The sequence below is a fragment of the Haliotis cracherodii genome, unplaced genomic scaffold (assembly GCF_022045235.1).
Source record: "Haliotis cracherodii isolate W230 unplaced genomic scaffold, xgHalCrac1.p SCAF_13, whole genome shotgun sequence".
Lineage (NCBI taxonomy): Eukaryota > Metazoa > Mollusca > Gastropoda > Lepetellida > Haliotidae > Haliotis > Haliotis cracherodii.
In genome coordinates, this window is record NW_027266268.1 from 11,053,465 (window position 1) to 11,125,553 (window position 72,089).

Sequence of the window (72,089 nt, forward strand, 5' to 3'; positions counted from 1 at the left end):
CCGCATATTGTCTACATGTTAGCCTACAACTTTTGGGGAACACTCTAGCATGCTCTTCTAAGAGTGAACATTTCAAAGACTCTTAGTCGACTCTTACACAAAGGACTGACTGTCAGTACGACGGTGGCGCATTAAGACACCAGATGATTGAAAACACCCTATGGGAACTTGCTCCAAATGTTAACCAAAGATTGGTCCAACTGAGATAACATTATCGGTTCTGGTCCTGTCGTAGGCGTCGACCGATCTCTTCCGGCCATGGTGATCTAACGTATCCTTGGTAACATCGTTCTTTCATTACTGCCATTACAAGATGGCGCATTTAAATCGGTTATCGGTGAAATATTTTCTTTAAACTTACCAAATATTTTAATGTTATTACCTTGGAAGAAATATGGATGACGTCAACCGTCCGCAGGCTTATCTCAAACATATTCAAAATTGTCCGAGGCGGTTCCCTAAGAATTATGTATGTATGAGGGGCGTTACTAGGAATATGTAAATTGAAAGCACGTGAATGCTGTATAGCTTGACATAGGCTTACCCAAACTTTACTATGGTGTCAAGAAGACGTTAGTACTTCTGAGACCATTGTAATGATTTATTAATAAACAAATATCAGATCAAACCCTAGTGGCGAACAGATATACTTACTGACACAAATACAAGGCGAACAAAACACCAATAGGGTCCAGTAATATTGACCCCAATATTGATGCCAAATTGAAAAATTGCAAACTTATAGCGTGACAGAATAAATACGAAACCACGTCCTCACGTAGAAAATGTTCAAATGTGTGCATTGGGTATGTGTGAACGCTTTCAGGTCACTCAGTATTGTACGACCAAATATTAAAGTCACATTAGTAGGTCAACGTTTCGATATTTCTTTTATACATGTAACACGTTTCTATTATTAACATGATCAAGAAATATTTTTTCTTTAAAACTTTTGAACTTGCGTAATAATCGTATGTGTACTGCTACGCTGAAAAGAGGCGTCGGACATCGTGTATGGTGGCCGTTTGATCACTGCACTGCCACACGCACACAATTTAACCCATTCGTAACAACTCGTGTCATTCCAGCAAGCCGAATTTAGGTTACGGAAAGGGATGTTGTGAAGGATACACGACCCTTACAGCCATTCAATAACACAGGTTTGGCAAGCGAAACGTTGTTCGTCGTGTGAAGTATAACCTTATTGGACATTTTGTGTAAAATTACATTATACCAATTTCACGTATATATTCTTTTAACCAAAGGAAATTAAAAGTGCACAACAAACAGTGACATGAGCAGTTCATAGGCGGTTCTTTACGCTTCATTTGCCTAGAATGGTTATTAGTGATGACGATATTTCACCATTTGTGGTATGCGAAAAGGACAATTATGACATACAGACAACATATCATTCTTTCATGTAAGCTCAATAGAAGAATGTGCAAATTCTATTTTTTATTGTCTCTTTGAAACTCTGCCTTAAACATCAACTACACTGTGTTTCGAGTAAAGCGTAAAAATGTCGTCATCCGAGAACCTGTGCTTAATACATTAATTCCAATTTGAAACCACAACAATTGGCCATCGGAGGACATTATATTCAAACTATAGGACAGTGGCTAAAAGCTGAATCAATGTAATCTACCTTACAATACGACATGTGGGCACGAGTGACCCAGTTGTCTAAGGCGCCGCGATTCCCTGTGCAGAGTTGCGTCCTTTGGGCACGCCAGCAACCTATGATTGTGGGTTCGAATCCCGGTTCGCCCCGATTATGTTTCTAGGTTTGTCAGCACCATACCTGTGCTCGTGGGTTTCGGCGAAGTGGTAAACGTCTGAGACCTGCATCAATTCGGGCTTTCCTCCCACATTAAGCTGACATGCCGCGATATAACTTGAATACTGTTCAAAGCGGCGTCGTTCAACCAAACTCACTCACTTCCTCCAACATGTTCGACGCCATATCACGCCACAGGCCGTCGATTCACGTCCGTTACGGTGTCATGTAGCCCAACCAACTCGGTAAGCACACTATTTCATGGCTTGCAGTTGCTGCAGTCTGCAAACAATCATCTTCCCGAGGCACGAGAGTTAACTGACTTTAAAAGTCCAGTTTCCACCCTTGCCGAACTAAGCTGGAATTCCTGGGCTCGATCGTAGCGCCACCAGTGGCTATTACTAGTTATGTCCCTTCTAAACCTCTCCTTAACCAAGGTGAACCAATTAGATTCCACCTCCCGTATCACTTGCGTTTGCTTCACACAAAATGGTGGCGCCCAGTCAAGACGATCTGATCGATAATCAAGTTCTATATCATGATAAAACTGGTCTTACATCGCGAAATGCATCAAATCACGTGAGCGCCTTGATTAAAAACATGAAAAGATTTGGAAAATATCTGCTGACAACGAGTTGGCGGTGCACCTGTTTTGCAAATCCTGCAATCGACAGAAATCTGCACGACAGTTTACGAACCGGATTTCGATTTCGGTGCGCGATTTTGATTGGACTCGTTAGTCCAGCCAAAATGTAACTCCATAATACCAGCCTAGTTCGGCAAGGGTGGAAACTGGACTTGTATAGTCAGTTTACTCTCTTGCCTCGGGAAGATGGCTAACATTAGTGGCGGAAACAAAGTTTCAACTTGTACAACAGAAAACACCACAACTCAAAATAACCAGCGACACCGAACTTATTCTTGCAGGTAGATTCCGGGGTAGAATAGGTCTTCAGCAACCCATACTTGCCGTAAAAGGTGACTATGCTTGTCGTAAAAGGCGACGAACGGGATCGGGTGGTCAGGCTCGCTGACTTGATTGATGCATGTCATCGGTCCCAGTTGCGTGGAACGATGCTCATGATATCAATCACTGGATTGTCTGGTCCAGACTCGATTATTTACAGGCCGCCGTCATATAGCTGGAATATTGCTGAGTGCGGCGTTAAACAACAAACCAACCTACCAACTATTCTTGCAGGTTACGGAAAGGGGCGAGTGGTGACAAATGAGTTAACATGTTAGCTCGGCCCCACAATGCACTGGTGGAATGTTTCGAGTCACGAGATTAAATTGAAACAAATTAATATAAAAACTTAAATTTCAATGCATGGGTTTATGGATAACCACACACTGAACGATGAGCAAATATGACCAAACTAAGAATGAACTACCCATATTAGAGGTGTTGTATTATGTTTAAAACGTAAATACATCTCTTATCGTAAGGATACAGGTAATCAAGTGGAACAGCCCGTCAGTTAGCCCTGTTCAAGGGAAATTCTAATTAACGGCACGTTGAGAACAGATTTAATTTTAAACCCATCTCCGACTTAACACTCGATTAGTTTTAGATTCGGCATCTTCGAAAGGTATTGGTTACGATCGTCCTTGCGCAAAGATCACTTTGTGCAACGTGGCTCAGGACAACTAGTCTAGTCTACGCAGGTTGAAAATGAATACTGTAATAAAGTATAGTTTTGCCTTGAATTATTATGACGCAAGCGCCCTCGTGCTTTAACTATAATAGTTCAAGCAAAACTATATTCTATTACACTATTCAGTTACAACCCGCGTAGACTAGACTAGTTGTCCTGAGCCACGTTGCACAAAATGATCTTTGCGCAAGGACGATCGTAACCAATATACCTTAAGACAGCTTTACTATTGTCGTAACTCTAAGATTGCAATGTGAAGCGGGGCCCATGACTATAAGTACGTCCTCGTTATAAAACAAATTAGTCATGTTGCTCTGTACAGGTAGAGGACGTTGTTCAGTCATGAAGATCTGCCACAAATAAGTCATAACTTGCGGCAGACTGAGAACAGTCATTATAAGAAATTAAAACTGCTTTTGCCTCAGAGTCGTGCCACTCGTTTGATTGCCACCCTGAGAATGACAGATATATCGTTGGGCAGCCGTGCATACAACGCATCCCTCGCGGCATTGGCACATTATAGGTCAAAGAATGTAGGGAATGTTTTAAAGGATAATTTATTCCGTGACAATACTTGCAAAGAAGTAATTTTCGACGGATTACACTCTCCCTTTCAGGGAAAATTATTGTATGAATATCAAAGTTCAAACCATGGTGAATTCTAAAAAAGTCGAATACTTCACGTATCTGAAAAGTGGTCCTGATAGATAGATATAGGTACAAACTCAACTACCGTCGACTGACGTGTGTACACTTGAAATGTGTACAGGGTAGCTACTCAGGGTAGCTACTCAGGGTAGCTACTCACCTACTCAGTTTGTCCAGTATCAGTCTCCACGCAACCATCCGCCAGAAGACCAGGTTTTGTTTGTTTGTTGTTTAACGCCGCACCCAGCAATATTCCAGCTATATGACGGCGGTCTGTAAATAATCGAGTCTGGACCAGATAATCCAGTTACTGATATCATGAGCATCGATCCACTTAATTGGGATACGATGACGAGTCTGACCACCCGATCCCGTTAGTCGCCGCATACGACAAGCATTGTCACCTTTTCTACCAAGTCCAGCAGAGACGCCGCCACTTCCCCGGACATTTAGTGAGGTTCCAGTCAACATGGTGCAAGACGCTTGGGCAGAGATCATGGAAGATGCTCCTGCCATTAGGGGACGGTAGGGTAGCCTAGTGGTTAAGGCGTTCACTCGTCACGCTGAAAGCCTGGGTTCTATTATCCACGTGGGTACAATTTGTGAAACCCATTCCTGGTGTCCCCGGCAGTGATATTGCTGGAATATTGCTGAAGGTGGCGTAAAATCATACTCACTCACCTGCCTTCAGACAGACACCACAGGAGTTCCATGACAACATGACAACATAAGACACCGTTCCGCCTTGGCCTCTGGGACTACTTTGACAACCTCGGACCTCAGACAAACAACCATCTCGAGGGATGGCACTGTCATCTGCAACAAGGCGGTGCAGAGAGCACATCCTAACATATTTCCTCTTGTCAAGATGTTGCTTAGGTTGGAGAAGACCGAGAGAAACAAGCTGCGATTACCCTTGAGCACACCTCCAAATTGTGTTGTTTGTAGTTGTTTATCTTTTTGTTTTATTTCTAAACCATCAAACATTAAGCGATCTGGCAAATGAAAATAAAAATAAATCGTGATCGTGTTCTAATTATGGCATGCGTAAAGTAATTTAAAAAAGGTGTTTTCATGTAATCACAATTTGAGTTTAGTTTCAAATGCAACTCCCTTTGAATCGACCTACATGATGAGTTGAGCCTTTGTGACGCATAGCAACATCCGGAAGATAAGAAGGGCGTTGCCTTTTACGTTGCATATATGCACGACCTAGACGGAACAAGAAACATCTGAAGATACGTGTGATGTGCACAGTATGTGTCTGTCACATATTTCAGTGTGAAAAACTGAGTTTATAAAAGTGTTATATTGATTGCAGTGAACATGACACTTGATATTTCATGGCAGTGAACATAACACTTGATATCTCACTGCTGAGACCTGCATCACTTCGGGCTTTCCTCCCACATTAAGCTGATACGCCGTGATATAACTGGAATACTGTTAAAAGCGGCGTTAAACCCAACTCACTCATTATGATTTTGCATACACGAAACTACGCCACTCGTGACAATATCTCCTTTAGCCTTGGCCTGTACCTACCTCGTTAATTACTTTAGTGTAATATGCCAGATGCACATCATCCGGGGACGAGGGAGGGATTTAATCAATTTAATGCGTATTTTACCAACGGGAAATCGCATACCGCGAGAACGCTGGAAATCGCTGTGCAGAGATGCGTCCGATATCTCTGCCTGGATCAATTGGTCGAGTTCGAATCCCAGATTCGGCTTGATTATTTTCCTTCGTTTGTCGAACAAACTCGATGCTGTCTATCGACCTATGTCACGTGAGAATTTCTCAAAACTAACTGGGGGCACGGGTGGCCCAGTCGTCTAAGGCGCCTCAAATCCCTCTGCAGTGTTGGGCACGCCCAAAACCTACGATTGTGGATTCAAATTCGGGTTTGCCCAATGATGTTTCTAGGTTTGTGGAGAGGTGCGTCCCTTGAGCACGCCAGAAACCTATCTTCGTGGGTTAGAATCCCGGTTCGCCCTGATTATGTTTCTAGGTTTGTCAGCACCATACCCGTGCTCGTGGGTTTCTACTCAAGTGGTAAACGTCTGAGACATCTATCATTTCGGGCTTTCCCCCCACAGTAAGCTGACCCGCTGATATATACTTGGAATACTGTTCAAGGCGGCGTTAAACCCAACTCACTTACTGTTTCAAAAATATCTGACACGGTCTGATATAAAACTGAACTATTGGCGTCAACTGTAAAATAAACTAACTCACTTATTTGAGTAGACAGTGTCTTTTTAGAAAAAAGGTCCAAAGTACCATATGTTATATTTGGAATTACAAAAAGTACAAATTTTATGACCAAATAACTTGATTTTGTCACATGATTTGTCTAGGATCATAAAGGCTGATTGACGATGTGGAGTAGACATCCATTTGCAATGACATGTTGTTTTCGACAGTGCCCTTACTGGTGTCCTGAGGCAATAGTTTGTCTGCTCACAGTTACTGCCAGCCGACATGAAAGTAGACATATTGTATGGTGCCCGGGGGTCTGCAGTGTATCAGCCAATGACACACTTTGTATTTTACATATTTTTCAAGCGTGTACCAAAGTTCCTTTTCATTTGTTATTTAATATTGAAGTCAGAAAATGGCAAAATTCGGTCTACATCTGCGTTAAACTTTTCACAGGCATAACTGTTCGATGTTTGTTTAGAGACTGCGAAATGTGACTGCGAATATCAAGCATATTGATGCTCACACGTGAACCAAGTGTTGTGTACTAACTTGGCGTCTATTCTTGAGCTTTTGATGTATAGGATATTAAGTTTTGAAAATTTGAACACTTTGGTCCTTTTAAAAACCTTATCTACGATTGTTTCTTTTTTTTAATTCATGTTACCTCTAGCTGTGTGAATATCCTACAAGTCTTGACACCATTGATCCGGGTTAGAATTTTCTTGTGCAAACCATGCATGCCGAAAAAGGCGTCTAACGGGATCGGGTGGTCAGGCTGGCTGACTTGGTAAAAGGATGCCATAGTATCACTGTATTGTCTGGTCTAGTCTCGATTTGTCATATAACTGGAATATTACTGAGTGTGGCGTAAAACAACAAAGAAACAAACAAACAAACAAGTCATGACGATCGTATCTTGGTTGTATGGACACCTAAGGGCGGTGAAATTTTTGATCACCCAATGTCTTTAACATTCTTACTGAGGGTTAGATTGGTTCACTGAACTGTTCTGCTGCATTATGAAATGGCCACTGAGTCTTGTAGGAAACTCGGTGAAAATGTTCTGAGACTAAGGTTTGCTATGTCCTGAAGTAGGGGAAGTTCCTTGATAAATGGGTGACTGACGATGGACGGACGTATACAAGTAACATTTGCTCGCACTGACGATGTGAGGGTGAACTAAAGTTCTATTTTCAATAGACCGCCTCCGTGGTCTAGTGGTAGAGCGTCCGCCAGGAGGTTCGATTCCCGGCCGCATCATACCAAAAGACGTTAAAAGATGGTACTTGTTGTTACCCTGTCTGGCGCTCGGCATTAAGGGGCTAAAACAAGGACTGGTCGGCTCGGAGTCAGTATACTTTGTCTGAGTGGGGTATTCGTGTTAAACTACGGCATTTTCTGCATACAGAGCTTTGTAACTAGAACCTATGAACATCGTTGGCGTGTGGTTTAACGTCATTAATTCGCCTACTAGGAATGGCCGCGGTGTTATAGTGCTTATCCCATCATACCGCAGTATAACATGAATAACCCACTAAGATTGACCCAGAGCCGGTAGGGTGGTAACAAGTACTATCTTTAATGACGCGACCAGGAGATCGCACCACCAATCTTCCGCTCTCCGGACCATGGACACCAATTTAGCACAGGTAAAGAAAAACTGCATACATTCATAATTATCAACTTTAACACAATATATATTTAAAAGGTTGGGCCGCGTGATATATTGATAAATGTGAAACACGCACAGATATTCCTCTTAACTAGCAACAAAAACTATAATGCCCTGGGGATGGTTTCTACATTGTACATGGATGATGACGGATTGTTAGGGAGTATACACTTCTAACGAAAATATTGCCTGCTGTGACCAGACTGAACTGACACTTTTCCTTGGGGTACTCAGTGTTCTTTTGAAGTGTTATTTAAGACAGGAACTAGAGTCTTAGTCATCAGATATCAATAATGATGCGAGGTGAAATGGGGTTTAACGTCGCATTCAAGTTTATACCGACATGCATGCACGTGTGTGTGCTTGTGGTAGTCCGGTCTCTCAGGTATATGGATAATTGCAATTTATCAGAAATGATGCTTTCGACCATGTATAGTCAGTCAATATATGGGAGTTAATTGATGTGATCAGCTCTAGCCACAACGATATGGAGGTGGTCTTTCCGAAAGTCATCTCTACTTATAGACTAGTCTTTGGACTATCAAATTATGCCAACCTCCCCCGTTTTAATGTAAGTTTTTTCATGAATGAATGCATCTTTCGATTGTAAACTATAGATTTGAGCTCTTTAGCAGGAAGATTAAATCTTCAATCAAGTGTATTATTTATTTCTTTAATGAAGACATTGGGTAATAGATGGAAGTTTTCAGCTCAAGGCTCGACTCCAGGCCAAATCCTATTGGCATATATGTATTATTCTCTTCATAACAAACAAATGTATACAATGAACAACAAAAGTTCCAGTGACATTGAATAAGATTTGATGCAAAATTGTTTTTTATCAAATCTGAAACAATTTCAGTTTGCAATAGATAAAAGACTCGTCAGTGTTCAAATGGTTTAATGCGTGATTTCATAAAAACAACATGAACATGCCAAAATTTCTAAATTTCAGGTGAAAACGAGACTCGTCAGTGAATAGAACTTGTCCCCACTGCATGGCCGTCCAGCGTAGACGCTGTCTGCACCACTGTAGACGTGCTTGACGGTGGTTTCCTGTCAAAATGGGACGTCTGGCGGGTCTTCTGGCGACAATCCCTGCACATCTGAGGCGACAACGTACAATTTGTGAAGATATTCGTCAAAGGCCAGGGATGCTTCTTGCAGTCACTGGTGCTGGCTAAAATCGATTTCGTAGGCGTGTCGTTCGAATCCAGTTCTCTTGTCGATTACTGGTTACGCGTGGCCTGCCACTCCGAGGATGGTCTGTGACTGCATTCGTCTGTTGCCAACGTTACCATAAACACCAAATGGCGTGGCATTTCGTAAATTTGAATAACTGCGTAATTTTGTTGTTTTTCTGAGTGGTTGTTGTCAGCACGATGCTTAATGCATATGGAATCCCGTTAACGCACGTTTTAAAACCCATTCTTGGGTAGTGAAATGCATAAGGCTTGCATGAAAGTCAACTTTTGCTTTGAATGCATGCTTTTCTGTAGCAGTTGCGTTTTTGTGACTTGATTCCATACATGTACTCCAATATTGAAAACCAAACTTTACTTGTTTGAAAAATAAACTAAAATATTGGGGTCACAGGAACTTTTGTTGTTGAGTATATTATTCTCTTCATAACAAACAAATGTATACAATATTTCTGTTTATTATAGGGTGGGGATAATATGTTATGGTCAAGGTTCGAACTCCTTTTGGAGTGCCGGACAGTTCCAGTTCTGTTAGCATATGAGTATTTGTCTTGTTAAATTAAGCAATTACATGTATGTACAATCATGTGTACGGTTATAGGGTGGCGATCTCAACTGTTTCCAAGTTTTCACCCAAGAACATATTCCCTTGGGGTGTAGCATGAGAGATTAACTACAGTAATATGAAAGAATCAGGTGATCCTTAACTTCTTTTGAGTAGTATATGTGACGGCGGTCTGTAAATAATCGAGTCTGGACAAGACAATTGATATGAGCATCGATCAACGCAATTGCGATACGATGACATTCATCCACCAAGTCAGCGAGCCTGACCACCGGATCCCGTTAGTCGCCCCTTACGCCAAGCCTAAGATCTTCACAGGTCCAGGCTCAACATGGGGTGGGGATCTATACTGTTTCAAAGTATTGACCCAGGGGCTAAGTCAGCCCTTCCATTTGTACAATTTTGAATTCTCACCACCAGAGAGTGCTTCTAACCATATATGGTTCCTATCTATCTCTTAGTTCCAGAGAAGAAGTCACTCAAAGCAGTATAGCCAAATTACCCATATTTGGCCCCACCTCTCGCCCCCTTGGGGGGTCAGCCCCACCATTTGTACAATTTTGAATCCCCACCACCTAGGGATGCTTCCAGACAAATTTTATTAATTTCCAATTAGTGGTTCATCAGAAGAAGTCGTTTAAAAGATTGTTGACAAACGGAAGTCACACAATGGCATAAACTCACCTTGGTCCTTCGAACCCTGTGAGCTAAGAAACGAGTCTGGACAGGACAATCCAATGATTGATATCAAGAGCATCGATACACGCAATTGGGATTATGATGACATGTATCAACCATGTCTGCGAGTCTAACCACCCGATCCTGTTAAACGTTTCACAAGGATTAAAACACTAAGTACTTCAACACACTGTTCATCTATACAAGTATACATCTAATTACTTTCTCATACTGCTGGGAAATAAAATTAAGTGCATAGAATTGGCAATAACATCCACTCTAGACATGACCTGTGAAACTTGGAAACAATTCTGCTTTAGAATCCCAAAGTGGCTGACATTGTCAATTCCATCACAATAAGTTTAAACAGTATTTCAGTTATATCACAGTCAGCTTAATATTAGAAGGAAAACCTTAAGACAGGTCAAGATGCTGTTCAAATTGGTAAAACTACCACGCATGGGTATGGTACTGACATATCAGGATGTATCTGTGATTCAAACCTACGATTCGATGACCATAACATTATGAAATGACGTAAGTGTAGAGAAATTACAGCATCTTGAGACCACAGAGCCATCCAGGCTCCACCTCCAATGTAGTTTCAGTATGAATTCAAGCTTAAGGAGTCAGTCAAATACCAACAGTTGGATAATACAAGCTGTATCGATGTGGCCTGTAAATTATCAACTAGTAACCGGAGCCTGAACAACAATCCCAGTCACTGGTTACAATGACAAGCAATCAGTCGCAAACACTGACAATCTCAACTCAACTTTAGTAGGATCTTAAATAAATATGAGAGATGGGGAGATATCAAATCCCCACATGCAACAGATGACAATAACTCAGCAGGTGAAGTTTGCAACATTTTCATGAAACAGTTGCCTAAAAATAACTTTCAGCAAACACAATTAGTTTTTTCATTTACACATGATTTTATTGTCAGCCATGTTCATTGTTTCCAATTCAATATTTGAAAATTGTGCAAATCTCCAAATAGATACCATGCCATAGAATAGAACACTTTTAAGACTTGAACAGCATTTGCCCATACAATGATGAAATGAACAGTGATATAATAAAGGCATGGGAACATGAGAACAGGCAAGATCATGAACTATGAAAGTGAAGCAGCCTTGTACATGGCAGATAACAATGGTTGCCATCAAACAACTTCACAATCAAACTGTAAGCCCTAGAGTAGTTACTGCATAAAACATGATCAATTTACCATGAATTCTTTCAGGTCCTTATTGAGGGCATTCTTCTGGCACATTCGAACACTGCATGATTACAATCTGGTTCAACAATGGCTGCATATGACAACTTCATTTGCATACAGCAGACGAACATGACGATACGAGTAACTTCAAACAACAGTCTGAAAAGGGTGAACTCTTTTTCCCCCCCCCACCCCAAACAAAAAAAATAGAAACACCAAGTCAACAAAGCTGAAATGATGGACAAAGCAATTCCCTATAAAACATAGTTCTCCATAAAATTAGCTCTTAACTTCAAAACTTTCTAAAAAAACATAAAACATTGTGACATATATGACACCAAGCTTCTATGTTCTGACTTGTCACAGAACATTGATAAATGTGGGGCAATATGAACAATAAACATGAAAAGTACATTTGGTACAAGTTTAAAACCAATGTGATGAATGAGCTGCACAACAATGAGTAGCACAGGACTCAATTCTGCTCATAAGCAATGACAGACATGATTAATCCCCTAAATACTCAAAAAGCATTGAAATAAACTCCATTTAAAACAGAATTTTTCAGAAATTAGACTTAGCAAATGAAAGAAAAAGGCGACTTCTTCTCCTTTACTTTTTGCCACGTCCACGGCCTCTTCCTCTTGCACCTCGCCTTCCACGTCTGGTGGGAGTTTGAGCCTCTTCCTCCACCTCAGCTTCTGCTTCTGCTTCTCCGACCCACTCCTCAACCTCCCCCTCCCCTTCAGCCTCATCCCCAGTAGGATCCTTAGAGAGAAGCTTCTCTTCATCACCTTCCTCCAAAGGAACAGCTTCCTCATCTCCTTTCAGCTGTTCTTCTTCAGTGGCTTCAGTGTCTTGGACAGTTTCCATCTGTTCGGTTTCAGACTTGACCTGGTCGGTCTCCTCTTGGTTCTCCTCTGTCGCTGGTGTCTCTCCGTCAGTGTCCATCTTCTCATCTTTCACCTCGCCATCATTGTTCTCTTCTTCCTTTGCTTTTGCCTCTTCCTCTTTCTTCTTTGCGAGTTCCTCAATTTTCTTCTTGGCAGCTACCTCTCTCTCCTTTTGTTCTGCAAGCTTGGTCTGATACTCAGTGACGGCATCAATCTTGGCTTGCTGTAAACAGATATAATTTGACATATGAATATTGTTTAAAATTGCAGTTTTCCACCTTATCATAGCAACCTGTAAATAGTCAATCCTGGGCCAGAGAAACCAGTGGTTGATGTTAGGGGCAATGCACCACATCAGGTTATTTTGATAAACAGATAGGTCAATATTTGTGAAAATCAGATCCCTGTTTTAGCCAGCCGTTTGGACAAGCATAGGTGTTTGGGATCTTTTCTAACCAATATCACCACTGGGAACTAAGACTCAAAATTGTAAACAATGGATACTTCAACATACCTTCCATTTTTCATAGTGAGCCTCAGAGGAGCAGTGGTTCTGCTTGGCCGCTTCCTCCTTCTTGTAGAACTTGTTACACAGCTTGCAGAAGAAGCCAGTCACTGGTACCACATAGTCCTTTCCTGTAACAACAAAGTGTGGGCTCAGTTAGCCGTATGGTCACAATATGAATTACATGCATCATTCAGAGCCTGATACCTAATGACTCAAATATAACTAGCTTGAAAGTCTTGAATGTTGCAGACCTGCATTTTTTGTCGTTTAATACCAGCCACAGCAATAATGACAGCAGTAAGTTGCCTCTTACGACCAGCAAAGGTTGCTGGGGAGTATAAGCAATGATGTGGGGTAACTAGGTAACACATTGCATTCACCTGAGGCTTTTTATTATCAAAACCCACCCAAGTACAGCTACTGGTGACCTTTTATGCTTGTCACACAAAACTTTGATAGAACACTTTGTTAAGTTATGAAATAACTATCATTGAAACCTACCCATTGGGGTATCGGCCACAAATTCGGGAATTTCCTCCTGTGAAAATGAGAATATTTTTTATTATTTTGTACTTGACATGTTCAGTATATAAAATAAAACAAAACAAACAAATTTGTTCATGTATCTGAAGTGAGAGAATGATGTGGTATCATCAGGTTTTCCACAGACTAAACAACAATTTTCCCAGTCACTAGCACTTACTTATTGAAATTTCTTAAAGGGCCCACTTACCACTTCAACATATTCAGGTTTGGGGATAACATCTGGGCGAAGTCTCCCACCAAACTGCTCACGCATCTATAACAAATCAAGAGAAGGGAATCACCTAGCTGTTGTGAAAATGTTAAACTGACGAAGCAACACTCTAAAATGACATTTTACCATACTCTTTTGACAGGAAACTTTGCAATGTCTGAATGAAACCATGTCTGTTTAAGACTTCCGTTCCTTAAAATATGTTCATATTTAAGACAAACACAATTTATCAGAAAGAAACAAACACAATTTTCTTTGAAATCTTTCTATTTGTGGTGCTGTTAAGTAATAGCAATAGCTCATTTTCTTGTAGCTACAAAACACATGCAATCTTGACTCTGCTGACAATTCAGAAGCCAACCTGACCACCAAAAGAAGTTTTAACACAGCTTTGAACAGTACTGCACAGTGTGTCAGCTCGCTGTGGAAAGAAAGCCTGAAGTGATGCATGCCTCAGACATTTACCGTATTGGTTAAACTCAGGAGCATGGTATGGTGCCGACAAAACTACAAACAATCAGGGCAAACTGGGATTTGATGCCAAGAAATAGGTTTCTTGTGTGCCCAAGAGACGCAACTCTGCACAGAGAATTGTTGAGTCTTAGACTGCTGTGCCATCCGTACACTCTATAAAGTTATGGATTATGATGATACATTAAACAGTCAGTGGGCCAGCCTATCAGATCCATTTTAGTCACCTCTCATGAGAAGCAATAGGTGGCGTATTCTAACCCCTGGGACTTAAAACAGACTGCACACGCAAATCATACACATGAGCATGCAGGACTGCTAAGATGGACACATGCATGTTTCCTACCTCCTTGTGGAGGTCTGTCAGTCTGTGAGCCAGGACTTCAGAGAAGTTGGAGAAGCCCCCTACGTTACACCACGAGCAACCTCTCTTCACCTGCGTCTCTCGGTGCTGAAAATACATTGAACACATCTGTTACATCTAAAAATAACTCAGACTTACCTAAACCAATAGCCTGTTATAAAATTACTGCCAAAACATCTTAAACACAACTTGACCTAAATAAACATTTTCAACCAACAATAAGGTTAGTCTTCAAGCAATGATTCATCATTTGTAAATCATCATTATAAAGTAATAGCACACTGTCATTTTTACCATGTTTCCAGTACTCCAAGCACTATTTTAGTCAAGTTTCAAAGTAAAAGTGATCAGTATGTTTTGAGCCAAGTGTGAATCATTTGTTCCAGTTAATAACAATAGCTGTGAAGCCCTTGTCATGGACACTGAATGGACAAAAAAAGTAATACATACTCTATGCTGCTTGAACTTCAGGTGACTTGCCAGACTAACATGAATGTCAAGGTCACAGATGTCACAGTGGTCAGTCCTGTAAAAATTGCAACAAGATATAACACATCTAATATAGTATAGATTTCTGCAGTTAATTTACTTCACACTTATCAACTAAATTTAAAGATTTTGCAACAGCATAACCACAATGGAAATTGCAATTGATAACTGAGAGACTGCATGATTCCATTACTCCTTCACAAACAATCCACAACATGTTGGGCCTCATGATAACACTAGTTGAGTTTCAGTCAGGCCAGTAAACATGGCTCATAACAGCCAAGTTGTAGTGTAGTGAAGTAAAATAACAAAAATCTTCTTTAGCACAGCAAATGAATGTGTGAGCTAACGTCAATATTACTAAGATAATAGCCATAGCACAGTGGTTTATTGTTAACAAGAAAAAACGATGATGAGTTGCAAATACAACAAGAATGTGTTCTTATTCATAAAAGGAGATGCTCAAGATATGGCCTGGAAACAAACCCTACCATCGTTTCAGACAAAGTTTAAATTGTTTCCATGGAAACATTACAAAATACAACATTGACAAATTACAAAATAACAAGACCAGTAAACCTGATGAACAATGTATATTACAAGGTTTTTTTAAAAACATTGAACAGTTTTCAAGTTATCCAAGTTGCACATAACCATTTAACTTCTCTCTTACAACATTTCTGAGGATCTATTCTCCCTACAGACCCTATTTGTGAGAAAACTTCCAAAGGATTCATTTGACAATTTGAAGTCTACTCACGCCTCTTTTTCTGGCAAAGGCTTAGCTCTCTCTTCTTCTTGTTTGGCAATTCTTGCCTCAACCTCAGCCTTCCTAGTAGGGTTCTCTTCCAGCTCATCTGCCTTCTCCTTGTGGCGGGTTCCGGACAGATGGTTCTGGTAGTTCTGCAAAAAAATGTAAAAGGTAAGTATGATAAAATCAAAACGCCATAAACCACTAAAATTCTTATACAATCATTCAAGAGAGTTGAAAGGGGGATAATTCATGCATTCCTATGTTTCTGCTTTGGTGCTGCAGTTCTTGCTTCACTGAGGCCTGGTGTGCAAACAGTATTTAATACCAACTAATAGTTTTAAAGCTCAAAAATAAATTTGATTTATGGTATTGAAAATGTCTTTAAAACTTGTAAGAATCAAAACTACAGGATTGCAACTGAAATAGATGTGACATCAGGCAAATATGTTGAAGTTATATGTATTTCCCTGTTTCTGCTTACCCTCTCATTGAAACATTCCACTTCACAGATATGACAGTAGTGACGAGACAACTCCTTGCTAACCTGAGATGACAAACAAAATGTTCATGTTATTACTAGTAGAAATAAAGGGGTCCATGCAACTAAATTGTTAATGTCTTTCAAAATATTAATCATTATGTATTTCAGCAAGCTTTAGAGGGAAAGATATTGGAATGGAGCTCAAATAAATGCCGAATTTTGACTGTCTTGTGCCCAAGGACCCATTTTCAACACACAAACAACTGGCAGAAGCTCAACACCTTTATAAGTTGAAAACTTAAAATGTCTGGGCCTTTACCTATCAGCGACACGTTGGACCACAGTATCGAAATAAAAACCTTAGCTTAAATAGTCTTTTCCAACAGTCTCATTCTAGCGTCTAAAAGACTTCAAATTACATGTTTTGATTTTTCATGGTATAAGCACACAAATATACTTACTTACTCTAAAATTACAGATGGAGAGTTAAAATGTTTAACCCAACATGACCAATTTGAACCCGACAATCCTGTAATTATCATCATCAGCATTGAGCCATGCTCACACTGGGATGCAAGTAGCCGAGTCAAGGCCGCTCAAGCGGCCAACAGCATCAGCAGCAAGCCATGCCTTAAGCATGCTGACATTCTGACCACCTGATCCTTCTCATCAGCCAGCTTTTAAGACAAACACCGTTCTGAGTTCCTATTCCCACAGGAATGTTAATTATATTAATATACATACATACATAGGATGACAACCTGTAAATTTGTCTCTTGGACCATTACATTGGACCTTACAAACCAGTGATGGACAGCGTGAGCAACCACAAATTCCATGTTGTTGCCTTACAACAAGCATAGGATTATCGCCACAGGGGTATTTTGCAGTACGGTTATGTCTATGTGTGTAACTTACTCTTGGCACTATTTTGGGCTTCCTCAGCTGTTCTCCCCTCTTCCTCCTGTTGTCGCCTATAACACCAAGATGTATTACAAGGTCACATGGTGGTCAGCACCTCTTGTTGCAGCGAACACACAGCTCAGACAGAGCTGCATGCAGTATCACAGGCATTATTACCCAACGTCTCTGTTACTTCCACCTTGGAAGATGAGTCACCAAAGGTGATAGTTAATTTTGAACTGACTTCCTTCTAAAGAATTCATGAGCTGAGAATTGTCAAGATTATCATTTTGATTGAAATCAGAAATCAAATAGGTTTTACATTGATAGTATTAAGTAAGACAAAGTGATATTTTTTTTAATAATACATTCCCAAATTGTTCTTAATTTATCAAATTTTAAAGTACAGTTCTCAAGTAACCAGATGAGTGTACTGTATCAGTATTAGCAGTGTGCATAGATAAACCTTTGTCTTATCACAAAGTAATAACACTCTGACTTCTGATGTCTGTCATTTATCAACTGGAGAAACTAGAAGTCTGACAACATAGACAAAATTTAACATGCTGAGACAGACGAAGACTGAAACTTTTCTGTTTAAGGAAACTTACCTGCTAATCAAAATAGAACAAAAATGTATATTTCAATTTCCACAAACATTGATTCCTTATGAAATATCTGAACCAATATTTAAAAATGAAAAAGAAAAAACACAAAAAAACATGATCAAGCAAAGATTGTGTGTAAAGTAGCAAAATGGACGTGACAAATATTCTCCAGCAGTGTAAACGTATTTCAATTTTCAATGTGTCCAATCTGACTTGTAACAAATATGTTGTGCATCGCAACAAGGCCTTAGCTTTGCATAACGTTTTCAGAAGTAGTTTAAGACTGCACATTGGGCAGGTTTATGGAAATTATGGAGACAACAGAACAATATCCCTGTTCAAATCTGACTCAGATCAAAATCAGTTCAGGGAAACTGTTTCTGTGGAATGGCATTCAAAATAGCAGTGTTCAGTAGAGAATACTGAAACATAAATGCCCAGTAATGCAGGGACAGAATTTTGAATTTTCTACTTTCTCTGGCAAGTCCAGATTCAGTTCACTTGTCCATTTTGAATACACCATAGTGGGTAGGAATCCTTGTTCACTGGTGCACTAACACTAGAAGGGGACAACGAGAATGAAACAGCTACTGGTCACATACAGCACAAGTTGGCAAGCTGTACGACATTGGGTGAGGGGCAATGTGGGAACATTTCCCTGGCGTGGCATAAGTTGAATTCCTGGGATCTCCTAATAGGGTAAAAACCACTGTTACACCTCATAACGCACAAATGGGGATATAGCCTTTCCATTTTGTGAGCGAGAGTGTTTAGCTTTACATATTCATGCTGATAAAACAACTGCATTCTCATACATCGCAGCTTTTGGACGTTTCATTTCGGTATTCATTTCTCTGCAAACATTACAATGATGCCAAGGAACATCCCTTTCTACCACATTAATATTCAAACTTCAATGATTCAGGCATATCAGGGACAATAAGGTAACCCTCATTTCCTCCAAGAGGCAAGTGCTGCCTTGTGCTGGTTCTGAGCTGCAAGCATTACCAGTACCACAGATCACAAACCAAACAGCCCGAAAAAGGGGGCAGAGATCAGGCTCTCCAAAACGGTTGCAACGGCCAGGGCTCTTCCGTAGGCTGCCAAGAAGCAATCACCTTGAGAATTTCTGCGTTCTCCTACTCCTCTAGTTCCATTGCCACCCTGCCTGTTAGCGCCACCACGCCTGTCTCTCCTTCCTGGGCTAAAGCCCCCTCGGGCTGCGCCTTGTCTGTATCCTTGGCGACCTTGCTGCATTCCTTGACGGCCTCCTTGATATCTTGGACCGCCGCCTTGTCGACCACCATAACCACGGTCTCTTCTATCGTCTCCATATGACTGAAATCATTAGCCGTCCAACAAATGAGCTCCATGTATGGAGTCAGCCAGATTGAGGCTTCGTCGTGAAGACCTTTTTCCCTGACAATCTGGAAAGACTGGATTAAAGTATTCTCACAAACTGGCATGTCTGAATGGGAAGTGCATGGCCTGTCTGAAAGCAATCTGCATGTGCTGAGGCCTCCACGGACAGTGCTGCTCTATGACATGTGCAATGTATCTATGGACGTCTCAAAAATTTGTTTGTCGGTTAAAACCTCCAGAGAAAAAAATCTGTTTCTGTTCTATGAATTACAAAGACTACCTGCATCATAAATAAGTGTTAGTACCAGTTGAATTTATCCATAGAGGACAAATGTTTACAGTTTGCAATTTTCACAAAGGTTTTGTCATAAATCGTGGTGGTGTTGGAACACTGTTCTTTATCAACTTCGAAACATTATTCAATGAAATAGATCCTTAACATAGCAACGAACTTGCTGAAAATAATAAACCCTGAAAAACAAACATTAGGCATGATATAAATGCAACACATATTGAAGATGATCATCACATTTCATTGAAAAGAAGTTAGAAGACAACTCAACAGTGCCCAGAAATGTGCTTTGATATGTTAACTAAACATCATTCTAATAAAAATTGATGAATTTTAGCATGCTCATTAACAATTAACATTTTGTTATCTCTTAAAACAGAATTATCTGCAGAACATTTTCAATTCCTTCATTTATTGTGTCATGTAATATCCTGGACGCACTTAATTTGATTGGTGTCACGTATATCTCTGATATTGAGTGTCCACTAAACTATATCAAAGCCTAGTTTTCAACCTTGCCCATGTAAGCCAACAATCTGGGCTACAACAGACTCTTGGGAGAGGACCATCGCACACATCTTAAGCCCAATCAGAATGTTACAAAATCAAAACATCTAAACATGACTGATTCTATTGCCATAGCCTGACGAGTTAGCACTGAAATTATTCCAACAATTAAGAGAAGATGAATGTTTTCAAAGTCATTCCATTTTCTTAAAGTACTAGCCTAAGTATTCATATATATTTGAATTCAAACTTCATTGTATTTTAAATCGAGCTGAATGCTTTTCAAAGTGACTGAGATGCGATGCTATTTCCAGATGACCCATAGTCTGCAGTTCATGTTACTGCAATGTGCAGCGTTACTTGATGCTGTGTATAAACTTTGAGGCTATATTATTGTAAGACCAAAATTTGGCAGTTATAAGTATTATTACTGTGGTAATTTGTCATTTTGTTTGTCTGACAGATGAAATCTCAAATCAATTTGTTATCTCATCAACCTTGATAATAAGGGCTCCAAGGCGAAAGGCTAGAGCCCTATTGTAACCAGCCGATTTATTATTATTCCGCCAATTTTTGTACCAGATCTAGCAAAGCAACCAGTAGCTTGATTGCGTTCAAATTTTTAATGTGCATGAAGACAGTGGAGCTCTAGATACCACAAAAATCCCAAGGCCGTAGGCCAAACGACTAAAGGCAGATAACTCAAAAACAATTAATTCTTGAAGTTATATTTTGCCCTATTTCTCAGCAACAGCTTGTCCGATTACTTTCAAAATTGGCATGTCTTTTCTGCTTTAGGTGCTTGACATTTATGTTCAGTCACTTGTCATTAGTCACTTGGTTTGGCAGTAATATTAGATTTAAGGTTTTCACAGTGTTTTTGGGTACATGTCTTCAAATCACATCTCTTAATCCACTGAATGCAATGTTTTCAAACTTTCTGAGACTTGTCTCCATACATAACACATCCAACCTTGTTAGCCGATTTTAGATAGCTTTTTTAGTTGCAGCCTTAATGAATTTTGATTTTGGTAATTGTTTTCACCGAAATTTTACTTTAAAGATCATATCTTGTAAGGTCCACAGAAACTATTGCAGATTACATGAAGTTAGTCTTACAGATGTACCATATTTTTGTCCTTGGTTGCATGCTTAAAGTAACACCACTTGATGGTGATATTTGATTAATATTTGGGACACCCCTGAAACATGCCAATTTCGTAGCGACGATGCCCTTCAAACGGTGACCATCTTTTGGCGGAGTTGGTACAAGGAAACCATTTGAGGATTCGCACATGTTCGGGGTCAGAAATGGGATTAGGACAGACTTGGACACCGTGACACACGCTAATTTTGTTGCGGCGATACCCTGCAAGTTGTGCCTACATTTGATGGATTTGGTACAAGGAAACCCTTTGAGGATTCGAACATGGATGTTTGTGCGCAGTGTTACTTGGAGCTCGCCATTTGAAACTGCTTTTGTTTGTTGTTTATTGTCGCACTCAGCAATATTCAAGCGATATGATGGCGATCTGTAAATAATCAAGTCTGGACATGGCGATCCAGTGATTGATCTATACAATTGGGATACGGTGACATGCATCAACCAAGTCAGCAAGCCTGACCACCCAATTCCGCCAGTTGCCTCTTACAACTAGCATGGGTTGCTGAAAGTCAATTCTAATCCAGATTGTTATGGGTCAGCCTGATAGGCTAGTGGACACTCCTGCATCAGTAAGATGTTTCCTGTGGCCCTCCTAACAAAGGGTTAAAATGCTTCTGAAATTTCCTCCAGCTATTTCTTATTTGACAAGTTCCCAGGCCAATCTTCTGGCATCTTCGTGAGGCAAGGGAGTTAACGGACTGTAAAAGGTCAGTTTTCCACCCTTAACGAACTAGGATGGAATTTCGATCTTAGCGCCACCATTGACTTATTATAAGTTACGTCCCTTCTATGCCTCTCCTACTGACCCATCCGATTCCACCTCTCATATCACTTGCATTTGCCTCAAACAAACATGGTGGTGCCCAGTCAAGACGATCTGATCGATGATCAAGACATAAACTGTAATAATTGGGTCTTACCTCGCGAAGTGCATCAAATCACTAGAACATCTTGTTTAAAAACAAGAATAGATTTCGCAAATATCTGTCAAAGCCAAGTTGACAGTACACATCTTATGCAAATCCTGCAGTCGACTGAAATCTGCTTGTTGAATCCATGTTGTTTACGAACCGGATGTCAATTTTGTTATGCGATATTGAATTGACTATGCAGTCTCATTAGTCCAGCCAAAATATAACTCCATATTTGCAGCCTAAATCGGCAAGGGTGGAACTTGGGACTTTTATAGTCAGTTAACGCTCTTGCCTCATGAAGATGATCTTCTGGCGTCAAACAATGTTGTCAAACATCAGACTGGGTATTTACCTACTTTACATAACCAATTATTGATCACCAGAAAAATCGAGAGTACTCCAGACCTACCCCAATAAACTGTATATCTAGCAAAGACACATTAGATAATGTTCGATACGAACAAACTTCACTTAAACCATTATAAAATCAGAGAGGTTGTTTGGCTATCCCTGTAGCTAGAAATACCAGGTGACTGAAGCCTTGTTAGATGTAACTAGTGTTTAAGCATACATACATCCGAATCTCTTCTCCGGCGCTTATTATCCATTCGATAATCAGATCCCGATCTCTTTCTATCCTGCCCGTAATTCCTCCTATCCCTGCCTTGATCAGGTACGTTCAACTGGACATCAGCGATCAGTCGACTCTGCTGTTGTAGCAGATTGCTTGCCATTGCCAACTGAGATTCTCTCAGATTTAGTTGTTCCTGAAAAAAATAGACATTATCATATAACCAGAGCTCCAGGCAATTTTTTGAGCCACTGAGTATTTACTCACAAGTATTTATTTACATTAGGTATTCAACATATTTCAACACCCTTGGGTCTTGTCTAAGGGCATTTTTAGAAGAAAATATCAAATTATTCGGCTAAAAATGCTGTATGTGGCGACTTCAAATTTGCATCTGTTCATGGTATGCGACAAGTGTGCAACATGTCAAACTCACAAGCGACAGATGTCCAATTAACAATAATCTAGAAGCTAGACTGAATGTGTGATGCCTGCATTGATCAGTAAATAAAGATCTGTAAAGAAACACGGGTACAAAACATGCTAAAGTTGAAAAGGATACATTTGGTAATTACGCTGTGTGTTATACTTTGACATACTGTAAGTGTTCGTTATTTTTTTTTAAAATGAGTACAGGGCATAAAATTAGAGAGAATTCAAATGTGCCCAATAGCACTGGAGCTGTTTTTCATGTGTGCCATTTTCAATTTAGGTGTGCTTTGCCTATATTAACCAGTAATCATAAAAAACGCAGGATATCCATTAGATCATTATTAATGACATATGTTTAATATTAGTTGTTTAGTACAGAGAGATACTGGTTGAGCATACTTGTTGATAATTTTCTGCAATTTTTTTTTTTTGGTCACATTAATCAAAATTTGTACTTTGGGAGACACCAGTCACTGGGAAAACCTTGTTTTGATTTACATTTAGATGATTTTGGCATTGGTTCATCTGTTCTATCACACCTGTCTGCCTCAAATTTTCGATTCAAAGGGATTTAAAAATTTTCAATGCTAGCACTAGCACTCGGCAATATAGTCTCTTTTCCTTGCTCGTTGTCTGCAGTACAAATAAATAGATTGTTTTTTTTCTTTTTAGACTTTCACTTTGACAAATTGCGATCGTTTGCCAGGTGTTTAACAACAGTCAACACAAATAACCACTTCCATTTGTGATATTCCATGAAAGTATGGAAAGAACCGAGAGCATTCAAATGTATTTCCTGCTATCTTGAACATACCGCCGAACGTCTGTAAGATAGTTAATGGAAACATCTGAATTGTATCGATTGATTTTACAACAGGCAGTCATTTTGCAATAGTCGAACGTCAAACTTGTGGGGAAAACTCTTTCCACCTCAGTTTAATTTTGTCAAGACATGAAACAAGTTTGGGAAAGACAATAGGACAAGTGATAACTTCTTACGCTGCCTACAAGAGAAAGAAGAGGGAAATACAAGGCATTAACAACCTGCCTCATGTCTTATCCATTTGCCCAGTGCGGACTGGATACCTATCTGAAAACACTGGTTACTGCCATCTTTCAACAGTTTATGGATTCAAGAATAGAGTATGTGAAGCCTTCAGGACGATCAACTGACTTAATACTGGACATTGGTGAGTGCATTGACATTGATGATTTACTTTAGGGCCTCTTACTTAATGCTGCTTCCACGATTTGACTCATTTTGTATTACCTTTTCTTATTGTAAACCTAATTCTGTTTCAGTATAACTTAGTGATTATTCATTGACCTTGTGTGTTACTGATATCTAGGGCTGCAACGATACAGTAAGGTCACGATACGATATGCATCTCGATATTCTGGTCACGATACGATACGTATCTCGATACGCAATGATAAAAAAAACAAGACTTAAAGCATGTCAAGTTTGAACCTTTCATGATTTTGGAACAGTCAAAATTATTTCATAATGACAAGCTTACTGAAGTTGTTCAGCTTCAAAGTGGAACTTTCTCTAACTTTCCTTAAAAACAATTCAAAGTTCAAACACCAGAAAATAATTAATATGCTCCACCAGTGATACGTCAAAGAATTTTGATGCAATGTTTTTGTTTTATCATGAATAATATATTCAATATCGTGTTACCATAGTTGCAGCTTTTACTATATATATATTTAAAATTATAAGAACCACAAGTGTAGCATTTTGGTACTGGTGATTGCTGTTACAGGATATTTGTACATACATGTATGGAACAATTTGACCAGTCACCCTAGGGACTTCCCGTGCTACATGTATTTCGATTGCGAAAACGTTATGTTGACATATATTAGCCAAATTGCCACAAATATGACTTTTGACGAGTCAAAGTAGGGCCTTTTTTCATATATGTATCCATTCTCTAGCAACTAAAGTTCGTTTCAATGCGTCAAAAGCGGTAATCTGACCGTGGTTGCTGTATCTCTTCACACACGATTTCACCTAACTTAATGAAAACAATATTAAAAGAAATTTTGAGTAAAATTAATAAAATATACTACAAACACAAGTCCAGATATATAATGAACACGTTTTAATAACAAGATAGTATAATAATGGTATTGAATTGCGTACTTCAGTTCGGACTTGCTGACTTGTATTTCCATTGTTATGTGCTTGCGGGGATCAGCTGATAATGTTTAATGAGATGGGGGAAAAACATCTGTCGGTGTAAAACCTGAGCTTATTAAAAATGAAAGTACGTTTTTGGGAGCCATGTGTTACCGCGCGCTATAACCAAGTTTGCGGTTTATTGAAAGGCACAATAGCGAGCAAACGCTGTACTTGAGATTTGCGTTCCGTATCATGGCGTATCGATATATGGGCCCGCGTTTATCGTATCGTGGGTCAAGTATCGCGATGCATCGGAATATTGGTGTATCGTTTCACCCTTACTGATATCACAACTTAAATCTGTAATAACAGATTTCTGGGTTAACATCACTTTTCAATCAGGAAATCAAATTTTAACACATAAATGATCTAATAATTATATTCACCTGTAACTTGTCAAAGTTTGAATTACTACTTCCAAAGCCGCCGATCCCTGCAAGGCTAGTTGATGATGAACCAAAGTTTGACATTCCACCGTAGCCTGATGAGCCAGAATCTTGGTAATACCCAGTGTAGTCATAGTCATTGCCATAACGCGACCCACCGGACCGGCCTGCACTGCCACTGTTGGTGGTGTAGGAGTCGCCGTAGTTGTAGCTGCTGGTGTAGGAGTTATCTCCACTGTAGCCCCGGTTACGTGGCATCTCGGATATCTGTAAAGACATTCTTTCTGAAATGAGACTAAAGATTTCCAATAACATGTTTACTGTAAGCTTAAACATTGTTAAATGTACACCCAGCTGATGTTAGTGATAGTATTTTAAACAGCAGTCACAATATTAAAAATTATCATTGGGACTGGTAAATAATTTTGCCTCGGCCAGCAAAACCATCACTGGTACACAGTACCACATTTTCAGTCTTTCTCCGAGTCTGTCCAGATGAGCAAGTAAGTAATAACACAAACAGACAGGATCAACTCATTGTGTCCGCTTTCAACAAAATGCACAAGAGCAAATCAACCATCTTGCACTAGTGGCACTAGTCTTGACTGTCCGACAAGGTTCAGTGAGCGTGACGATATCAAAGTTGTTTACATCTGTCAGAAGAATTCACAAAGCATTTTATTAGTGCCAGCTACTATACTAACAGCAACATTTTTCGCATTAATTTCATGGTTTACAGTGCTTTTATCATTCTTACTGGTGGGAAATCATTTGCGAACAAGACCAAGTCCAGTGTTCCTGTTGAACGGTAAATGTTTGCTGAGACTGGTAATGAGTGCGAGTCCCCATGCACTGGGACAGGCAGTATAAAAAGCCAGCAGGAACACTGAAATTACTTCTAAAACTTGTCCAGTAACAACATGAAAAAGGAAGCATGTCTTAACTAGTTACAAAGATACAGTGAAAAAATATCCATTCTGGCATTTATCTAGATGTCATTTGACCCAGATCTTCAGTATAAGTTGCTAAAAGTTCAAAAACCCTGATGTTTCAGCTCTAGAAGGGGACTTCACTTTCACTGACTATAGGAAAAAACAGAAAAGGGTACAAATATTAAAGTTTAATGTTGTTGTACTGCATGCAATGTTACAATGCTGCTCAAAATAGCAAATTCAAAAAGTGAGGTGAAATTAAGGTTTAATGTTAAGGACAAAATCAAAGTAGACGCTTCAAAACTCACAAAAGACAACAAAGTTTTCACCACTCGTCACTGAAGTTATTTTACAAATTAAGCTACATGAAAGAAATGAAAACACACCTCAAAACTGACTTTTTCACTAATGCACATTGTATTCAAGTTTGATCTGATGATAATTATGCAATGATGAAGTATTGGCTTTATCTCCTATGCATTGCTGCTCAATCCTTTTAAGCATATAAATTTTAGAGGGGTAACCAATTTGTTGATTGTCATTAGACACGTAATGACAAATACTTCTTTGGGTCTCCAGCACAATGCGAGGATACATCTGAGGAGTCATTTAACATGCTTATTCAATACAAATTATATTACCAAACGAGGTTAAATAATAATCCTGTACACTCTTAACACCCTGGTCTAAGAACATGAGACAAGACTTGTTTAGGCCAATAACCAACGTCACTAAAAACAAATTCTTTGTTTGAAACTGATGAACTCTTAATCGAATACCAAAACCATGAACGTGTCTAGCATGCTATATCTGACAAGAAAGGCTGACACAGGAATGAGAAAAATCTCCTGATCAGACGCCGAAACATGAGCCATTGACTTGTAGAACTAAGTCGAATGCGACAGAAACGGCGGAAGGATATGATCTAACAGTCCACACCTCTTTGTTACGGCGAACATTAACCACGAATGAATTTTTATTGTTAAAGTAAAACGCCATATTACAGGACCGAATATAAAACACCTGAAAATCAAACTAAAACAGTTCACGATAACTGTTTCTTGGAAACGAATGCAGTTAGGCCTAATGAGCATGCGAAAACATGAAAATAAAAATGGCTTCCGTTGCAAATCCTGTGGAATTCGTGAAAAATGTCAAGAAACATACGCTATTACGAGACTATCTGAAGCATAGTAAATACAATATCACCATTTCGCCAATACACATTTTGAAAGCTACTTACAATGGTCAAAATATGACAATTTTTTTTAAAATTCGGTGAAAACTCTGCAAGCGTGTTCTGCGTCCTGCCTTTCCCCACGCAATTACTCTCCGACTCTCTGCATATTATGAACTGGGGCCTGTCTTGGAACGCCTTGTGTCTAACGCCCAGTTTGCGCAGAGTTAGATAAACATACAATTATGTCAAAACAGCGCGAATTATCATATATTCATATTATTTATTTAGATCAACGTATGTATTTATGAAACATCATTCGTGTAAGAAATAATAATAATAATCATGTGTTTGAAATTAGAAGCAGTTTGTGCAAGAGAGTAAAACAATATGGTAGTAGTCGTGGGACAACTAATTTCAATTGATGAACGCGAGATGGACTGATGTGTTGGATCAGTGCTGGCAGGGAGTCTAAGGATATGAAGCGGTCTTTATTTCCGTAGTTATAATTCTGGGACATGAATTAAGGGTTAAACAGAAAATGAATAATTATTCGAAGGCTTTTCTGAAAGCAATGTGTTTCGAAATTCATCTTGATTTGCAAACGATTACTTCTAGATTATGGAAATAATAAAGAACAAGTCCCTATAAGAGATTGCACTGTCCACATATCTCGACTTGTCTTTTAGGGGGATAGAATAACTACACATCCATGTACTTTTCTTTCAGCACAGCCCTGGAGCAAGGCTACGTCTATCCACTCCACCAAGAACGGCGTTATCCTGTAATGTGAGTCTAAATAAATAATAATAGACACAGTTCGTTTTTTTTTTCATTTGTTTCGGTACGAAATTACAGAGTTTCTGGAATAAAAGCATATTGAGAATGTTCGGTGAACCGTGAGCCCTAGTCTGTCTTACAGACCCTGATACAAATATATATCAAATACAGCCCATGCAAGTCTATAATGCTTGACAAGTCTAGATTACTGCAGTATCTGAAAAGAAGAGAGACTGGGCTCCCTTTTATTATATTTTTTATTGCGATGACTTAACAACTGTTTTTTTCTGTACGATATGTTCATTTCAGAGACTAGATGTTTGCTACGTGAGCCCACACATTTATTATTTTTCGTTTCACGTGCCCGCCGCCCCTACTGCAAAGCAGCCGGTCCAAGAAAAAAGGTGTGGTCTAAAATATATATGAAGTCAATCTCATTAAAATCAGATCTAAGTTCTCGCTGCCGCTTAACAAAGCTAAGCGATAGCGAGAACTAAGATCTGATTTTAACGAGATTGTATATGAAGTACGTGGTAAGATAGTCATAGTTGGACGATAAACCAATGCATCGTCTGAGCGCTATTTTGTACTTCTGGAAACAAGTAGCGATCACAATCGCACAATAAGTAAAAAGTATCAATTCTTACCTTAAACATATTTTGGAATAAATGCTACACCAAACACTAATTATTAGTGAAAACGAGTGGTGAAAACATAACATTTTCATCCATTGCGCCATACTTGACACTGCCAACTGTAAATCTTCAGTGTGCCAGGTATTTGGCCACCCTGTCTATTAAAAGATGGCTTACACACCACAGATAACAGCACTTGCAAGTATCGTGATACATATCGGATCGTGAGCAAGGTATCGCGATCGTCCCAACACTATAAGAGTGTCGCTTTTGTCAATGAAGTCTAGTTCCATTTGATGGAACTTTGATGACAGTTTGACGCGGTGCTGTTTTAACTTGATCCCGGTTACACAACCCAACTTTGGGGAAATCATCTCGGATGGTAGGTGTTGCTATGAATCTATTGTCCATATCAAAGTGATTACGGCCATTCGTTTAACGTTTTAAAAAATATAAAAAAATGAATGGTCTTCTTTTAATTCCTTTGCTATCTTCAATCACAGGATCACGTATCGAGACTCGTCTGCGTGTTTGTTTGTTATTATTATTAGTTACATAGTCCCATGCTTCGATAAATACATGGAAAACACGCGGCAAGGGCAAACATGTGGTGACTTCCACAGTCGATCCATGCTGTGAATTCCTTTACTATAGTGTATATATCTTTAACCTTTCAAGCATAATAGAAACAAATATATAGAAAGTAGGCCAAATAGACGCCTTTTATGTTATACATGACATGTAAGTCGTATCGAGGTTAATAGTACGCATTGGAAGCCACTGCACTGTCCCGGTCTTGGTGAATAAAATAGGTCTGTGCGGGAATGTTTATCACGTGAAGCATTCAATATACAATTAACATTTACATTACATGGAATTTGGTTATAATGAAACATCTGCTTGATGATCTTTGAGGCAACGTCTTCAGTCAGCATTTTTTTTTTCTATTACCAATCAACTCGTCTGGCCTAGGGCCAACCGAATATATGGTATCGATAACTACATGGAGGTATGCTTTATAGAGAATACAATAACACAAGGCTAGTAGGAACGGATAAATGGTGAAAATTGTAAATATGGGACACAGGGCCGAAGTTAGTCATTAGTATTAGCCACATGGTCCTGTGTATTGGACGTGAAGATCCAGGGTAGAATAGATCTTCAGCAACCCATGCTTTCCCTAAGAGGCGATTGTGCTTGTAAAATGCGACTAACGGGATCGGGTGGTCAGGCTCGCTGACTTGCTTGATGCATGTCATCGTATCCCAATAGCGTGGATCGATTATTTACAGACCGCCATCATATAGCAGGAATGTTGCTGAGTGCTGCGTTAAACAACAAACAAACATACAAACAAAACTACAATATAAACATGGCCCACATGATCTAGAGTTGCTTGATCTTGCACTCTGTAGACTTTGAACAATGAAATGCGATGGATGGCAATACCGTTTAAATACGATAGGGTCTTCATTCTGCCTTGTCTGCGAATTTGTTTTAATTTTAAGTTACATGGCCCTGTGCTTGACCAGACTAGGCAGTGAATTGAGATATTTTTTGCAATTGTTGAGACATGTTTGATTGTTTCATTCCGCGTCAGTGTCGGAAATATGAACAATACCAGGCTGCCATCAGAACCCACAGTCTTAAGAAGCTGCAGGCCCTGACTAAACTTTTCTAGCCCTCATTTAAGAAACTGCAGTTTATTCTGACAAATAAATCGGTGCTTAAATTTACTGCAGGACATAAGGACCCATATAAATTTGAAAAATGGGTGACACAAGAACCACTTGCCAGGGGGCCACAGGCAGGCGATTTTTTCTAACACTGTTCCGCGGACCCCCCCCCCCCTCAAATTCTGCAGTTAGTTTTTGTACATTCTGCCCTCAAATTTTAATAATTCAGCACACAAATCTGCAAACGTTTAAGCTTAGTTTTAGTGAATTTCATAGTTTTGCAGGGGGCACGGGTGGCCAAGTCATCTAAGGTGCCACGATTCGCTGTGCAGAGTTGCATACCTTGGGCACACCAGAAACCTATGATTGTGGGTTTGATACCCGGTTCGCCCCGATAATGTTTCAGGGATTGTCATCACCATACCCGTGCTCGTGGGTTTCAACGAAGTGGTAAACGTTTGAGACCTGCATCACTTGGGGCTTTCCTCCCACATTAAGCTGATACGCCGTGATATAACTGGAATACTGTTAAAAGCGGCGTTAAACCCAACTCACTCACTCATAGTTTTGCACCTGTTAAACTTGTGGCAGGCATTTTATGATAAACCTATCCACAGCTAGAATAGCTTATTGAAGCAAATCTCGAGATCACTAATGTTAAAATATAGCCATGCACTTTTGGAAAGCAATAACGAAAGTCAATTTCACGTTAAAATGAAATAATTATTTGTGGAGACGTGAGACGTGTGAAAATTCTGCAGTGTATTTGACAAATTTTGAGGCAGAAAAATGAAAATTCTTCATGAGCACTGCACAAAATGAGATTTTTATGCAAGAAAGATACATTTCTGCAAATTATTCTGAGACCATGGAATACAGCGGGGACTGAATAAACATGGTTGATTGCCAGACTGCATGGAATACAGTCCCTATGGCAGGAGGGGCACGGGTGGCCCAGTCTTCTAAGGCGCCGTGATTCGCTGTGCAGAGTTGCGTACCTTGGGCACGCCAGAAACCTATGATTGAGGGTTCAAATCCCGGTTCGCCCCTATTTGTTTCTAGGTTTGTCAGCACCATACCTGTGCTCGTGGGTTTCACCGAAGTGGTAAACGTCTGAGACCTGCACCACTTGGGGCTTTCCTCCCACATTAAGCTGACACGCCGTGATGTAACTGGAATACTGTTAAAAGCGGCGTTAAATCCAACTCACTTACACTCACTCACCCTAAGACAGGAACTTTAACAATCTGTTAATCCCAAATAGCCATTACGGTAATCATATTTTCATTGCAAAAAATATCGTTACGTATATATTTTCTTGTAATGTGCAGAATTAGAGTTACAACTAACATGCCATTCACAGAATCGCCATATTTTTAAAATATGTACCTATACATATTGCGATACACTGTTTATGGGGGCGGTCGGGTAGCCTAGTGGTTAAAGCGTTCGCTCGTCATGCCGAAGACCCGGGTTCGATTCCTGACATGGGTACAATGTGTGAAGCCCATATGTGGTGTGCCCCACCGTGATATTGCTGGAATATTGCTAAAAGCGGCGTAAAGCCATACACTCTCAGATACACTGTTTATTGTCTCTTGTTGCAGTTTGTTGCTGTACATGTTTTAATTTGTAGTACTCATCCTGATAGTTTACTTGGTCTTTTTCAGATCTAATAAAAGAGACTCAAACACATTACAATGTACAATCGTCAGGGCCAAGGCAGATTCAGTAGCGGAAATGATAGGGCGTGGAATGACGACAGCAACATGGAGTATGAGGTGGGAGGAAGGAACGTCCAGCGGTCAGTCGGAGGATACCTGGAAGAGAATCCTGACTTCGGTGGAGGTTACAGTCAAGATGATGGGGGATTCGGAGGTGGAAGTACAATGGGAAGTCAGGGAAACATGAAGAGGAATATGGGGGGTCAAGGTCGAATTATGGGGGGTCAGAGTGGAATGGGAGGCCAAGGTCATGCGAGGGAAGGTCAGAGTGGAATGACGGGAGGTCAAAGAATGATGGAAGGTCAAAGTGGTATGAGGGGAGGTCAAAGTGATATGAGAGTGGGTCAAGGTCGCATGACGGGAGGTCAAAGTGGAATGATAGGAGGTCAAAGTGATATGAGAGGAGGTCAAGGTCGCATGATGGGAGGTCAAAGTGGAATGATGGGAGGTCAAAGTGGAATGATGGGTCAGAGTATGGGAGGTCAAAGTGGAATGATGGGAGGTCAAAGTGGAATGATGGGTGGTCAGCAGTCCTTCAGTGGACAAAATAATAATGAGTTGGTAGAATTGTTGAAGAAACAGTCAGATGTAATAAATAAACTCAGTGAGAAGATTGGCCTTGACACTGGTTATGGTGGTGAGACATATGAAAGCGGATATGGCGGCAAAGATTACTATGGCAATGAAGCTGGTGGACAGTACTATGAAAATGAATATGGTGGAGGTTATTTTGAAGAAGATTATGGATCGTATTCAGGTGGTCCTATGGGTGGTCAAAGAGGTGGTGGCCCTTATAGAGGCTCTCGATCCGGAACGATGCAAGGGGGACCTATGCGAGGCGGACCAATGCGAGGAGGGTCAATGATGAGGGGACCAAGGAGAGGAGATTTCATGCCTCCCAGAGGAGGGTTCACCCCAGGCCCTGGAGGGAGGGGGGGCATGAGGGGATCGCCAGGGAAGCGAAGAGGTGACTACCAAGGAGACTTTGGTGGCAAGAGACAGCGCATGGACAATGAGGTACAGGTTTCCTCAAACATTGAACACACAGATTTGAAAACATATTTTATCAGCAGACTTAATCATGTTTTTGAAAAGTGTAATCTACAGTAACAGTTTTAGCAGTAGTCACAAATTGAGATTGATATGTGAATAATTTCAGTCATCAGGAGTGGAGTTTTCATTTGGCAAAACCACTAGGAGATATCATGACTGTCAACAGTCATGCAGGGATTAATTTATGCCTGCTTTGAGGCTGATATTTGGCCATAAACCTGCAGAAAATGTCAGTAAAAATTCTCAGATTGGAATTAAACATTACCCAATTCATGGTGTTACATTTATGACTAGTGTTGATGGCATATAAGATATCACGTGAAAGCCATTGTCTTTGCAGTTTCATAAAAATTAATATATTTTTTAGCAAGTGTAGTCTTTGTTGCACAAACAAGGAAACTTTGATCATTTATGGGTAAGAACTAGACAATAAACCTTGTGTACTTACTAGCAGCCATTGTTGTAAAAGACAAGAGTTGCAGAACCACAATATACTGTCCAGCTGTATATTTTTTGTATCTTCTACTGAATGTTCTGTTTTATTTCATTTTTTCAGGCACAGCCTCGACGTAAGTATAATAGTGTGCATTGTGAATCAGGATCAGAATGGCATCTTGTGCTTCATGATTTTCAGTGGGTATTGTATGTCCACAATGGCTGTAGAGCATAGGTAATGATCAATGCATTTGGGAAGACCTGGGCTAAACTTGGCTACCATGGGTAGTGATCAATGCACTTGGGAAGACCTGGGGTAAACCTGGCTACCATGGGTAGTGATCAACGCTCCTGGGAAGACCTGGGCTAAACTTGGCAACCATGGGCAGTGATCAATGCCCCTGGGAAGACCTGGGCTAAACTTGGCAACCATGGGTAGTGATCAATGCACTTAGGAAGACCTGGGCTTAACCTCCCTACCATGGGTAGTGATCAATGCCCCTGGGAAGACCTGGGGTAAACCTGGCTACCATGGGTAGTGATCAATGCACCTGGGAAGACCTGGGCTAAACTTGGCAACCATGGGCAGTGATCAATGCCCCAGGGAAGACCTGGGCTAAACCTCCCTACCATGGGTAGTGATCAATGCCCCTGGGAAGACCTGGGCTAAACCTCCCTACCATGGATAATGATACAGTTTGTTTTAGTGCGGAACACAGAGCTACAGATAGGCTGCGTATTTGCGTAAAAAAAACTCCCCAAACTATTCAAAACCCAATTACTTTCAATTATCTTGCCAACAAAAACGTGTGCATTAAAGGAAAAACGCAAATGTATAAAAACAGCATGCGTAAATACCCAATAAAGCTTTCTCAGCATGCATACAATGGAGCTAATTTTCGAAACTCAATTATGAGATAATTTACTTTCTGAGTCAAGCCTACTTATTTAGAATAGTTATATACATCTTAAACACTATTTCAGTTTTTTAAAATCTTAAAATGTTCACTAATTTTGGGAAAAACCCAATAGAGTGATGAATGGATGAGTGAAAAAATATAGGTTACCCAATGAAAAATGTTATAACGCAATTAAAAGAGAAACCCTAGAGTTAAAACTCAATTGCCCAAAAAGTTATCTGGAGCTCTAGGAACATATATGTGGGATCTTGGTCCATTGTGTCCGTTCAGGTATAACTTTACTGGTTCACTTGACTGGCTGCACTTAAAAGTACCGGTCCATTCTATATTTTGGACTCATAGGGTTAAATTTTACAGGTACCTGGCACATTTTACTGGTAAATTACTGGCAATTATATACACTGACTTTGTGTTTGAACTAAAAGTTCAAGTTAGAGAAAACTTGATTTATTTTCTTGTTTGTGACTATAAGCAGGTTTTCCATTGACTCAAGTGGTCACCATTGTTTATCCATCTGCAATCTAATTTGATTTTTAGTAACTATATGACCACTTTCTGTTCTGCATAATTTATATAATATAACTCATGAATATTACTTAGACCGTTCGCTACGTTAACAGATCGTTATTATAACAGAAACAAACGTATGTTTTCCATGTATATCTAAAATGATATTATTTGTTATTAATAGCCGGTGAATTAAACAATTTAAAGTGAAACAATTCATAATTCATCATATTATGAATACGTAAACTTGTACTGTGTGAAAAGTCGTACTAAAATACGCTATTTGAAGGGGGCGTGGCCTAAATGCAAATGTCTGATTGGGATTTTAAATTTTCGGGACCCCTGATAATTTCAGTTAAGTTTCAAAAGTATGAAAATTCATGCTTTTCTTTAAAAATTAACTTTTCTGGTAGACAAGATTGTACAATATATTATTGTTTTCAATGCTTATGTATGGTTGCAGTTTGTTTTTAGTTTGTGAAAACTTGTATTTCAGGAGCCAGATCTGGATATGCAATGAAGACCCCTGAACAAAAGGTAGTGTGGCATTACAGGAAACTTGCAGTTCCTCACTAGATTACAGGGGCTGAGGGTTACTGAGTTTGTCAGTCACACAGGTTTAATTCCCTAGGGTACTGAGTTTGTTATTCATACAGGTATAAATTTTCTGTTAGTGGTTTTGTTAGTCACACAGGTTAAAATCCCCAGGTTAGTGAGTTTGTCAGTCATACAGGTTTCATACACCAGGTTAGTGGGTTTGTCAGTCATACAGGTTTCATACACCAGGTTAGTGGGTTTGTCAGTCATACAGGTTTCATACACCAGGTTAGTGGGTTTGTCAGTCATACAGGTTCCATTCCCCAGGTTAGTGGGTTTGTTAATCATACAGGTTTCATACCCCGGGTTAGTGGATTTGTTAGGCATACAAGTTTAATTCCCCAGGTTAGTGGGTTTGTCAGTCATACAGGTTTCATTCCCCAGGTTAGTGGGTTTGTCAGTCATACAGGTTTCATACCCCAGGTTAGTGGGTTTGTCAGTCATACAGGTTTCATACACCAGGTAAGGGGGTTTGTCAGTCATACAGGTTTCATACTCCAGGTTAGTGGGTTTGTCAGTCATACAGTTTTCATACACCAGGTAAGGGGGTTTGTCAGTCATACAGGTTTCATACTCCAGATTAATTGGTTTGTCAGTCATACAGGTTTCATACACCAGGTTAGTGGGTTTGTCAGTCATACAGGTTCAATTCCCCAGGTTAGTGGGTTTGTTAGTCATACAGGTTTCATACCCCAGGTTAGTGGGTTTCTCAGTCATACAGGTTTAATTGCCCAGGTTAGTGGGTTTGTCAGTCATACAGGTTTCATTCCCCAGGTTAGTGGGTTTGTCAGTCATACAGGTTCAATTCCCCAGGTTAGTGGGTTTGGTAGTCATACAGTTTTCATACCCCAGGTTAGTGGGTTTCTCAGTCATACAGGTTTAATTGCCCAGGTTAGTGGGTTTGTCAGTCATACAGGTTTCATTCCCCAGATTAGTGGGTTTGTCAGTCATACAGGTTTCATACACCAGGTTAGGGGGTTGGTCAGTCATACAGGTTTCATACCCCAGGTTAGTGGGTTTCTCAGTCATACAGGTTTAATTGCCCAGGTTAGTGGGTTTGTCAGTCATACAGGTTTCATACCCCAGGTTAGTGGGTTTCTCAGTCATACAGGTTTAATTGCCCAGGTTAGTGGGTTTGTCAGTCATACAGGTTTCATACCCCAGGTTAGTGGGTTTCTCAGTCATACAGGTGTAATTGCCCAGGTTAGTGTGTTTGTCTGTCATACAGGTTCAATTCCTAAGGTTAGTGGGTTTGTAAGGCACACAGGTTTAACAGGTAAACCCATAAAATAAATAAATCAATCAATCAATCCATCAAGGCAGTTCTTCACATTGTAGCACTGGGGAATTGGACTGAAGTGAACGTCATGTATGGCTCAGTTTGAGGAATAGGCTGTTGTCATACCCTCCACATGTTTGTGATGTTATCAGTTTGTATTCTGTTGTGAAATTGGACCCGTGTTAACCAGACAAACTGATTCTTAAGTATACACTCTATTGAGATGAAGGTTTTCATGATCACATCTCTCCAACCAATTAGATGCTGAAATCCACTGTTACTAACTTGATGCATGTGTATCTTTATCATGTTAATAGGGGCGGTTGGGTAGCCTAGTGGTTCAAGCGTTCGCTCGTCACGCCGAAGACCCGGGTTCGATACCCTGACATGGGTACAATGTGTGAAGCCCTTTTCTGGTGTCCCCTGCCGTGATATTGCTGGAATATTGCTAAAAGCGGCTTAAAACCATACTCACACACTCACTTATCATGTTTACATGTATGTATGTTATTTATGTATATTATTTATGTATATATGTATGTATATTGATTAGTTTCGAACTATGATTTATTGAACTTGTTGCATATGAAGATAGTGTTTGGTTGATTGCAGTGTGGGAATGAACATGGATATTCATTCCATGAAGTTCAGTGGTAACCATGGTGATGTAAACATTTAAAATTACCATAGCAACAAATGGAGACACTGATTGTTTATTAGAGAGGAACCTGTTTTGTTCCTCTGTACATTGTGAAAATACATTCGTCCATCAAGTGCATGTCAGACTAGTTGGTCTGACAGCAGAAGTGTATGTGTAAGTGGAACATGTCCGGCCACAGAAGGTCATGTTGAAGTAGACAAGGTCTATCATTAGATGAAGGTGAACAGGTTCATCATCAGATGGAGATGTGTGTAGCCAGATGGACAATAGTTCCATCTGAAGCTATTAACCTAGGGAGAACCTGCTTTGTCTTTTGGTCGGATATTTACTTACTTATTTTAAGGTTTTTCATGTTTTTGTGACAAGCCATTTTTGTCACCAATTGCAATAAAGACTGTCTATGTCTGCTTAATGATGATATTTTGTATGGGTGACCTCCAATTCCATGCATCCTTGGTTATACAGAGTATTATGTCTCCGTTCAATGGTTATAAATACCCTGGACCCCATTCACCGTGTAGAGGTAAATGTCCAAGTGACTGTCCATTCCTTAGAAATAATGGAGCCAATGGGCATTTTTTGTAAGGAATGGAGAGTTAAGAGGATATTCCTCTACTAAAAACAAATTCCTACGTTTACATTTTGACAACATGCTGAAGAGCTGTGTAATTTGCACAATAAAGATCAGATCGTGAGCACGTTCAAAAACAGCAAACAACTGTCCATTCCTCAAAAATAATGGAGCGCTCTAACAACAGAATGATGTCACAGATGTGTTTTAAACACAGCCTCATTGTAAGCACCATTTTGAAACCAGCTGGAATGACATGCTAAATTTTGCCATCCAATCAAATTACGGTCATGAGGCAAGTGATAAATTGGGATGATGTCCCATAACAGAGCTATGGTGGAGGATGGGCCCAGAGTGTTTATCACAATGTAATGGAGATATTACACACTAGATAATCAGAGAACAATTCAAAGTACATAGAGTAGTTAGTTCTGTCTTTGGTCATTACAAGGACAGTGATGTGCGGATGTCATTGATTTGAAATGATATAGTTGATGTGCTAATGTTTATCTGTGAGATCATGTCTTGCCTTTGGCCTCAACAAGGACAGTGACACTGTCTTCCATTTGCCTAATGGATCTGATAGAGACAGGGCACATAGAGACCTTAAACTGTTGTACAGAAGATCTCTGACTCTCACAGAGCAGAGGTATTCCTACCCATCTATAAGTTGAAGAGCTTAGGCATCACTTGGTCTGTCGTGAGTTGATCCCTATGATACTGTGCTGGCTTTAATCATCACTTGGTCTGTGGGGCGTTGACCTCTATGATACTGTGAAGACATTTTAGCATCACTTGGTCTCTGGAGCGTTGGCCCCTATGATCCTGTGAAGACATTTAAGCATCACTTGGTCTTTGGGGCGTTGACCCCTATGATCCTGTGCCGGCTTTAGTCTGCGGGGCGTTGACCCCTATGATCCTGTGCAGGCTTTAAGCATCACTTGGTCTGTTGTGAGTTGATCCCTATGATACTGTGCTGGCTTTAATCATCACTTGGTCCGTTGGGCGTTGACCCTTATGTTTCTTTGAAGACATTTTAGCATCACTTGGTCTATGAAGCGTTGACCCCTACGATCCTGTGAAGACATTTAAGCATCACTTGGTCTGTGGGGCGTTGACCCCTATGATCCTGTGCAGGCTTTAAGCATCACTTAGTGTGTGGGTCGTTGACCCCTATGATCCTGTGCAGGCTTTAAGAATCACTTTGTCTGTGGGGCGTTGACCCCTACGACCCTGTGAAGACATTAAACATCACTTAGTCTGTGGGGCGTTGACCCCTACGATCCTGTGAAGACTTTAAACATCACTTGGTCTGTGGGACGTTGAACTCTACGATCACTTGGTCTGTGGTGAGTTGATCCCTATGTCAAGGCTTTAAGCATCACTTGGTCTGTGGGGCATTGACCCCTACGATCCTGTGAAGACATTAAACATCACTTTAAACATGTGGACTCCTTGGTTTCATCACATGAGCCTGCAGTTAGGGCCACTTTTAAATGACACCGAGAAACTAAACCTCTTTTCTCCCCTGATATTTCAAAGAGAGTGAGCATTGCCCATGTCAAATAAAGAAAAGAACTTAAATAACTGAAGTAAGTGCACCTCTATATTCCTTTGGCTCCATTTTGAGCCATCACTGAGTTCAAAATCAAAAGTTCTACAAATTTGTTCTTCAGAAAAGGAATCACTTTTACCATTTGATTTTTAAAGATGCCTCTTGATTTGACATTAGCGATCTCTCCCTTCACTCTGAACTGTGGACTCCTTGGTCATCCTGGTCGGACAGCCTGATGGTAAGTGTTTACTCATGCTGATGTTGAGTTTAAATCAGATCACTGAGATTATTCAGGATTAACCCCAGAAACTGCTGATTGTTGGCCAAATCCCAGAATTGCCCTGATTCCATCTCAGGTCATTTACACCAAGTCAGTAGGGGGTATGTTTTGCCCAGTCATCTAAGTCACCGCAAGTCGCTGTGCGGAGTTGTGTCCCTTGGGCACGCCAGAAACCTACAATTGTGGATTCGAATCCAGGTTTGCCCAATGATTTTTCTAGGCTTGTCAGCACCGTACCCATGCTAGTGGGTTTCACAAAAGTGATAAATGTCTAAGACCTGCATCACTTGGACTTTCCTCCCACATCAAGCTGACACGCTGAGATAGAAGTCACTCCAAGTCAGTAATTCTCTCTGTCAAGATCTGTACAACCCTCCATAGGTCGTTAAGACATGATACATTTGTGAACTTTCACTGACAAATCAAAATGAAGAATGGTGTTTTTAAAATGAATCCAATGTCAACCACATCGCTTTAAATTCTTTGCTCACTCGTATCAAACCTACATGCTGATTTGCTACTTAGAAATTCACCTGTGTGACATTCTGTGGAGGGTTATTGCAAAACTTGACAAGAACAGGCTGCAAATCATAGTAAAAGAACTGATCTGAATGATCTTGGCATGTCACACTGTTTACTTGTCTCACACAATGAGCAGACAGCATTGTGCTGTATCTGAATTACTGTTCCAAGCAATGTTTAACCCAACTCATTCATTCACGTCACAACCCAACTTATGTGCACTATCTTAGAGGTTCAGATTTTATAGCTGGAACTCTTTTGGACAGAATTTGATTGTCCAGTATGAACACTAACATTCACTGACAAGTCATGGGGATGATGTCAAAAGATAACGTGATTAGTGACACACTATTCAAGCTAAACATTGTCCTACACCAGACACCCCTGATGGGATACGGGGTTGGATGGATCCCCAGCTACTTATGCTGGTCACCCCATTGGAGTCTGGGTTAGAATTGGTCCCCAGCAACCTATGCTGCAAGTTCCTTCCCAGCGCATGACACCTTCGTTACACTCTCGGTAACATCGCTGCCACCAGTGTGGGCGCGGCCATAACAAGAATCTTGGAATTTGCCCTCTAACCCCATATGTAGTAACGATTATACTTTTGTGTATGTCTTTGGGAATGCCATCATATTTCATATTGAAAAGGTTTACGACTGACCATGTTTTCCAGATGAATTTACTTTGTTGTTTTAAAATCAGATTGGTTCGAGATTGCAGACTAACGGCAAATCAACCAACTTTCCCCTTACATTCTTACTATATCAATTAAAGATGATACTTTTAATGAAATAGAAATTCAAATTGACAAACAAAGGAAGTAATTTTTCAGCAGTAAGTGTATACAGCGTCACAACAGTCGTCACTTGTTTGTAAGCATAACGGTCATTCGGTTGCGAGTTCAACTCCAAGCATGGTTGGGGCCACCTATTACAGTGGAGAGTTTTGACTGGTGGCAGCGATAGGATAGAGAGCTCCGCGAACGGACTCGCTGTGAGGAGCTTGCCTATGCTGGTCTCTCAATGGGATTCTGGGTTAGAATTGGTCCCCAGCAACCTATGCTGGCCACCCCATGGGATTCTGCGTCAGAATTGGTCCCCAGCAACCTATGCTGGCCACCCCATGGGATTCTGCATCAGAATTATTCTCCAGCAACCTATGCTGGTCATTCCATGGGATTCTGCGTCAGAATTGGTCTCCAGCAACCTATGCTGGTCACTCCATGGGATTCTGGGTTAGGAATGGTCCCCAGCAACCTATGCTGGTTGTAAGAGGCGACTTAATGAAGGCATGGTGTCCTAGTTATTTGTGTCATTGTACCCCGACTGTGTGGATCGTTGCTCACAATTATGTACAGGAATCGATCACTGACAAGACTGTGGCAAGAAACAGCAAACACACACACCAGACAACCCTCCAGATTCAACATGGTGTCACATGTCAATTTAAGTTCGATTCCTATTTACCCTTACAAAACCTAGTGTTAGAGGGTCTCTAAACAAGAAAGTAGATTGGTGTGGCTGTATTTTTGGATTGCAAATCCAAAGTTGTACTTACGTGATGATACCATTGAAGACCCGGGTTGGAATAGGTCTTCAGCAACCCATGCGTTTCGTAAGAGGCGACTGTGTCATTGTATCCCATTGGATTGTCCGGTCCATACCTTGATAGTTACAGGCCACTGTCTTATAGCTTGAATATTGCTGAGTGCGGCGTTAAACAACACAAACTTGTTTCATGTGATATCATGAGTTCTTCTTGAACAAATTTCAGTGATGATGCAGGTTTTGTTGGTATTTAAGACAATGTGAGCCTTGTTGACATGACACAAAATTGTGGTCATCCAACTGTGCAGATTTGATTATTTACATGCCTTTATGACACAGCTGGAATATTGCCGACTCTGGTGTTCATTAAACAAAGAAGAATCTGATAACACTATACAGGCCTCATCTTCCTGAGGCAAGTCCAGTTTGCACCCTTGCCGAACTTGGCTTGCTGTTTTAATTTGCTGGACTAACGAGTCTATGCAAAGTCCAATCAAAATCGCATGGCAAAATTGACATCCTGTCGTAAACAAAATGGCAACTGCTGTGCAGATTTCGGTTGATTGCAGGATTTGCAAAGCATGTGTACCATCAACTGGGCGTCAGCATATATTTTCCAAATCTTTTCATGTTTTTAATGAACATGCTCCAGTGATTTGATGCATTTACGAGGTAAGACCCGTTCGGCAAGGGTGGAAACTGGCCTTTCATAGTTAATAACCTCGGGAAGATGTACAGACTTCTGTGGGAAACTACAAGGGTGCCACTGTAGCATTCATGACTGTACTCACTTCCAGTAATTCACTGGGGTGATTTGGTGTTTTTGTCAAGATCAGTTTGTCTCAACTAATAATAGTTGCAAATAACTGTGTGTATGGTCAGGGCTGTCAGAGTGGTTTGTACTTTGAGTCATTGTGTAAAACAGTGTACAAGTCATGTACTACACTCCTCATTCTGTGATTGCTATGAAGTTTTGAATGTGATATTCCAGGAGAGAGAAAGGGAAGAAAGCAAAAAGAAGGGGGTAGAACCTATGAAGCCCAAGGCCACAGCCACACAGGTTGGTGTTTCCACCTTGATTTGTAGCATTTCTTAGGGATCCCAGACACACTCCGGCGCAGCATAACACCACTGCCACAGGCTAATTTGCATATCGCGTGACCGGACTTTTCTCTTGTTTGTAAACAAACACGCTTTTTCAGAAATCGGTATAGAACGGACTAATAGAGGATATTTAATGTGTTTTCTCAAATACCACTTTTATCTCGAGTGAAGTGGGGAGAGTCTAATATTTTCACGAGTGACGCAGATAAAAGTGGTATTTGAGAAAACACATTGAATTTTCTATTTATTATATACATGTTTTATTTTTATTACTTGCAATTTATATATTTTTTTGAAAAACAGTGTCTGATAAAATAACAATGTTCTCCCTCTCGCCCCTTTACCACTGCCGTATAAAGGGGGTTTGCGAAAAGAATATAGTCCGTGAATAAAACTAGCCCTGTTAATATATGTTATGCGAAATATATTATTTCATATCGAGTATTAAGTTCCGTGGACATTTTTGTTTGTCATAATTAAACATTCCTGTTTAAAATGAAAACAGAAATCATTTTCAAACAGCGATTATTTTATTGGCATAAGAATACATAAACAGTATTAGGAAAGTTCAATTCTCGGAAAATTCAAGCGGGCGCTTCATCTCGCTGTCGCCAGTTGTGCCTAATGTCTGGCGAAGCATGTCCGGCGCAAGAGTGATATTAACATTGCCATAGATGTTATTACCAGACATCAGACTCGTCAAAAAGTTCCTGTAGTCAGAGAAGTTATGCACCTGTGGTTGAGACTGAGTACAGTCGGCATCCGGCACCTTGTTTAACTTTTTAATATCAGTCACTAGTGACTGATAACTTGATCTATCGTCACTGATAAATTCCAGTATTTCATTCATATGTATATAATAAAAGTAAGTATTTGGGGCGCTTTACATGTTGTTTTGCATAATTATATAGATATGCTACTATAACCATGACAGTGAGTTGCATGACAATATCTATTTATACATCAAAGTGACCGTGTCGCTAGCTCTCCGTTGGGTTTCGATGACAGCAAAGTAAACAATGTAAACAAAGGATAACTACGCAAAAACAAGTAGATGTTCACGTATGAGGATACTTTCTTAATGAACCGTAACCATTCTTTAACATTTGTTTATGAAAATGTGTAGACTTGTCAAACATGAAACGGATGCAAAGCATATGCAATATCTTGAATGGACTGAAAGATGTGACGAATCGTCACATGGCGCAGGCCTGTGGCAGAGGTACTATGCTGGCTGGCTGCCGGCCGCATGGAACTCTGGGTAGGAGAGTGGATTCCAGACAGAAAAGGCCCCCATTACCCCATGCTTGAGTTATCTCCCCTTGGATGGTCCAGACAGAAGGGTCCCTATTACTAAGGGCTTGTGAGTTGTCTCCCCTTGGAGATTCCAGACAGAAAAGGGCCCCATTATTCCATTCTTATCAATTTATTTGTCAGTTATAATAACTTCACATGGCTAGTTGTTTAATCATTAATACAAAAAACTGTGGATAACAACACAAGATAGTTCAGCGCAAAAGGGCAACACAAGACCCACCAAGGTTTATGGAAACATACACCCACAAAATTGCCGCAGAATCACTTGCAATTTTTTTCTTTATAAATGATTGTTAAGAATGTACTGCTTTCTTTGGTTTACGTTGTATGTATTGTGCCGACTCTTGTGTTACATATATAACACATACTACCAAATTAGCATAAAGGCAAAATTTGAAAATGGCTGTTATTGGAATGTCAGAGTTATTACATTATCATCATGATTATAGACAAACTGGAATATTGAACCTCGACATACTATTCTCTGATAAGTGTTTATCTTTGACCTGACTAAGACTCCTGCATTTTTAAATATTATGGCTCAGAAGGACACAATTCCATATAAAGTCAAGCACGTAACTTGTTATGTGTTCCACCGATTGTGAGTCATCATGACCAGAAAGCATTGAACGCTATTGGTAACCGTAATATATAACCTGAGAGAAATATGACCTCCGACAAGACATATATTTAACATAATAGCAGGATTTGATAATATATTGGATGCTACCATGGCTATGAATTCATCAGTTATTCAACAGGTTTGTGAGGCCTCCTTTTGACCAGGGCCCTGTTACACAAAGCGATCTTAACGGTAAGATGATCGTAACTCCCATACTTTAACATAGGATTACGACAGGCGTAGGGCTAAGATCGCTTTGTGGAACGGGTCCCATGAAACCTTTTCACCAACTCGAAAAAGGCACTAATTTGGTGTTGTAAATTAAGGATGCTCAGTCTGCAACTTTAGCCATTAGTCTTAAACCAATGTCTCGTAAAGTTCTGTATCATTTCATAACTTAGCTCATATCAGTCCATATAATACCCATAACAATGAAACTGACTAAAGTTGATGTTATGGCCAAGTTGCAGCAGTCGACTGTAAGGCTTGGGGCTCAAACTGGTGTCTTCAGACCAACTGACATTTATGTTTTCAAGATTAGGGTGATGACAAGGACCTCTTGACTTTATTTCCTGACACTGCTGACAGACTGACAGTACAAGATGCTGTATAGGGCCTCGCTCCCTGAGATTGCATCAGTTCTGTTTCCACTTAAGGCTGCTGATGCCCCGTGGATGACGTCCGAGTTGAAAGTACTCCTGGTGGCTAAGGCCCGCAGTCACAAAAAGGCCAAGGATAAGAACACTCCAGAAACCTGGGCTAAATTCAGAGCAGCTCGGAACCTTTTCATTTGTAAGACTCGACAGGCCAAATTAAAGTACAATTTACAGAAAGCATTGGATGATGGGAAGGTAAATGTTTAGCGTATTGAGTGTGGTTGTGTTTTCAGTATCGCAAATATCTCCGCAAGAAGGTTCAGCAGCAGAGGGAGGAGGATGTGAGTATTCAAGAGTAGAAAGTAGACGTTCTCACAGTTGCAATTTCGGAAATGTTCATATGGATGTGTGGGAACACACAAATTGCGCAAATTATTCTGCGTATTTACATTGCTTTACAACTCAATTCCCACTATGTCTTATTTCTAGTGCATTTTCCTTTTTATTGTGTACATAGCAATGTCAGTGTGAAAAATTCTCCTGAAATTCTCCTGATGAGTCAAAACACAAAATGAATTCTCCTTCTCTTGTATCTTTTTACAAAACGTCAGATAGTTATGAAGTTTTCACTTAGATTGTCCAGATTCTACATCATTCACTTTAGGATTTTTAGCATGGAAGAAATTTATCGTTTCTTACTTCAGGGAACCTTTCCAGCCTATGAAGAGGACAAAGTCATCGGTAAGCTGATTTTTAAAGTTGCCTAAAAGAAATGGATGGTACACATCAAATAGATTGTAGAGTTAGATCCCTTTGTTAAGCCAGGGTCTTGTAGTAAGTTTCAAACTCATATTCGCCTCAGTAATGCTCCTAGGTAAGTCAGCGATGTACTGTTGGCTGGTTGGTTTGTTGTTTAACGCCGCACCTAGCAATAGTCCAGCTATATGACGGCGGTCTGTAAATAAGCGAGCCTGGACCAGACAATCCAGGGATTAATATCATGAGTGTCGATCCACGCAATTGGGATGGATGACATGCTACAACCAAATCAGCGAGCCTGACCACCCAATCCTGTTAGTCGCCTTTTACGACAAGCATAGTCACCTTTTACGGCAAGCATGGGTTGCTGAAGACCTATTCTACTCCGGATCTTCACAGTCCAGCACTGTATTGATACTTGAAGGCTTCTCTGTGGGGGATATTTCTTAGAATGTCGATCACTGTTTTATTCTCGACCAGACTTGATTATATACAAACTGGGCCTGATAGGTGAGATCATAAATCAGTAGTAATTAAAATGTGGGCCTCTGTCATTAGTATTTTTCGTTTTAGTCCGTGTAGAGCACGCACGAATAGCAAATGTATCAAGTTGAATAAAAACATTTTTAAAAATGTCATTGTATCCCAATTGTGGGGTTTGATGCTCATGATGTCAATCACTGCATTGTCTGATCTAGACTCAATTATTTACAAGACTGCCTTCACACAGTTTGCAACAAAGTTTACCTTGACTGTTGTATTTACTTTCAATGTAACTGGTTAAGCTGTTTGATAGTTATGTAACTGGAATTTAGAATCTAATTTCTGCCCATACAACCTTATTCAGTCAACTTCTTGTACCCCATAATATACAGGGAATAACAGGTAAGAATATAGGTCCCATTCATCCTATGCTTGTAAGAGGCGACAAAATGGATCAGGTGGTCAGGCTTGGTGACCTGGTTAATTGCATGTCATCCTATCCCAATTACTTGGATTCGTTCTCATGATGTGTCACAGGATTGTCTCGTTCAGACTCGACTACCGTCATATAGTTGAATTATAGCTGAGTGTGGCATTAGACAACAAACAAACACCCATAATATACCACTGAAATGAAGCCCATCTCATCATGGTTTCAACCTTACTCAGTCAGTGTTTTCAATGGCAGCTGACTGATAGTGTACTGTATGGTTCTGTTTAGGGAGGAAATATATTGAGAAGGTGGAAGGCTACTACTGCCAGAAGTGTCGCAGGTTCTTCCGGGAGGAGTCAGAGGCAACCATAGAACACTGCATGACGTGGGCACATTACCAGAGGATCAAGGTATGTAACACTGCATAACATGGGCACATTACCAGAGGATCAAGGTATGTAACACTGTGTTACGTGGGCACATTACCAGAGGATCAAGGTATGTGACACTGTGTGACATAGGCACATTACCAGAGGATCAAGGTATGTGACACTTTGTCACATGGGCACATTACCAGAGGATCAAGGTATGTGACACTTTGTCACATGGGCACATTACCAGATGATCAAGGTATGTAACACTGTGTGACATAGGCACATTACCAGAGGATCAAGGTATGTGACACTTTGTGACATGGGCACATTACCAGAGGATCAAGGTATGTAACACTGTGTGACATAGGCACATTACCAGAGGATCAAGGTATGTAACACTGTGTGACATAGGCACATTACCAGAGGATCAAGGTATGTAACACTGTGTGACATGGGCACATTACCAGAGGATCAAGGTATGTAACACTGTGACATGGGCACATTACCAGAGGATCAAGGTATGTAACACTGTGTGACATAGGCACATTACCAGAGGATCAAGGTATGTAACACTGTGACATGGGCAAATTACCAGAGGATCAAGGTATGTGACACTTTGTGACATGGGCACATTACCAGAGGATCAAGGTATGTAACACTGTGACATGGGCACATTACCAGAGGATCAAGGTATGTGACACTTTGTGACATGGGCACATTACCAGAGGATCAAGGTATGTGACATTGGCACATTACCAGAGGATCAAGGTATGTGACACTGTGTGACATAGGCACATTACCAGAGGATCATGGTATGTAACACTGCATGACATGGGCACATTACCAGAGGATCAAGGTATGTGACATGGGCACATTACCAGAGGATCAAGGTATGTGACATGGGAACATTACCAGAGGATCAAGGTATGTGACACTGTGACATGGGCACATTACCAGAGGATCAAGGTATGTGACATTGGCACATTACCAGAGGATCAAGGTATGTGACACTGTGACATGGGCACATTACTGGAGAATATGGGTGATAACATTGCTTGGCTGAGGAACATATATACAACACTGTAGTTCACATTTCCAGAGATACAGCAAATGAAATGAGGCTATGTAGTACACATATCTTACCGGACACATTGTGTATCATCAAACCCTGAGCTGCACGTGCTGTCAAACATTGTTTGTACGTTCCACCACATTAACACTTGCGCTCTCGGGCCTAACCTCCCTTGCTCTCAACCGCCTCCATGATGTAGTGTATAGAGTGTCTGCCTGGAAAGTTAAATGTCGGTGGTTTGATCCCTGGTTGTGTCATACCAAAAGACGTTGACAGATGGTACTTGTTGTCACCCTACTGGTGCTCGGCTTCAAGGGATAAAACAAGGACTGGTCGGTTCAGAGTCATTATAATGTGTCTGAGTATGTATTACTGTTAACCCCATTTCATCTAACCTCACCCTCTCTGTCTTGACAGTCTATGGAACCAGGGTCAGAAATACAAGGACTGCATTGTGGAAAGTTTCATCATATATCAGCTGAGAGGTAGCATGGGTGGCCCAGTCGTTTAAGGCGCCGCGATTCGCTGTGCAGAGTTGCGTCCCTTGGGCACGCCAGAAACCTATGATTGTGGGTTCAAATCCCAGTTCATCCCGATTATGTTTCTAGGTTTGTCAGCACCATACCCGTGTTCGTGGGTTTCACCGAAGTGGTAAACGTCTGAGACCTGCATCATTTCGGGCTTTCCTCCCTCAAGTCAAAATCCAAAAATGTTTGTCTTGTTCAAGCAGGACTTGCTAGCTACATATTTGGATGATCAGTTTAGGAAGGTTTACACTAGTACTTTTCTAAGTTGGTCGGGTAGCCTAGTGGTTAATGCGTTCGCTCATCACGCCGAAGACCCGGGTTCGATTCCAGACATGGGTATAATGTGTGTAGCCCATTTGTGGTGTCACCCTGCCGTGATAGTGATGGAATATTGCTAAAAGCGACATGAAAGGTCACTCACTCACTAGTCCTTTTCTGAGGCTGTATACAAGCACAATGAGTGGTACTGTGAGAATGCTGCCAATAGTCTGCTATTATCCTTTCAGAATACAAAGTTCCCAAAGGAAGAAGACAAGAAGAAGGATGGGGAAGCTGGAGGAGATGAGGCAGTAGAGATGACTGCGGACATGAAGACTGATGCTGCTGATGCACCGCTGGATGAGGAGCAGTTGCTGAAGGAGGACGATGAGTGATGCCGACCTGATGAAGATCTATTGGTGAAAAGTTGAGATGATTTGGACAAGTTCATGTCGCGACATTGAAGGCCTCAACAACTTTTGCGACTAAGGAAAATTCAGTGAATGAATTTCTGTGTACCTGTGACCCACATGATGGATGTAAGCTATGATAGTGTACAGCATGTATCAGTCATGTGTGACAGCATCTGTAACATGTTTCAGTGTATATGGACAAAGGTGGGGTAGCCTAGTGGTTGAAGCTATCACTCGTCACGCCGAAGACCCTGGTTCCATTCCCCATGTGGTTACAGTGTGTGAAGTCCATTTCTGGTGTGCCTCGCCATGAAATTGCTGGAATATTGCTAAAAGCAGAAAACTATACTTACTCACTCACAGCTGTGTCTTCAAACTGTCCATCAATGTGCATGGATTGCTTTGTTAGAACCTCTGTCAAGTACTTTGAAATAACAGCTGTTGCATGTCCATCATGTCTTTGTTCATATTTTACTTTTGTTGATTATGAAGTTTATATACTTTGTTCAGATGACAGTTTCATTTCATTTCTCAAATATTATTGTCACATCATCAAACTGTCCAAGCTGCAACATTATTGTAAAATGTACAAAATCAATGAATTTGAATAGAACTATTTGTGTTATTTTCTGTTTTCAACTGTGTCTTCACTGTAGATTGGGCTCATCTAAACATTGTGGTCTAAGACGTTGTGCAGGGTTGCATCCCTTAGCCATGCCAGAATCTGATGTTTGAGGGTTTGTCCCATATTCACATTGATTATTGGTTTATCAGAACATAGGTCAACCTTTGTCAGTTGGCCTTTCCTCCCTCCTTAAGGCATCTTCCTGAGGCAAGACAGTTAACTGTAAAAGTCCAGTTTCCACCCTTGCAGAACTAGGCAGGAATTATGGAGTTGAATTATGGCTGGACTAACGAGTCTATGCACAGTCCAATCAAAATCGCGCACCAAAATGGAAATCCGGTTGGTAAACTGTCTCGTGCAGATTTCGGTCGATAGCAGGATTTGCAACGCATGTGCAACGCCAACTCGTCAACAGATAATGTCCAAGTCTTTTCATGTTCATACAGGCCTCATTCAGTGGTCGCTATGGTCTCCACTTGCCCTTCTCGGTACCCTTTATTCCATGCGGCATGTTCCGGAATGACACCAGTGAGGCAAGAGTGTCAGCAGCCATATTGAAACCTTGTCTAGGCGTCTCCGTTTATCTGTACCAGGTGAAAGAAATATTTTTGGTATTTTCCTTGCTCTGAATATGCATTGCAAGTTCAAAATTCTTGTTACGATTGAGCGAAGCATTTACACTAGCCTATCTGATTTCTGTATCTGAAAACAACAAACGGACCAGTTCCGAATGTTAATAAATAAGGTTGCGCCTATACTGCAGCTTTTTTATGCACTCTACTTTCTGAGTGGCAAACTGGAGTTACATCTAAGGAAATGTTTTTCGTTTGTTTAAATTGAAAAAAATTCGAATCGGGTTGAAGAGAAACGAAGCTGAATTGTTTGCAGCCTAGTTCCCTAGCTGAATTGTTTTTGGAAGTTAACATCTGATTGGCTGAAGAACATGTGCATCCTTCACTTAAGATGATTTATGTAAGTTGAAAGTAACATAATTAAGATTTTGAAGTATGGATCTGCATACAGAGGTTGGTGTCAGAGTAAGACTATTTCTTAAAGAGATATCACATCACTTGCACATCTTCAAACATCCTCGATTATCCACAGTAATTATATCTCCATTCGTCATGATATAGGTGAGTGAGTTAAAATTTAAGGTCGCATGTGCACTATTTCAGCCATAGAGCGACAAGAACAAGTAGCTGTATTGATACACAACTGAGTCATGAATACAACGTTATATTTAAAACCAAATTTGTTAAACATATTTTATCATAATAATTTTTACAACTGTTTAAACCCGTGAAGATCCGGTTACTATAGGCCTTCAACAACCCATGCTTGGCGTAAACGACGACTATTCTTGTAAGAGGCGAGTAACGGGATCGGGTGGTCAGGCTCGCTGATTTGGTTTATGCATGTCATCGTATCCCAATTACGTCGATCGATGCTCCCGAGGTCAATCACTGGATTGTCTGGTCAGACCCCGTCATATATCTGGAATAGTGTTGTGTGCGGCGTTAAACAAAAACAAACACAACTGTTTAAAACACGAAGCTGGGCCACTTCGCTGGGGACCATGGGGACTTACGGTGCCTCGGCTTCCAACAACATACTCAAGCAGGATTTAAGTCATCACTTTAGTTACTGGTGGTTGTGCACAGTACTAGCCAATATAAGGTGAGGTGAAATGGGGTTTAACGTCGCGTCCAAGATTATTGCACTTACATAGCGACGTGCATGTACGTGTGTGTGTTTGTGTGGCTGCTTGTACTAGTCCGGACTGATGCCGATTTAAAGTGCTAGCTCACTGAAATACCATGTCGCAGTTTAACATGAATACCCGACTCAGACACAGTATACTGACTCCGAGCCGACCAGTCCTTATTTTAGCCCCTTAATGCCGAGCACCAGACAGGGTAACAACAAGTACCATCTTTTAACGTCATTTGGTATGACGCGGTCGGGGATCGAACCCCGGACCTTCCGCTCTCCGGGCGGACGCTCTACCACAAGACCACGGAGGCGGTCTCTAGCCAATATTAAAAATGCTCAGCAATGGAATGGCCTTTAAACACTGGTGGATAATGTTTGTATTGATTATTATAGGAATTACGGGTCACACGGGGACAATAATTTGACCGTACTTTAACCTCCAGAACAGAGTCTTCGAAATAATCTTTGTTGATAAAAGCATCACACCGATTTTGAAGCAAATTTATTATCCACATACATATTTAAAAATTATGATATACAGACCAACTTCTTTCAAGTAGCTGAGAATTTGATGCCCGCTGAGAATTTGATGCCCGCTTACACGGGGGAAAATCTCAGATTTATTGTTGCCTGTTTACTGTGAACCCCTTGACGGTGAACCTTTCATCACAAGTGATACACTTCGTCCTCGTTTTAAGCATATATTTGTGGGTAAACCGACTGTGGCCAATACGACATCGTCGCAAAACGACCTCATCATGTCTTGGCTGACAACCCAACTAGGTATGACCGATTTTTGCTTTAAATTCGTGAAGTTTATTGATTTCTACCGGGGTGTCCCACCTTTTCTTTTCTTTCCTAGACCCCGATTATAATTTGGTTGGTTTGAAATCACGGGATAAGGAGTGGAGATAAAGGTTTGTCAAGAGCTGCTTTAGCTGCAGCATCGGCATTTGAGTAACCTGTTATGCCCACAGGGGGCACGGGGGGCCCAGTCGCTGTGCAGAGTTCCGTCCCTTGGGCACGCCATCAACCTATGATTGTGGGTTCGAATCCCGGTTCGCCCCGATTATGTTTCTAGGTTTGTCAGCACCATACCCGTGTTCGTGGGTTTCACCGAAGTGGTAAACGTCTGAGACCTGCATCGCTTCGGGCTGTCCTCCCACATTAAGCTGACCCGCTGTGATATAACTGGAATACTGTAAAAAGCGGCGTTAAACCAAACTCACTCACTCACTGTTATGCCCACATGACTTTGTAACCAGCAAAAGACGATGTCACGTTGGTCAGTTGAAAGATCATTGTAAAGTTCTAAAATGTCTAGTATTATAGGGTGATTCGATGAGACACTTTTAAGTGCCTGAAGGCAAGACAATGAATCGGAAAAGATCATGATTTTTTTTATTGGTTTTGTTGTACAATACACGTCAAAGCTGTTGAGATATCTTTGGCATCAGCAGTGAAGATTGAACCAGCATGTGGGATTATTGAGGAGAGTTTTGGATCCAATAATGATGACACTTGCAACTTTGCCACCATCTTTGGATCCATCTGTGAAAATGGACCTTTGAGAATTATATTTTGTTCGTATTTGGTTATATTCTTGTTGATGTAACAAAGATTTGTTTCGGGCTTTTATTAGCTGGGTGAGAGTGAGGTCTACCTCCAGCTTCACCTTCTGCTAGGGAGGAGAAGACAGAAGTCGGTAGGGTCATATGATATTTAGATCTATTTCAGCTGAAGTTGTGTGTGGTTGAATTTTGGTTCCATGTGGTGGAGACCGCGAAGATCCAGGGTAGAATAGGTCTTCAGCAACCCATGCTTGCCGTAGGAGGCAACTAATGGGATCGGGTTGTCAGGTTCGCTGACTTGGTTGATGCATGTCATCGATCCCAATTGCGTGGATCGATGCTCATGATATCAATCACTGGTTTGTCTGGTCCAGACTCGATTATTTACAGACCGCCGTCATATAGCTGGAATATTGTTGAATACGGCGTTAAACAACAAACCAACCAACCAAGAGGTGGAACCAGGTTTGACAAATTTCGAAACAGGTTTTCATAAAACAGGTTGAAAACACAATCATATGCTGGGTTTGACTGATTGGGATGTGATTTAGTCATGTATTGCAGTGATAGCTTAATGCGGCGTTCTTCGAGGGAAGGTTCGTCGGCTTCCACATACAAACTGTCCACAGGAGAAGACCTTAAAGCTGCTCCAAGACAGACTCATAGGCCTTGGTAGTGTATAGTGTCCCTTTTTTTCAATGTTGTTTGTGGAGGGTCCACCATAAACAATGGAACCATAGTCTAGTTTAGAGCGTATAAGTGACATGTACCGTCATGATATACATACCCTGAACCCTATACGGCATTAACGCTTTTCGCTGTCTCAATCATCCTGGGGTGGTCGAGTAGCCTTGTGGTTAAAGCGTCGCTCGTCAAGCCGAATACCCGGTTTCGATTCCCGACATGGGTACAATGTGTGAATCCCATTTCTGGTGTCCCCCGCCGTGATATTATTTGAATATTGCTAAAAGCGGCGTAAAACCATACTCACTCACTCACTTAATCAACTATCCCCGTTGCTAACTGGCATCGAATGATGCTGATGCAGCTGATGGCCATCATCCCGAGGCAAGGTAGTTAAAAGTCCAGTTTCCACCCTTGCCGAACTTGGCTGGGATCATAGAGTTAAATTTTGGCTGGACTAACATAGTCCAATAAAAATCGGGTAACGATATCAACATCCGGTTCGTAAACTGCCGTGCAGATTTCGGTCGATTGCAGGATTTGCAATGCATGTGTACCGTCAACTTAGTTTCAACAGATATTTTCCAAATCTTTTCACGTTTTTAACCAAAGGTGATCCACGTTGCGAAACAAGACCCGTGTTACTACAATACAGAACGATCGGATCCGCTTGACAGGGCGCCGCCATTTTGTTTGTTACAAATACAAGTGATATCAGAGGCGGATTCTGAGGGACATAGAAGAGACATAACTCGTAATAGCTACTGGTAGCTACGATCGTACCCCGAAATTCCGGCCTCGTTCGGCAAGGGTGGAAACTGGACCTTTATAGTCGGTTAACTCCCTTGCCTCGGGAAGATGCTTATAGCTTGGAATCAACAACCAATCAAAACTACTCTTCTGTATGGAGTTCGGCATAGACATTCGAATCAGTGAGCTCCTCGTTCGAGCGAAACCTCAATCTATTTCAAACAAAGAATTTTACAAAGAATCAGAATGAACTTCCAGCTGCAAAGATGTTTTTTTAGTAATATGGAATAGATGAAGTCTAAAGAGCGCAATATCCTGTGGTATATAGATTGTTTGCTTCCAGGCGTGCCCAGTTGTATTTGAGACGGTACATAATAACATGAGTCTGGTCGAGTATTTTGTAGTACTGGTGGTTACTTCCTCAACACAGAGTTCCTGAAACCAAGGTCGAATAATTTGACTGGATGGCAGTCCAGTGTAGTGTCGTGTCGTGTCGTGCACTTGGAACTGGACTCAACGCGAAGCTTAGAGTGAGTTAGTTTGGTTTAACGTCTCTTTGAACAGTATTCAAGTTATCATGGCGTGCTAGCTTAAGTGTTGCAGGTCCTGGGCGTGTTCCACTGTTGTGTAACCCACGAACACGGGTATGGTGCTGACAAACCCAAACATATTCGGGGAGAACTAGGATTTGAACCCACGATAACATGTTTCTGGCGTGCCCTTGGGACGCAACTCTGTACAGAGAAAAGCAGCGCCCAAGTCGACTGGGCCATCCGTGGCCCAGGGAAGTTTTAATGGCGAATGAATCCAGGGTATTTATCATAATGGAATGGTTTGTTTGTTAACTATGAAGTTAGCTATAGTTTGTTGTTTAACGCTGCACTCAGCAATAGTTTAGCTTTATGACGGCGGTCTGTGAATAATCGAGTCTGGACCAGACAAGCCAGTGATTGATATGAGCATCGATCCACGCAAGTGAGATACTATGAATGCATCGACCAAGTCAGCGAGCCTGGCCACCCGATACCGTTAGTCGCCTCTTACGACAACGTGGGTTGCTGAAGACCTATTCTAACTAGGATCTTCACGGGTTCATAATGAAATAGAGATAGGATACACTGGGTAATCGAGGATGACATTCAAATTGCTGTATTTTGTATACATGAATACATGAGTCTACTTGGTACCCTTTATTTGAATCTAATGATACAAGATCATTGTGACAATTCATTTTAATAACCATAAACAGTCCCTATGAATCTCAAAACAGGAAGCAAATGACGCCATGTTTCCAGTTTGTTCCATAAATATCTCATTGAATTTGGCGTATACCCATGGGCAGCGACAACAGACTCTGTGTGAAACCACTCGCGCTCTTCTATCGGTTCAAGACAAATTCCACACGTGCCCACGTGAGTAGCTCGCGAAATATGTGCACACAGCCCAGTGACATATACGTCCTCGAGATGTATCGGTGGTGCATGACGGGCAATCTCGTACAGGTCCTTCACCAAATCTCGCGAGATCACGTATGCGGGCCCATGTACGAAACGAGGAAATCGCGCAAATGGATATTGTTCATACGATAGATACCACTTGTTTGTTGAGTTGCGTTGAGGCGCTTCTCCAATGTCTGTGTATCCTAATATGAATCGGGACTCTGCATCCAGAAGGTGCAGCTTTGAAAGCAGGTTATCTGTTTCAAGAAACACGTCGTCATCAACCTTCATTACGTACTGGGCTTGCGAACAGAACTGATTTGACCATTGTAACATTGCCGTAGTTTTAAGCGTCAGATTTCTGTACGTGTCGATAAAATTACCTTCAACAACGTCGGCGTGGGCCTCCTGTTCCTTGGCAAGCTGGGTCTCTGTGTTGGATGCTGACAACCCGGACAGAAATATCAGCTTCAGATTTACCTGCTTTCTGAACCGTGAACCCCACGTCTGCCGTATTGCTGCGCGTTCGTCAAAATTAGACGGTTTAGACGGAACTATGACAAGCAGGTAGACGGACTGAGCGAATTTACAAACGTCAGAATTGACGAGGAATTTGAAATCTTTCATTACAACACCGGACGTAACATACTCTTTCAAGTTGTCGTCAGTTAGATCACGTCCTATTAAGTTGCGATCTGTCACGTCCGATTTTATGCAAGGATGGAACTCCTTTGGGGGTTCACTGTTGTTACCATGGTAACCAGAATGTCTGTATATTGTGATACTCCAGCCTCGCTTTAGTCGGACATAATAGAAGCTCATGACACAGACGATCGTCATCACCGCCATCAGCCTTAGTTTCCGTCGTTTTGGCCAGAGATACATCTGAAATGACATTAAAGGCAGTGTATAGTCAGAGATACATCTGAAATGACATTAAAGGCAGAGTATTCTCAAAGATACATCTGAAATGACATTAAAGGCAGATTGTACTCAGAGATACATCTGAAATGACATTAAAGGAAGAGTATACTCAGAGATACATCTGAAATGACATTAAAGGCAGAGTATACTCAAAGATACATCTGAAATGACATTAAAGGCAGAGTATACTCAAAGATAAATCTGAAATGACATAACGTAGAGTATACTCCCCGGTGTTGAGCTAAAGTGTAGACCTTGTAATTACATATTGGTACCATCTACTCATTAACATTAAGATTGATATGCAGGAAACCATGAAGAAGCAGACAGGCAAGGGTGTGTTAAGCTCGGATTACACCTGTCTGTGACATTCATGTGTGTGTCTGCTTGTACTAGTCCTGACCAGTTCGGACTTGACCAGGCGCTCAACCACTAGACCACGGAGGCGGTCCGTCGCCTCTTACAACAAGCACGGGTTACTTGGTACTTCTCACCCAAGGGGTGCCACAATATCAAGGTACTAAGTATGGAATTCTCATACTGTGCCACAGGGAAAACGGAGCCCGGGACTTTAACCACAAGGCTACCAATCTGAGCTACATGATACTATTTGAAGGGTATTCTGTGACGTAGAACACATTTGTCAGCAGCCTTGATGGGTCATTGGGGTGACAAGGGATGTTTATGGTCGACTGGGTTCGTATGATTTTAGATAACAAACTTTTTTTAGAAGTCATTATTAAAGTATTAAGATGCGTTCATATGAATGTGATTTAACCTTTCTTCACGTAATGGGTAAAAACGTCTGATTTTGATTGGGGTTATTTTACGTAACCGCTACGATCTAAACATGAGCATGTCTTTGGCCCAGCCTGGTATTTTCTATTAATATTTGTTCTTGGTCCTATTAATATTTCTTCTTGAAGACTGAAAAATCGTCCTGGTTTATTCGCTAGCCATAATTAAATAAAAGCGACAAAACCCTTTCCATTGCCACAAGCTATATCTGCTAAAAGCAGAGCCGATTGTATGATACCGATTATATTATCAACATGTGTTTATGAATCACTATCAAATAGTGAAAATACCAGGTGTTCGCAAAAGGCGGCGTTTCTTGTCCCACGTTGGGCACCCATCACAAACACATGCAAAGGCGAGTCAATCGTTGACCTGAGTCAAATTAGGGGGTTGCATCGACATCATTTTTGTCACTGATGAGTCAGATATGGACTTGTCCTCCACATGTTTGTTTGTTTGTTGGCGGCGGTCTGTAATTAATCGTGTCCGGACCAAACAATCCAGTGATCAGTGACATCATGAGCATCGATTCACGCACTTGGTTCACTTTGAACTTCTTTGATAGGCGTGTTCTTTTCTTATAACGTCGAAATGAACGTTAAGACCCCATGACATATTTGACGGTGGATCGGTCATGGCGTGAGCTGGCATCACTATGGCCAACCGAACCCCACTCCATATTGTGCAAGGAAGGGTCACTGGACAGTACTATCGGGACAACATACTGACACCTTTTGTTGTCCCGTTTGCAAGGCGCGTGGGTCGACGGGTTTTTTTCCAGATCGACAGCACCCGTGCTCACCGTGCACAAACCACCAATGCTCACCTCCAGTAGCACAACATCCACAGAATGCTATTAGCAGAAATTAGTCCAGCCCCGACCTCATACAACTATTACCAGAAACTAATATCTCTTACAATTTTGAAAATTTTAAGTTATTTTCGAGTATCCTCAACTTTCTTTTAAAAAAATATTAGAAGGACATATTTAAATGATACTTTCGGATAATATTTGTTCCCAACTCCCAATTTTGCAAACTGTCAGTTGTAAAAAAAATCCCGTGTTCTTGTAGTAAAGACCTGTAGTTATATTAAAACAAGATGCCAATGCAAGAGAATAACCAGTCTCGATTATCCGCCGAGACAGATTCCATTTGGAGTAAAGTCAAAATAGTTGTAATAGTTATATGAATAAATGACACAAGCTATATATATATATATATATATCTATATCTATATCTATATCTATTTGTGGGATATATACATGTACATCCTGCCCTACCGGTAGTACGCGCCATTCACAAAAAAAAATATTTCAAGGTGTATATGTTCTTTTATCTCAGTTTCTACATGGTGTAAAAGGTGACTATGCTTGTCGTAAAAGGCGACTAACGGGATCGGGTGGTCAGGCACGCTGACTTGGTTGATGAATGTCATCGATCCCAATTGCGTGGATCGATGCTCATGATATCAATCACTGGATTGTCTGGTCCAGATTCGATTATTTACAGACCGCCGTCATATAGCTGGAATATTGCTGAGTGCGGCGTTAAACAACAAACCAAACCAAAAAGCATGTTGGAAATGTTCTAAACATTAAAAGACGTGTAAAGTTTGGAGAGGAATAATTTGAAGGTGTTCGATATTTGTTAAAACGACCTTAAAGAATAATCTTGTCAGAGATAACACGGCCCACATTTTTTTGATGACCTCAATTTATTACTTTTCTAGATAAGAAACAGGAAACTACGACAAGATTACATCCTGCTAGGTTACTCTAACCTTTTACTACTCGGGATTCGGGGGTCTATATGGGGGGTATTCGGGGCTCAGCAGTGTGGTACGCATGGCGCGAATTAAATCGTATTTGGTAGGCAGATTGAACAAATTCCTTTGTATATTTATTTCGATATTTTTTCGGTCTCGTAACTTTAAATGGTGCCATTTATGACCCTGAAACGTGTTCTATGGGTTTGTTCCATATAAGGAAGTGCTTACTACGGCACGGGGGAAAAATGCCACCGAACAAAATCAGATTCCTTTGTCCATGGATAGGCTATATGTAACATGCGGAGGCCTGCTCTGAATGGGGAGCGAAGCTAGGACAATACCCCTGATATTACCTTCACCAGTTTATCAGTATCTGAAAGTCTGAAAACGGTGCATACCAGTTCAGTGTTGAAGCAGTTTATAGCTACCCCTGTGCTAAAATAATAATACCAATAATGATAAAGAAAAATGTGTAAAACTTGAATATATGTATATAGTAATAATTAGATAAGTGGAGTAAGATTGAACACAGTTTTAATGTGCTAGCTCTTTCAACTCGTACCACGTACGAGTCTCATCAGGCCGTAACTGAATAACGGACAGTAGTGTGTATATATATATATATATATATATATATATATATATATATATATATATATATATATATATATAAATATATCTGAAGGAAATTTATTTATATACATCAGAAGGATATGATACTTTCGGATAAGATTTGTTACAAGTTTTACAAACTGACAGTTTTAAACTCTGTCCCCCTTCTTCTTAAGGGCATTCTGTGAGAATGTTAAAAAAATCTTACACGGTATATGTTTTGTTTTAACTAAACCAGTATCTCAGTTACCCCATGCTGGACGTTGTCTCTTGTATTCCGTTCTAAACAACAGCAGAATTGTAATTTTAGAAAGAATTATTCTGAAGGTGTTAGGTATTTCTTGAAAATGATCTTACAGAATATCCTTGTCAGCAATCTAGACTAGCATATGAAGTCTATGGTATGACTTTCGTTTGTGTGAAACGTTCTTTCAGTTATCAGTTACAGTATCTGTACTGTTATAGTATAGGAATGTATGAAACACATCAGAATCTCAACGCCTCTTAACATGAGGGGTCAGGTAAAATAATCTTTATTTTTCGTACTTTACCACGGACGGACTTGCTTTGAGAGATAATACGACCCATATCTTAGGTTGTTCACGATTATTGACGCTACTCAGTTCAATGCTACTCAGTTCAAAGTGTGGCCAAGCAAACAGACTTGACCCCAGGGGGAAAGTCAACAAATGATCTGTCACCCCCTTACTGCTTATACGTAGGGAATCTTAAAACATATAGGTCAAATACTATATCGATAAACTGTCAATTGACATTGAGAAAGATTCGCCTAGACTAGAGCAAAGACTTTGCTGGAAAGTTTAAATAGTATGCGTTGGTTGTGACTCAAAACGAAGATATAAAGGCCAATTAAGCGGAAAAGGTCATTAGAACGTTGAGATCGTTTGTGACTCGATATCTGACACACAACAACACGAACAGGCACGATGGTGTGTTAACAGATTTAGTGTATTATTTGAAAATAAACGAGACATACCTGTAAGGCGAAGTTTTGTTTATTCTCCGAGGGAACAAGTGAGATCACACGAGACTGCCCATGCGCAATCGGGCTTCAGTCTTCCAAAAAAGTGACATGTGGGTTAACCAAGATTGTATACTGCTGGCGTAGGGAGGGTGTGATATGTGATATCACTTGTTCCCTGGCACCTCGGGGAATTGCAATCAAACGTCACCTTACAGGTAAGTCTCATTTGATGTTAGACCGCCTCCGTGGTCTAGAGGTAGAGCGTCCGCCCGGAGAGCGAAAAGTCCGGGGTTCGATCCCCGGCCGCGTCATACCAAAAGACGTTAAAAGATGGTACTTGTTGTTACCCTGTCTGGCGCTCGGCATTAAAGGGCTAAAACAAGGACTGGTCGGCTCGGAGTCAGTATACTGTGTCTGAGTGGGGTATTCATGTTAAACTGCGGCATGGTATCTCAATGATATGCCGGGCAAAAGAAAGTATACTCTTGACAATATGTGATTTTACCAAAACATTACGAATGTCTGCAAAGAGTCGCCGAGACACTGAAAAACTTAAACGCCCAAAACATAACTATTATACCCGGATCATATACATCACCGTGGCCTCCATCAAATATGAGTGTGTACTTTGTTTTGCCGGGAGTATGTATTGAAGTAATGTTGTTATTTGCTCCTCTGTGGAGAATCCAGGACAGAATAGACACCCAGTTTCACACGTCAGGGCGGTTCACTCCCAATTGTCAGACGTCCCATTTGTCACACGACCCAGTTGCCAGACAGACGAGTCAAGGGAGAGAATATATGGATGTCAACTTCTTTATTATGAGGAACACCACGTTTCGGAGTATATGCTTACTCCTTCATCAGGAAGGACATAGACATGACATGGACTCCGAAACGTGGTGTTCCTCATAATAAAGTAGTTGACATCCTTATGTGAATCACTTCTCAATGACTTTAGGAACACGGGTGGCCCAGTCGTCTAAGGGGCCGCGATTCGCTGTGTAGAGTTGCGTCCCTTGGGCACGCCAGAAACCTATGATTGTGGGTTCGAATCCCGGTTCGCCCCGATTATGTTTCTAGGTTTGTCAGCACCATACCCGTGCTCGTGGGTTTCACCGAAGTGGTAAACGTCTGAGACCTGCATCACTTGGGGCTTTCCTCACACATTAAGCTGACACGCCGCGATATAACTGAACAGAACAGAACAGAACAGAAGTTTATTGCTCGAAAGAAAATCACACAGTGATTACAGAGCATACATGAGGTTGAATATAAACACAACCACGCCAACAATAATATCTAATAATATATACATACATGAATACATAGATGCACCCAATCACGCATAATGCATTTCTATAATACATTTATGATCTGCATAACTACACACGTGAACACATAAAATGTACACATATATATAACTGGAATACTGTTAAAAGCGGCGTTAAACCCAACTCACTCACTCACTCTAAATGCCTTCCAAAGACCAGACCAGACCAGTCAAGTGCTGGCCCTAAAGTGACTGCCTTCATGGACTACGTGAGAACCAGTTGGGTTCAAGGAGGGGCCTTCTGCAGTAAGGACATTAAATCCATGATGATATTCATATGCTATTCATATTCATCAATGTAAAGTTTTGATGAATATGTTATCCTTGTTGAATAAAAAATGAGAAAACAAGACTTGTTTTGTTATATACGGTAATCTGTTAGAATCACAAAGCATGTTTTGACAGCATAGCTGCGAGAGCCACATTATACAATCACGCAACCATAACCATTGCCGCGAGAGCCACATCAATTTTGGCTATCTATTTTCGAAATGTGGCTTTGCCGGCCTGTAACCGTCTCACTGCCTGGTCTTACCTGCTAATTAATGAGCTGCTCCTAACTGTGGGCAGAGTAAGCTACCCCAACTCGTCACGCGATACAGATTAAGCAGATTATGATTGTGTTTGTAAGTTGCCTTTGATTTGTGCCGGGTTGCTTGTATTTTATTAGCAAAGGTTTAGAGAGGTTTTTCCAATGATAGAATACAGGAAACTCAGTGATGGTACGTTTTCCTGCTGTCGTCACCACTAAGTCTTCCACTACACACAGGCTATATGGAGACTCAAAACCTTGGCTTATCTGTCCAGCTGAAAACAGCCATTGTACAGGACTGTGATCAGTGTGTATTGTGTATGTGTAATGAATACTTTATTGAAAGGTATACAGATAACTATTGCTTGACGAACCAACCTTGACTAATCCTGGCATAGGCTGTCTGACGTATGGGAGGTTACCGTCAGGACATGCTCTCAACCCAACTCGAGCGCTTTGCGTTCTCACATTTACGGTATTCAGTTTGGGGCCTGTGCTTGTATTTAGTCCTAGTTACGCCGGGATCTCCTCACTTTGCAACCACCTATTGTTCCCAGTATGACAATCAGTCAGGCATGCTAATTGGTTAAACAATAGAAGGCACCAGGGGTCATCTCAAAATTTTGATATATGATATGCACAAAAATTTCATTATTTTATTCTATATACCACTTCATATCATAGCGTTAAATAACATTACAGTTAGCATTTTGATACATTCATACACATATTTACTGTGTATTTCATTATTTCATTATTTTATTCTATATAGCACTTCACATCATAGCATTAAATAACATTACATTTAGTGAGTGAGTGAGTATGGTTTTACGCCGCTTTTAGCAATATTCCAGCAATATCACGGCAGGGGACACCAGAAATGGGCTTCACACATTGTACCCATGTCGGGAATCGAACCCGGGTCTTGGGCGTGACGAGCCAACGCTTTAACCGTTAGGCTACCCGACCGCCCCCATTACATTTAGCATTTTGATACACTCATATACATATTTACAGTCCAATGAGATGTGACACTGAATCGGCATACTCAATGGATGTTTTGATGCCCTTCTTTTTTCTCACTATACAAGGCTTCTGCCACCACGACTGTTGGGAATGAACTGAATATCCACCTACTTACTTACTTACTTACTTTGGAGATATTACGTGCGCTTTCCGACTGATGCGTATTTCGCACACGGGCCCGGCCAGGCCATTTATGGTGTTTCCGAAAGGGGCGAAGGTGGTCTGTGCAACCCCAGAGGGGGCTTTAGGGGTTGCTTATATATAATTTGGGAATTTTGAGATTTGGAATAGATGCACCTGTGCATTTGCCATTTTGCAGTGAATGAACTGAAAATTAATCTTCTTATATAGCAGGATCTACAAACTGAACGTTGATCGTTAATCAGTAATTAATCAACAAATAAGAAAATTCGCTCACCAATATTGCCAGTGAACACTTTTGACATTATTTGAAAGGGGTGAACTCAGTTCAGTATTTGATGACTTTGATGTGGCCCCCATGCTTGTATAAACATTGCTACTGTTAATCCCTGGTGGCCTGGTGGCAAAGTGAGGATAAACCGTTACGCCCCCGACAAGCACCGTTAGTCTATGTTAAATGATGGGGAATAAGACGTTCTTGGTTCTAAGAACGCTCTGAGTAGCAGTGACTTAGCAGGGTCTCGGACGCGGATAAATGCACATTATTACTTTTATACACAGTTGTGAATAAACCCAAAATAATAAAACTTCGAAAATATGAACATCAACACAACATATTTACTTACCGTCGAGTACCTGCTGCACTCGCAGCATCCGGTGTGATCCAGATTATCCCGTCATCTGATCTCGCATGTTCATCAGCAATGCAACAAGGCCTATAATGACCGTCATTATTTAGAAATTGTTAAGCCATTGTGGACGCCATAGAATTATCGGCTTAACGATTACGGATTCATGTTGTGGTAACAACAGCTTGGCTCGAGCGAACTCCAGGCTTACCCTGAATGTGTAACACTTCTCTAATTGCTTAGGTTCGTCAGTGAACAATGAGACTCGTTCAATTGTTCATTGCGTGTGTTATTATCAATACTTAATGTCACTTACAGCGATGAATAGGTTATTTAGTTATTCAACTATTTGTTTTATGTGCCGATTTTAAGTTAACAAAGAAATGTTGGTTGGTTGGTTGTTTAACGCCGCACTCAGCAATATTCCAGCTATATGACGGCGGTCTGTAAAGAGTCAACCCTAATCCCCCCTTCTCCTAAACACAACGCTCGCTCTTTCCTACTCACCACCCACGCCCACCACTCACATACCTCCACTCCTTCGACTAAATATCTCTTAATCCCCGCTTTCCACTTGTCTCACCTTATCCCAGCCTTCCAGAATCAAACTTAATCTTCAATAAATAATCCATTTCCCAAACCCTCCTACTAAAACCAACAACAAATAACCACCGCAACCTCCTCCGCCTCCTAAACACAACTCACCAAGTAAAAACAACAAACCAACTCACCTCCCAAAAACACTCCACCACCGCTCACCACAACACACGCTCTCCAACACAACACCCAAACAATATGACTGACACCCGCAACGCCACACTCGCAGACATTCCAGCTCCTTACTCACCCACGCCTGCGGAAGCGCACAACACTTCTGGGAGGTCACTCGAAAACATCGTCCCGACCGAGTATGGCGAAAACACGACATACACCACCCCAACCAAACCAGCTAACTCGCCACCACAAAACACCAAAAAACGCAAACTCGACACATCCACTCCACCTCCATCGCCAACACCCTCCCCGGCCGCCTTCCTCACCACCTTCGCCCTCTACTTCTTCTCAGCAGGCTCAGGCACCACTCTCTCACTAGAACTTTCGGCAGACAAAATAGGACTTTGGTTCAAAAGACAAAAAATAAATTACAACAATATTAAAAAAGCCAACAAAGGATACCAGATAATCTTCCCTAACCGAGAATCTTACAACGCAGCAAATAAAATAACTCAAATATTCCACGTCACGGTAATCAAACAAACACCTAATTGGCAACAATATACACGAGGCGTAATTAGGGTTAACCCCAGGGAAACAACTGAGGACTTACAATTATACTCTCTAGAAGCTAACATAAACCAAGACCAAAACCCTCAACCCCTCATCACCAGCACGCGCAGAATAACCTCAACTAGAAACGGAAAAACGGTCCCAACCTCCATTGTCATAATCAACTTTAAAAAAACCGCTAAATTCCCTGAAGCCCCCAAACACATATCCTTCGGAGCCCACACCAACTTAGAAGTCAAACCCTATATAAAGCAGGTTAAGCAATGTTCAAAGTGCCTCAAATACAACCACACTGCTTCCCAATGCACCTACCCTAAAACTAAATGTAAAAAATGCGCACAAACAGACTGCCCAGGCACATGCACACCCTGGTGCATCCACTGCAAATCCACCCAACACACCTCACTTTCAAACCAATGCCCACACAGACACACACTCACCCAGCAGGCCAACAAACACATAAACATAGAAACGGCTAAAATCCAAACACGAAAATTTGCTACACCTGCATCTAAACCACTCCTCCCTACACCACACCCAAACACCATCCCACAAACAAACACCACACCCATAACCGACAGCTCTGTCTGGGACCCCTACCGAGAAACCGCACCCACCTCACACACACAAGCAGCCACTCAACCAACCACGAACCCTCCCAAAACATCAACCCCCGCATGCAAAACAAACCTCAAAATGACCACCACAACACGACCCTCATCCAAGCACCCTACAGCCCATATGGCAACAACGCTCTCCCACAAGCAAGCACAACAACAAAACACAAACACTAAGAAAACATCAGCTACACCCATCCCGCCAACACCTTCACAACCCTCCACATCACATGCCTCCCCCATGGAAACTCAACCATCTAAACCTAATCCAACCCATGACGAAGATTTCTCCACTACTGAGGAAACAATAGACACTACTCCAACTAAAACAAACCAAACTTCCCAACCAGCCAACACCCCAAACCTAAATAACCTCACCTTACTCCTAGCATATATGCATAGTCAAAACTCACCAAAAGCTAGTATGGAATCCTTCCACAAAGTAGCTTTCAATCTAAAATTAACCGATCTTCCCTTCTTCCTCTTTAACCTCCATCTAAAAGAACTCACCGAATAAAATAAAAACTAAAAACTAAATCACCAATCACCCGAAACCAATAATGGAAGGACTAAATATTTTTCAGTGGAACGCCAACGGACTCACCTCCCACGGCCATGAACTAAAAACTAAATTTAAACTAAATAAAGGCCCTCACATTGCTTGTATACAGGAAACCAAATTCTCAAAAAAATCGAAATTCACACTACCTAACTACAACTCAGTTAGAACTGACAGAGCTAAACCGAAAACAAGAAGAGCCGCAGGAGGACTAATCATATTTATCAGGGAAGATATAAATTACGAAGAAATAAAAATAGACACGCCAAACCTAGAAGCCAACGGCATTAAAATCACATTAAATAACCGAAACATAAACATCATAAATATTTACCACTGGGCGGAACAAAAAGTCCAACCTGAGGATCTAAACAAACTACTCAAAATAAGCGATAAATCTACTATATTCCTAGGAGACTTTAACGCTCACCATCCTACATGGAGCATAGATGATAAAATAGATAATCATGGCAAATTAATCTCCGAATGGATAGAAACAAACGACCTAGTACTCCTTAATAGCAACCAACCCACGAGGTACGATAAGATAAACCAAAAAATGTCGGCTATCGACCTAACCATATGCACCGCAGATCTAGCCCAAAGCACTCAATGGGAAGTGCACGACGTCCCGCTAGGTAGCGACCACTTCCCCATAAACATAACCATAGGAAATACAAACGTACCAATCCAAACAGAAAACCAAGAACCAAAATTCCATTACAATAAAGCTAACTGGGACCAATTCCAAGATATCTGCAACGAAGCTAACTTAAACGAAATAGAAAATAATGATCCAGAAACCTATTGTAAAAACCTAACAGACTATATAATAAACGCAGCCAAAACCTCCATCCCCTTCAAAACATCTAAGACAGGCAAACCGACGGTACCATGGTGGAATGAGGAAATAGAACAGACCAGACGAAAACGTAAATCAGCCTTCAATAAAGCAAAACGCGACTACAAATATTTAAACATAGCCCACGAACTAAACCACCAGGTTCAAAAACTAGTCCAAATAGCCAAAAGTAGAGACTGGAAAAAATTCTGCGAAGGTATAAATAATCGTACAGATGCCAGAACGGTCTGGCGCAAAATCCACGCCATTAGAGGCTTAAAACGACATAAAAAAAACCCTAACATTAACAACTCAACCAACCCCGCCCAAAAAGCAAATAATCTCGCCAACCACTTTTCGGCCGTTAGCAGTAACAGCAACTTCAGCCAAAAATTCCAAGATAAACTTAAAACAGAAAACAAACCCACAAAAGAACCAAACAATAACAATCTAGAAATAAATCAACCCTACACAATGGAGGAGCTCCTCTACGTAATCCAAAACAGGAAAAAGGGCACAGCCCCAGGATTAGACCTAACCTCTTACCAAATAATTAAAAAACTCCCCCTAAAACTACTCCAGGCACTACTCAAACTATACAATCTCATCTACCTAAACGGACAGGTTCCTACTCCCTGGAAACAGGCCCTAGTCATACCAATCCCTAAACCTAATAAACCAGCTAATCAAGCTAACTCATATAGACCAATATCCCTAACTTCAAACTTATGTAAAGTAATGGAATCAATGGCTAAAAATAGATTACAACATTACCTAACCCAAAATAAAATCATAAACCCAGATCAAAGCGGTTTCACTCCTGGCCGCTCAACCCTAGATAACCTCGCCCGACTAGAACAAGATATTAAGACAGGACAACTAAATAAACAATATACCACAGGCATCTTCTTAGACTTCTCTAAAGCTTTCGACATGGTATGGCACGATGGGCTAATACAAAAACTTTAAAAAAATGGACTCAAAGGTCAGATAATAAACTACATCCAGGACTTCCTAAACAATCGTAAAATAACCGTGGGTATAGACCAAACTCTATCGGACCAATGTCCCCTAGAAAATGGCACTCCACAGGGCAGTATCCTCAGCCCCACCCTCTTCAATATAATGATAAACGATCTATTCGAGGGTCTATCCCCTAAAGTAAACACATCAAAATTCGCGGATGATGGAGCCATCTGGATCCGCACTAAAAGCATGAAAATGGCTAAAAATCTACTCCAAAAATCTCTCAATAAAATACAACAATGGGCTGACAAATGGGGCTTCTCCCTTAACACAGAAAAAACAACAGGAATAGTATTCAAACATAAAAACATGAAACCCGCCTCCCCAATCCTCCAGCTAAACAATCAAACAATCAAATTTCAAAAACAAACCAAATTCTTAGGACTTATTTTCGATGAACATCTCACCTGGGATGCTCACATCCAAAACCTAACAACTAAATGCAGTAAAGACCTAAACACCCTAAGATGCCTAACTGGCTCTAACTGGGGAGCCTCCAAAGATACTCTCCTCTCTCTCTACATATCCCTAATTAGATCAAAACTAGACTACGGCTGCGCCATATACAACACCCTAAACAACTCTCTATCTAAAAAACTTGACTCAATACAATATCAGGCTCTCAAACTCATTACACGCACCCAACATGGCACCTCCTACACCTCACTTCAGGCCTTAACAGGAGAAATGCCACTAAGTCTACGCAGGGAACAGCTAAGCTTAAATTTCTGGGCCGCGTCCCAATCAAACCCTCTCATCCAAAACTTAATAAACCAAAATATCAGCCCCAAAAACCAAGCTCTAGCTCGTAAACACCCCTTACTTACCCCAATATCCCAAAGAATAACAAACTACCTAAATGAACACCAAATTAAAAATCTTAAACAAAACTGCAAACAATCAAATATCTTCACCCCTAAACTTAAAATACCCAAAATAGACACAACACTAGCTAGCCAAATAAATAAACAAACCGACCCAAACATAGCTAAAACTACCACACTAGCATACATACACAAAAATTGGCCAAATTGGTGTCACATTTACACGGACGGATCCTCAGATCCGACCTCCAAACACACAGGTTTCGGAGTCCATACCACACAACCAACTAAAACCACACAATCCTTCCGACTCCCAAATAACCAATCAATATTCACGGCCGAACTAATGGGCATGGCCTCAGCCCTCCACAATCAAGAATCCAAAAACAACCAAAAAATCCTAATACTTACTGACTCCCTAAGTGGACTACAAGCCCTCCAAAACAAAAATACCAAAAACCGACCTAAATTAATAAATCAAATACTTAAAAGCTCCAACGACCTAACAAAAGCAGGCAAACAAATAACCTTCTTGTGGATACCCGCCCACGTAGGAATATACGGTAATGAAAACGCCGATAAAGCAGCTAAACTATCACTCAAAATCCCAGAAATAAGCTTAAACTTACCCATCTCAAAATCAGAAATTAAAAGTGTAAACAAACAAAAAATCACAAAAAAATGGCATAACCTATATCTAAACTCAAATAGCCAAATCAAAAGAGTGCTCAGCAAACCACTAACCAAACCAAAAATTCTCCATCCATCAAAAAAAATCGACAGAGTAATCACTAAACTCCAAACAGGACACACCAACCTAAATAACCACCTAAAAAAACTTAAAAAACACACTACAGGTAACTGCCCACACTGCAAACAACCAGAAACCCCAGAACACGCACTCATC

At 40.8% G+C, this 72,089-nt stretch overlaps 3 protein-coding genes across 6 annotated transcripts; 1 reads left to right on the forward strand and 2 right to left on the reverse strand.

Moving 5' to 3' along the window:
* Positions 1-11,329: 11,329 nt before the first annotated feature.
* Positions 11,330-27,947, reverse strand: LOC139459612 (zinc finger protein on ecdysone puffs-like). Its single transcript, XM_071241183.1, has 13 exons — positions 27,860-27,947; positions 25,685-25,951; positions 22,680-22,871; positions 18,983-19,202; positions 17,272-17,327; positions 16,354-16,416; positions 15,879-16,021; positions 15,080-15,155; positions 14,612-14,716; positions 13,771-13,836; positions 13,539-13,575; positions 13,044-13,165; positions 11,330-12,752 (listed from the first exon to the last, which is right to left on the reverse strand). Exons 2-13 carry the CDS (start codon positions 25,940-25,942, stop codon positions 12,249-12,251), a joined length of 1,842 nt encoding a protein of 613 aa, XP_071097284.1. The 5' UTR covers positions 25,943-25,951; positions 27,860-27,947; the 3' UTR covers positions 11,330-12,248.
* Positions 27,948-29,971: 2,024 nt separating this feature from the next.
* On the forward strand, positions 29,972-51,074 carry LOC139459613 (keratin, type I cytoskeletal 9-like). 4 transcript variants are annotated; one of them, XM_071241184.1, is made up of 9 exons: positions 29,972-30,020; positions 32,555-33,625; positions 34,218-34,230; positions 36,020-36,060; positions 43,530-43,598; positions 46,238-46,432; positions 46,882-46,918; positions 48,141-48,262; positions 50,332-51,074. In XM_071241184.1, the coding sequence occupies exons 2-9, from the start codon at positions 32,585-32,587 to the stop codon at positions 50,476-50,478; spliced, it is 1,665 nt and encodes a 554-aa protein (XP_071097285.1). In that variant the 5' UTR covers positions 29,972-30,020; positions 32,555-32,584; the 3' UTR covers positions 50,479-51,074. The 4 variants fall into 4 exon arrangements, with proteins under 4 accessions (XP_071097285.1, XP_071097287.1, XP_071097289.1 ...); XM_071241186.1 differs by lacking the exon at positions 46,238-46,432 and adding an exon at positions 46,471-46,518; XM_071241185.1 differs by lacking the exon at positions 29,972-30,020 and adding an exon at positions 30,166-30,217.
* Positions 51,075-57,033: 5,959 nt separating this feature from the next.
* LOC139458890 (beta-1,3-galactosyltransferase 5-like) lies at positions 57,034-58,163 on the reverse strand. The gene has a single exon (XM_071240326.1). The coding sequence runs from the start codon at positions 58,161-58,163 to the stop codon at positions 57,072-57,074; it is 1,092 nt and encodes a 363-aa protein (XP_071096427.1). The 3' UTR covers positions 57,034-57,071.
* Between the last annotated feature and the right edge of the window lie 13,926 nt (positions 58,164-72,089).

Bases quoted from the DNA above. Each gene is read 5' to 3' on its own strand.
- LOC139459612 (XM_071241183.1), bottom strand. From the start codon at position 25,942: ATGCCACGTAACCGGGGCTACAGTGGAGATAACTCCTACACCAGCAGC. The intron at 19,203-22,679 runs GTATGTATGCTT...TAATGATTTCAG, and splicing joins GCCGGAGAAGAGATTCGGAT to TCATATGGAGACGATAGAAG. The intron at 14,717-15,079 runs GTATGTATTACT...ATGTATTTTCAG, and splicing joins TGAAGTTCAAGCAGCATAGA to CACCGAGAGACGCAGGTGAA.
- LOC139459613 (XM_071241184.1), top strand. From the start codon at position 32,585: ATGTACAATCGTCAGGGCCAAGGCAGATTCAGTAGCGGAAATGATAGG. The intron at 43,599-46,237 runs GTTGGTGTTTCC...TTTCCACTTAAG, and splicing joins CCAAGGCCACAGCCACACAG to GCTGCTGATGCCCCGTGGAT. The intron at 46,433-46,881 runs GTAAATGTTTAG...TTCTTACTTCAG, and splicing joins AAGCATTGGATGATGGGAAG to GGAACCTTTCCAGCCTATGA.
- LOC139458890 (XM_071240326.1), bottom strand. From the start codon at position 58,163: ATGTATCTCTGGCCAAAACGACGGAAACTAAGGCTGATGGCGGTGATG.